Genomic DNA, 70,089 nt, shown 5'->3' with positions numbered 1-70,089 from the left:
GCAGGCGGTTTCGTATCATTGCGCAGGGTCTCTCCCAAACCTTAAATGCACCCGTGTAGCTGCTTTACAACAAAACCCGTTTCGGCACCCCGAAAATGGAAAATGGTTTGCCCGTGGGTCGGATTGGAAATCTGACCCTGGGGGCTTTCTTCCTATCCGAGGGCTCACACACGTGCCCAATATGGCCTCGTTCCGGCAAACTATGCCATGCCCGAGGCCGTTTCCTATACGCCATTTTCCCTATAAGTCATAGAACTCCGGACGTGATAGCTCTTTTCGTGAAGGGTTTCTCAAAATAACAGTCGTATCCCAAGTTCGACAACTATTCTAGATACCAGGTGACGAGGGAACACCTCGGCAATGCCTACGTATTGTAGACTAGGGTTTCGGGAGAGCGACGATGGAGATTCCGGGGACGAGATTAGGCACACGACGTACCCAGCTTCGGGTCCCCTCGGTGGGGGATCCCTACGTGCTGCTAGCAATCCAGTATATGAGCATAGATGTGTTTACAGGGTGCCGCCATAGGCGGAGCTATGTTGTCTATCTGCTATCTATCTCTTGTCCTCTCTATTTCGGGTGCCCTGGCTAGCTTTATATATGCAACCAGCCTAGGGTTTTACAAGAGTCCTAGTCGACTACTTCTTCGGGTTGCCTTGTTGGGCCTTCTCCATATTGAGTCTTCTCCATATTGGGCCGAGCCGGGTATACTAATAATGGTTACCCAAAGGGTATGCCCATGTCAGTAGCCCCCGAGTTTATAGGGAAGTCGAAGACTTGCGTAGAAACTCCAAGCATAACCATCTCCGAAGTCGAAGAACTACAAGGCGAGGTCCATGTCGTAGATCATGTGTAGCGTAGATTATGTCGACGATTCTCGAAGTTATTTTTCTATCGGGTGCGCGACAGCGCTCCCGATGGGAGTAGCCCCCGAGTCTATGGGTAAGTGCTTTCACTTAGGCATAGACTCAAGTTGTACTACTCGATGAAGAACTTAACTATATTTCTGAAGACTTGATGAAATCCATGTGCTCCCGATGGGAGTAGGCTCCACTCGAGTCGTAGAATCGAGTTGAGTCTACCAACCTTGATTGTCATAGATGCTGTCGAAGTTATTTTTCTATCGGGTGCGCGACCAGCGCTCCCGATGGGAGTAGCCCCCGAGGCTACAGCCAAGTGTTTGCACTTGGGTGTAGGCTCAACTTGCTTGTAATTGACTCCACAATTTTTCCTTTTTCTTATCGGGAGGGTGAACAATACTCTCGATAAGAGTAGCCCCCGAGGCTACAGCCAAGTGTTTGCACTTGGGTGTAGGCTCGACTTGCTTGTAATTTACTCCATGATTTTTCCTCTTCCTTATCGGGAGGGTGAACAATACTCTCGATAAGAGTAGCCCCCGAGCCTATGAGCAGGTGCTTGCACCTAGGCATAGGCTCGAGTTGTACTACTCAATAATCAACTTGGCACAGCCCCTCTTTTTTATCGACTCCAGGTCTTTGCTATTTTTATTTGACATCCATATCTATATTGTACAGGGATAATGGTAATTGGGGCTAGTTCATCTGACGGATCAGGTACTAGTTAACTGCTCTAGTGGCAATCCGCAAAAACCTACTTCAAGATCACGTCCCTGGATATGATCTCGGGATACCGGTGTAAACTTCGACAGTGCCGCTTAAGGTCTTACCATTCCGTCGAGTCCCGAGTCATATTTATCGGGTACCTAACGCGTCCGTTAGATTTTTCTTCGTATCTCGTTGATACGGATAAAAGTAGCAGAGCGCAGTCTTCGGCGATGCCACGCCCAGCAGAACGGATCTGGGGTCTTACCTTCGCAAATTTGCGGCATTCAGAAATTGATCGCAACTTTGGCGTTCTGAGAATATATTGTCGAGTGCCTTGTTCGGCTGATGCAATGACCCATTTTGCGGGTTCTTCTATTTTTCTCTCGGGCTTGATGAGACAGCCGAATATATTGGTTCTTCTATATTGTCGTCAGGCACATCACCGATGCTCTTGCTCAGAACAAATGACGAGTCAATGGACCCGAAGATTTGTCCATCCTCTTTTTTTCCCCTTTTTTTTTCTCCTTGATGATAATTTCGTCGAGTTCCTCCCTCAGGAAAATTTCTTCGGGTCCTCCTTGAGGACAATTCTTCGGGTCCTCTTTGAGGACAATTCTTCGGGTCCTTCCCGAGGATAATTCTTCGGGACCTGCTTGAGGATAATTCTTCGGGACCTCCTTGAAGATAATTCTTCGGGACCTGTTTTTTCTTCAAGACAGTTTCGTCGAGTTCTCCCTGTAGACGATTTCGTCGGGTTCTCTCTTATATACTTTGAATTTTGCTTTCTCCTGCATAAATAAACAATTTTTTCTATCTTTCCCTTACTCTCTTTTTCACATGCGGTGTCAGATGCTCAGATTCGATGATATGTAAAGTAAATATATGCCGCGCAGCCCCCAAGTATCGGGTGCGACGAAAGTAAACGATAATCAACTTTGTGCAAAATAAAAGAACACTTAACTTTTTGGACACGACGAAGTCAATGCATGATGAAGTCTTCGAGTGCAGCGAAAAAGTCGAGCCGAAGTAGAAACCATAAAATAATGAAAGTAGATGTCGCCAAATTATTGATGGAGAAATAGCCAAGCCCCTAAGCGCTACAGAGGTGATATCATGATTGTTTCTTAGATGTTGTGTCGCAGTTACGACCCGAGGCGAAGTCATGGTTGAGCCCCCGAGTGTTTAACCATGATGTCGAAAGAAGTTGACGGAGTTGCGACGTCATATAAGGTGACGCCATTTAAGATGAAGCCATGGACAATAATATATGAAGATGAATCCCAGATGAAGTATTTGAGCTGAATCCATATTGAAGATTATGCCATTAAATATAGATCATATATTGAAGATGAATCCGCCGATATCATAGAGGATGAATCCATTGACCCGAAGAATCCCGTAATAACCATAGAAGGTGAGTCCATTGATATTATAGAGGATGAATCCATTGACCCGAAGATTCCAGTAATAACCATAAAAGATGAATCCGTTGATATCATAGAGGATGAATCCATTGAGCCGGAGAAAATAGTTCCAGTAATAACCATAGAAGATGAATCCATTGACCCGAAAACGCGTCGGGTAATATTGTATAAGTGAACCAATAATAACCCAAAGAAAACCAATCCAGTAATCCAGGGAGAATAAATCCACTGTGCCGAAGAAGATAAATCCACTAAGTCGAAGAAAATAATTCCACTGGGCCGAAGAAAATAATTCCATTGAGCCGGAGAAAATAATTCCACTGAGCCGCAGAAGATATATCCAGAGCCGAAGAAAAGAAATTCACCAAGTAACCGAATATATTTGTGGTAACGAAGTAATGTCACAACCCCCAGTGTTGGGTGAATTTGCTCTAATGATGTAATGGTGCAACCTCCGAGTATTCGAGTATGGTGAAAGTAGATAAATAATTGAATCTTGGAGGAAGAAGAAAACTTAGCTTTTTATCGGGTGCGGCGAAGCCGATGTGGACGCAAGTCGTGCCTCGGACGCAATCGGTAGTCACGCGGCGCCTGGCCGGAAATATTAGATGTGGCCGACGTAATCGATGAAGAAGACGCAGTCGATGTGGCGGATCCACGACAGGCGAAACCCAAACGTGGATGGCGGATGCACATTGGTGAACGGGGTCGATAGAACAAAGTAATCGAATCTTATTTTGATCTGCAGTGCAAAAATCTGCACGCAAATAATAACAGGAGCCAAAAAAAATATTTGGTCGAAATAAGTTTTACAAATAATAATTAACTGGAAATATAGCACCTGATGTGTCGGATGGCGAGTTGGTGCAGACGGAGTCGATGCTGATGATTTGTCGACGCAGTATCTTACGGCTTGTTGTCATCGTCGGCTTTGCATGAAGCTTGTATACACCATGTATAAGACTTGGGTGCCGATTTGCTCTTCCTTCCTGAAGAATTCCGTGCGTGGACTGATTTTCAATCCTCATCCATGAAAGCTGATAGGATCAACCTAAACCTGATTGAATTTTATTTTCCATCGCAGAGACAAGGTCACGTGGCTGCTGTCTTTCTTTGGGACTTGCTTTTTCGTGGATTGGAGAGAACCAAACCATGCTACCCGTTTATAAAAACTGATCTGGAATTGTCTTAAATAGGAAAGTCAGTCTAGGCAACTCCTGTTCCTGCCGCTGTACGTTGTTCCTTGATGGAAATTTGTGGTCCAAGTCGCCGATCGCCTTGGATTGGGTTCCGCAGAACGAACGAATCGAGATTGGTCTCAGAAACTCCTTGGACAATTTGCTGGCCTGTTCCTCGGGTACGGAAGATTGTAGAGATCGGAGCGAAGGCACTCTCTTCTGATCGAGTTGGTGAAGAAGTCGTTTCCATTGTTGATGATGAATCCGTGAGGTTTGAAGTACACTGTTTGCCGACATGTGATCTGAACGTTGTTGATGAAGAATTTGACGGATCCCGCCCGGATCACAAAATCCAGTCATCGCACAATCCCACAGACGGCGCCAATTGACGAGGGAACACCTCGGCAATGCCTACGTATTGTAGACTAGGGTTTCGGGAGAGCGACGATGGAGATTCCGGGGACGAGATTAGGCACACGACGTACCCAGCTTCGGGTCCCCTCGGTGGAGGATCCCTACGTGCTGCTAGCAATCCAGTATATGATCATAGATGTGTTTACAGGGTGCCGCCATAGGCGGAGCTATGTTGTCTATCTGCTATCTATCTGTTGGCCTCCCTATTTCGGGTGCCCTGGCTAGCTTTATATATGCAACCAGCCTAGGGTTTTACAAGAGTCCTAGTCGACTACTTCTTCGGGTTGCCTTGTTGGGCCTTCTCCATATTGAGTCTTCTCCATATTGGGCCGAGCCGGGTATACTAATAATGGTTACCCAAAGGGTATGCCCATGTCACCAGGATACATAAAATGAAGCCACACGATGCCACACATTTTTCTAACTTCGTTCAGACAGTAATCTGGCCAAAACGGGCCCCCGGGACAAGCAATGTCGCCTTTACGGGAGCCCCGCAAATCTACCCCTTCGACCGACCACGAATGACAGTTGACCCATGGAATTTTATCTTCCTTTGTGTTGTGTTAGGTCATAGGAACATGTAATAACAACTATTATCTCATCTTACCTCAAGATTATATCCGCAAGACGAAACTCTAATCCGGGAGCCCCCGTAGATCTACCCCATTGACCGGCCTCCAATGGCAGCTGGCCTATGGAATTTTATCTTCCTTTATGTTGTGTTAGGTCATAGGAACATGTAATAACAACTATTATCCCATACTTACCTCAATATTCTCTCCGCAAGACAAAACCCTAATTTAGGAGCCCATGCACATCTACCCCTTTGACCAGCCTCCAATGAGAGCTGACCCATGGAATTTTCTCTTCCTTTGTGTTGTTTTAGGTCATAGGAACATGTAATAACAACTATTAGCCCATCTTACCTCAAGATTCCCTCCGCAAGACGAAACCCTAATCCGGGAGCCCCGCAAATCTACCCCATTGACCGACCTCCATTGATAGTTGACACATGGAATTTTTTCTTCCTTTGTGTTGTGTTAGGTCATAGGAACATGTAATAACAACTATTAGCCCATCTTACCTCAAGATTCCCTTGGCAAGACGAAACCCTAATCCGGGAGCCCCGCGGATCTACCCATTGACTAGCCTTCAATGATAGTTGACCCATAGACTTTTTTCTTTCTTTGTGTTGTGTTAGGTCATAGGAACAAGTAATAACAAATATTAGCCCATCTTAAATCACGCGGTTAGCCAAACACGCGAGACCAATATAAAAACACACATAATATATAAAAGGATCACAAACATATTAAATAACTGGACACACAGGAGCGGTACACGTAAGACCTAAACCCACACACGAGAACTACACATGGTTGCCACGTCTTTGGGGTGGCCTTTGCGCCACTACAGCATGAACCGCTCGTCCGCCTCGACGATGGTAATACGCCACTGCCCTTGGCGGTAGCGCCGCGCATCCCCTTTGAGCAAAGTGGTGGCTCAGGAGCGAGACTCTCGGCTTCCGTCACAGAACGATGTCCGAGAAGTTCATTTGGTGGTGTGGCCGGGCAAACCTCCACGCCTCATCATCGTATGCGCGGGCAGCCTCCTGCTTAGTGTTGAATGTGCCGAGACACACATGCACTTTAGCGGCATTGATTTTAGCCGCGAAATGGTCCCTAGTCCGCAAGCGAACGCCGATGTAGCATGTGTTGCTACGGTGACGAGAATCCATCTCAACGGCACCAGAGCTGAGAGGATTCAGTGGTGCTGTTGGAGGAGAATTGCTACTGGTGGTGTTGGAGGAACTGCTGGCGATGGTGTTGGAGAAGAACTGCCTGAGACATGGATAGATATATGTAGGGAGGTGAGAGTTGAAACAAAGGGAAAACATGACGGGAGAGAAACGATTGGAGAACATGGCAGGAGAGAATGGGCGGTAAAACATGGCGGGAGGGAATAAGCTTCAATTCAGGCTATGATGACGGTATAATTGTCGGCATAGTTTTGGTAGGAAACCCTAATTGGCGGGAAACCAAAAGTGGAAGTGGGCAGGAAAACGTCGAAGCTATGCTGGCGGGTCCACCGTGCACAAAAGAATGAATCGAGAAGGCATGGCGACAAGGCGGCACATGGGAGGACGTGGCCCATGCCCGCATAAAATAACAACACGCAACACAGGTAAGGCACATGGAATCATGGACCATTCAAATTTGTGGACTCCGAAACAAATACAATGCACCCTTTTATTTGGGCCTAGAGCTTTCTCTCGGAGCTACGACCCATCTAGTACTCTTCGTCGTGACCAAGGTAGCTGGGACGCCTGGCCGTGCCGCGCCTCGTGCTCTTAATCGTGGTCACTGAAGCCAGCAATAACTCTGCACTCAGTAAGGCATTTTGTGTTTTTCAAGTGAATTTTTTATTTTAAAATTAGCACTAAAAAATAAAAATATACTATAATTAAGATTTATGTGGGATCTCACTTGACATTCTAATAGTACACGCCCGTCATCGCAACCAAGAGGTCCCTAGTTATGATAACAGACTGCTCCCCTGTGCTACAAAAATGTATTCCTGTAAACCAGCACGTGCCAAAATTCTAGGTGAAAAGCAAAAAAAAAGGCGGGAAAATGTCCCAAAACTTATACCCTGTTTCATAATCCCATGTGAAGAGCATCGAAAGACCAAAGACCCGTCAATCACTACTATTACATCCATTTTAAAGAATAAGTTTTTTTTGAAAAGTTAAACCACGGTAATTTTGATCAATATTTTAGGAAAAAATGTTCATACGTACAATTCAAACTTAACTTAATTAGTTTGAACTTAAAAAAATATATGCCTTACTCTATGGAGACGGAGGTAGTACTAGTGATTGACGGGTCAACCCGTACCAAAACTTGCCACGTCACTGCCGCAAATCACACCAACCATCCAGTCATCAGACAGCCTTTGTTGAATGTATTTTGGCCCAAACTCGGCAAACGTTTCTTCGTGTTCCATATTGCCAATAAAATAAAGTACTTGCAGGCACGGTGACCCCACTCTTCAGAAAAAATAAGAATGATGGAGGGTAAACACACGAATGAAACACCGCACCCCACTCTTCCAAAAAAAAGTTGTTAGTATAAAATCACAACTTTTGGGACTAAATTTCAACTAAGGTACCACTTCATTTTTCCGGGAGCAAAAATCTACCATATTTATTTCAATTGTATCATGGAACACTAAATGCAAAGGAGACCAACTTGAAGCCGCTCATGCCGACGTCCACCCCACCGTGTGCCTCTCCTGTCTACTCCGCGACAGTCCTCCACAGGGGAGGTGGCTGGTGCGACCACCATGGCTAGCCGCAAGTCAAGCTGACGCCACCGGAAAATGCGATGTTTTTTTTCTTTCAAGCCGTAAGAAACGTGTCGAGAAGCCCCAGTCTGTTGTCTTCTTCCTTGTTTTCTCCGATGGCTAGCTACATTTTTTCTTTGATTCTGACCGCTGTCATCATCCGTCGGTCCGTCCGAGACTTCCATCGAGAGGATGGACAACGTCACGGGTGAAGTTGGGCCCAACACACGGGTCAAGCAGGGTGCTCTTCTCCAAGGCGGCACTAGTGGAGCCGACCATTCCTCTCGCTGGTGGCATTGGCCGGAGATGAGTCGCACTGTACAAACGATGTGATCTTTGCTGCTTCCATCTTTAAAGTATGTATCCATACATCAGGTTGCACAGAACAGTGGGATATGACAAACACCTAGGAGTACTAGTTAATTGCGGCATCCATGAATTACTCCTCCTGGTACAAACCCTCAACCGTGGTCCTCTTGAGAGGATGAGACTCCTCCAGCCGTATGTGTCGTGGGTTTGCGTGTACTGAGTACTTCCTCCGTTCTCAAATAAGTGGACATGTAGATAAAAAAATTTGTCCAAAAAAAAGAGTGTACATTTCTTTTTTAATGTATTTTTAAATGCTTCTCTCTCATCACACGGAAATCAAGACCAATAATATTAAGTATATTTACTCCTACTTTTGCATGCATGTAGCCCATTGGATGTTGTGCAATTAAGGAGGTGAAATATGGTGGTTAACCCATTTCCAATGCAATATTCTTAACACTGTGTTTGGATGTTTGTATTCGAGCCTAGTATTGGGCATTGGCATTGTGCTGGACCGAATATCTCAATTACAGGTGTTTGGTTGGCTTAAGTATTCAGGCTGTGCATTCGGGCTCAATATTGAGGTTGAGTTAATTGGCCTACGCAGCCCACTCCCGAATGAACCAGTCTCGAGCTCAACATCCTGAGGTATTCGGCCCGAAGTGTTTTCCTCTCGCCCCCGTTTTATCTCGTTCGGTATGCTCGAACCCTAGCGAATTAGCGATGCTCCTGCCGCCGCCGCCCGGCACCTCCTTCTCCGCCTCCGGCGAGGGTGGGCGCCGCCGCCTCCATACTCCTCTCTGGCCGCCGCCCCCGACCCCTCCTTCTCCGCCTCCGGCGAGGTAGGCCACCGCCACCCTCCCATGCCCCCTCTTTCCTGGCCCGCCCCGCCCCCTTATTCTCCGCCTCCGGCGAGGGTGGGCGCCGCCGCCTCCATACTCCTCTCTGGCCGTCACCGCCTTTCTACCTCCCCGCCTCCATGCTCCTCTCTGGCCACCGCCCCGCCCCCTGCTTCTCCACCTCCGGCGAGGTAGGCCACCGCCGCCCGCCCATGTCCCCACTCTCCTAGCCCGCCCCGTCCTCCCCTCTTCCCTCTCTTGCTGGTCATCGGCGACCTCACACTGATCTACTCTAGCCTCCCCTCTGCGCTCTCTTGCTTGTTCATCGTCGAACAAAAGCAAATCGGGGACAAATGAGATGCAAAAATTGTAATTTGATGTTCAGTTGTACTAGTGTGATTGGCAAGTTCAGACGGCGCCTGATCAGTAATGGTTTAAATAATGACTTGATGTTCACAGAATAGATGTTTGCTGTATGTCACAAAAATGTTTGATCATCCCAATGCAATACATCACTTTGACCATCCAAACAGGATTTAGCATTCAACTAGGATATCAATTCTAGGTATCAAATATCTAAACATCCAAACAAAAAAATTGGTATTGATCTCAGTGCAAATATCCCATGACATTGATATTACACCCAATGCAATGCCAAACCTTTCAATACAAACATCCAAACAGAGTCATACGTCTTGAAAAACTTAAACATATACTCTTTTTTGGACGGAGGGGTACGTGTTAAAAACAAACCACGTACACGTCGCGGACGCTCATTAATTACCTTCCGTCAAATCTTGGCATGGCAACTTGCCAGGCTGGCTCCAGCCAAACCCATCGAATCATGCATGCATGGCCACGTGTAGTAGCACTCCGGCCCTTAAATAAATACTCCATGCAACAACTATCCATTCTTCTTTTTCTAGGTTGGAAGCTGACGCGCGCATGCATGCATGTACTCCATGAATGGCGCTTCCACGAATTGAGAAATTGAGATAGATCTAAATTAGTGGTGTTTTGTTTTAAATGGCCAAGCGATTTAATTTGGAGCCCGGCGAATTGCGACGTACGAGTCGCAAAGTTAGGTCTATCTCAATTTCTCATACGTATACGCAAGAGAGGATTATTAGAGAGAAAAAGCGAGGAGAACTGATTCTGGCCTGGCAACACCTAGTACTACTACGTACTCCCTCCGTCCTCAAATAAGTGTACATCTAGCTCTAAACTTTGTCTATAAAAGAGTATACTCCTATCTTCCCAATGCATTTTAATTATAGGATAGGAAGGGATCCTAGTAGTACTACGTGACATGCATGTGCGTACTGCGTAGGATATGATAGATCAACACCTAGTAGTACTACTCACGTACGTATGGCATGCAACAACGAGCCCGCATTAGTTTGAGACATATAGATATACATGTCGCAGGCGCTCCATTCGCAGTCTGTGTTGCATGTATTAAGGGCATCTCCAGCGGGCCGACGCATTTCGGACGTCCGAAATGTCCGTTTGCGTCGGCCCGCGGACGCGTTGTGGCCCAGGACGACCGTTTGCGTCGGGGGTAGCTCCAGCGGTGCGGACGCATATTTTATCCGGGGACAACGTCAAGGTCGCTAATGGCGTTTTACGTCCCGTCGAGGACTGCCGCCGGCGATTAACTGTTCCCACGCGACGACGATCGTTCCCGCGCGCGCCCAATACATTGGCAAGTTTCGCCGGCGTTTAAACGCGCAGGAAACGCCCTGCGCGCCAACGCCGTTTCCCGCCCCGTTGTGGCTATATATGGTGGACATCGCCGGGTGCGACGGGCACACCTCAAGCTAACCCTACCATCTATCCATGGCGGACCACATGAGTTGGGAGCACGTTGTTCACATGTGCCGCCAGCTCCACCCGGAGGAGGAGGAGGACGAGGTAGCCGCCGCCGGCGTTGAGGCCCAGCAGCTGGACCTGGAGGTCGCGGAGGCGGAGGCAGAGGTCGCGGAGGCGGAGGCGGCAGAGCGCGCGGAAGGGCGCCTCGCGGCGACCAGGGCGGAGATCGCCAACGCCATGGCCGAGCTCGCCGACGCCAGGGCCGAGCTCGCGGAGGCGCGGGCGGCCATCGCGGCCCCTCCGGCCGACGCCGTCATCCACGACATCGCGAACGACGATCCCCCCGTGCCCAGGCGCTTCGAGTGCGCCGGTGACCAGCGGGTTCTGCTCGCGTCCTTCGAGTCCCTGGCAGGGGACGCCTAGCGCCACCAGGCTTGGGTGGCGGAGGAGGAAGCCGCCAGCTATGCGACGGCCATGGCTAGGGGGTTAATGTGCTCCAACCTGGACTCGCTCCAGCGTAGGGGCCCTTCTCCCGCGCGGGTCGAGCAGGAGAACCGGGAGCTGGAGGTCGCCATCGCCGCCAGGGACGAAGCTGTGGCGGCGGCTAGGGACAGGGCCCGCTTCGTCGCCGACGTGGCGGCGATCTAGGCGGCGGTCCAGGCGGAGGAGGACGCGGCGGCGGTTCAGGCGGCGGCGGAGGAGGAGGCCCGGGCGGCGGCGGCGGTCCAGGCGGCGGCAGAGGGGGAGGAGGCCCGGGTGACGGCGGAGGCGGCGGCTACCAAGGTGGCCATTGCGACGATGACGGCTCTATGGGACAGCTCCCTGGCGAGGCCCTCGAACGCCGCAGGCGGCAGGACGAGATGTCCGTTCGCCGGCGTGCGTGGCGCACGGAGTGCAAGAAGCGCTCCCGCTTCGACGACGGCGCCGGCCCATCCGGCGGCCAGTAGTAGGGCGCGCGACTGCGAGTAACCGAGGCCGGTGTAGGCCGCGCGACGGCGAGTAGGTACGGCCGTTGTAGTTTTAGGTTAACTCCACTAACCATCTCTGTAAAGATGGTTCTTTTGGCCAATCAATAGTAATGAAAAAATATTTTGCTTATCTACTCACTGCCGACCGGGCCCGGATGTACCCAACGTGGACATTTTCCGTGACCGCCGAGCGTCCGCGGAGACGCAAACCTGGCGCATATTTGGGCCAGGTTTGCATCTCCGCGGACGGCCCGGTCACTTTGCGTCGCCCCGCTGGAACAGGCCCCAGACGCATTTCCGGTCACGGCGGACGAAAACGGTCGCTCAGCGACCGTTTGCGTCCCGCCGCTGGAGATGCCTAACGCCCGACGAGTTAAACTACTGGGTGCCATGGGACCCACCTGCCCCCCTTTGTAATTGTTTTAATTCATGTTTAGTTCCGGCAGTCATGATCAGGCGGGAACGGGAGATCCCAAACCCATGCCGGATGGTGGAGAAGCCACTCGACCTTGGCTCCGATAAGGAGAACACGAGTGAAGCTCCCACACGGTTGAATCGGGTACTAGCTAGTGCAGCACTAATCGATGAATCGATCCTAGCTTTCCGTAGTCGTGCGTCACCTATCATTGCATGTCCACAATAATGTCAATATTGGGCCGGAGGACTTCATCGCCAACGTGGACATGGAGCGGCCGCTGCGCGTGGAGACACGCCTGGCCAAACGCTGCCGCGAGCTCGAGGACATGGACGCCCTACTCTTCCGGGACGAGGAATGTCGCGGGACAAGGAACGGAGGATAGGCGAGACAAGGAAATTCATTTCACGAAAATAAGTAGATTCAACTTTCCTGTAATATTTGCTCACTTGATATTGCTTGATCATACTGTCGCGCGGCATGGTCTATCGATCCCGCCACTTGGTTTTTTCCTTTCTTTTTTCTTGATGATCCAGTACATGCAAAGGTGACACCAGGCCCGCCAAAACCATGCACACATGAAACACTGCATATACAATCAGGTATCTAGCACACAACTCAATGGGCCTGGTTCCCTGCTACCTTCCACCGTAGCTACTTAGACTGCTCATAGTGGGAGTAACATAGCTAGTAACATCACACATCTCAAGGCATTTTGGTGACATGGCATTGCCAATAAATGAACAAAGAGAGTGAGGTGGTAACTAGCTATGTTACCATAACATCACACACCCCAAGGCAAAATGAGTCTACAACATAATAAATGACACAATGCATGACACCACATATAAATTACTACCCACTATGAAGGTAGTAACCTAGACTAGTAATATGGCATATGTTACTAGTCTAAGTTACTCCCCACTATGACCAGCCTTAGTCAGGATGATTGATTGCTTCCGAAGCTGCGGTCAATGGCCTTTGTCCCTCCTCCATGCATGGGCTGGGTTCCAAGGTAGCAGTAGAGCAAAAAAAAAATTTGTTGGACTAGAATACTAGTAGATGTCTAAATCATGTGCAGATAATTAAATAATGGATGTAGATCAGTAGTACATTGTTTTATGGGGAAGACTGCAGCTAGATAACTGCAGACTAGCCTGTGGCCCAACACCATCTCCTACATGCAGCTGGCCGGTGTCATCTCCACTTCCACGGACTGTGGCAACGAGGACGTCCTGGCGATGCTACTTGTGTGTACCCCATCGAGACGTATAGTGGTACCAAAGTTAAAATGTATCCTAAAAATGACCGTTATCACCATGTTGTCTCGTCAAACCAAGAACGCATGCATGCCTATGTAGATCAAAAGAAATCCAACACCTTTTTCTTGCAATTGGAGATGAGTCGCACTGGAATTGCCGTGAAGCCTAGCTCATGCATGATTCCAGCATTAAAGCTTTAATTCATCGAGGAAAGAAAAGTTGGTAGAGCAACCAAAGCTAGCTAGCCATGCATGTCCTGGGCAAGTAGGTGCGACATTGCCGGTGAGGAAGGAGGTGCGGCGAGAGGAAGATGGTGCGGCGAGATTGGAATGGGGAAGGAAGGAGGGGTGCTCTTTATTGTACAACGGCGACAGGCGAGGCGGCAGCGGGGCGTTGGCCGCAATAACGCCAGCGCGGATGGTCACGCGGCCATGCACGATGAGAAGCGTAACTGCGTAGCCTGGGAAAACTGTGCGCCATTAACGTCGCTTGACCAGAGGTAGGCGACGGGGTTTTAGACGTCCCCATCGCTGACACGTTGGTCCCGCCACTACTCGCCTCGCTTTTCATTGTGTCCTCGCTTTTGGCGTCTTGCAAGCAAAGTTTGCAATTTTCCGGGGTCCTGCAAGGTTTTGGGACAAGGAAACTCTTGTTGATATCATGACATGTTGTGTGATTCTTCACAACATGATCATTGAAGATGAAAGAGGTTTGAACTTGCCATGTTTCTATGACAATGTTGGCACCCGAGTGCAGCCCCAAGAGGAACCCTGATCGGATTGAATCTTTTCTTGCAGCTCATCGAGGCATTGAAAATGCCGAGACTCATCACCAGCTCACCCAAGATCTGATTGATCACCATTGGCAGTTGCATGGCCAATGAGTTATTACATTCATTTCCCATTGTTGTATGTGTGAAACATTCATTTCATATTCTTGTATGTGTGAAATATTTGTTATTTGTTTAATTCTTCCATTAGAACATTTGTTGACATTTCCGAAAAACATTATTGTAATAATTATGACGATTATTGTGTGATGTAAAACATTTATTTTATGTGAATGTTGTGTTGGTTCTAATATCCAATTTGTCAAAAACCCTGTTTTGAGGGGTTGAAAACTCGTCCGAGCTAGCAGAATTCTTTTTTACGGGGTGGAGATACGGGGTCTGCTAGCTCGGACGAGTTTTCGGCCGGCGAAAAGTGAATACAGGGCCCTCTACTCGCGTTTTAAGGGGCGAAAAAATACGGGACCTGTTAGACATGCTCTTACAACCCTACTTGGAAAGCCGGAATGGGATGAAAAAAAATACTCCAGTGTAATTTTCAGGGTTCTCTTGATTTGCTTGAATTCTCTTGTACCAAGGTACACCGCTAGCTACTGAATATCCGATCTGCGGAACTAAGTTACTCAATTCAGACCATGCATGGCTACCGTGAAATATCAGGTGTGCGTATGACGAGGCCTAGGCGATGTACATATTCTTGCATGGCCATTTAGCCCTTTGACTCCCCTTGAATTACGCTGTCATGGGGTGTCGGGAGAGTGTCTCTCTTTACGGCAACGACATCACCCCCGACGACGGCGGTGAGATCAGCGGCACCTTGAAGCCGGATCTCCATGATTACCTATGAACTCTCCATGTGTAGGTCATGTTGATACATACACAACAGAACACACTTGCAATTCTTTATTTCTTAGTTAATGAGGTTACGGACTTGCAGTTGTAATACATGCACTAAGAACTAGTACATGACATGCACTCGTAGGACATAACATGCACCAGCCGATGCTTGCATCCTCGCTGTAGGTCAGTATACTGTTTTACGGGGCAGACTGCACCTAGAGAACTACATACCGGCATGAAGACCGACGTCATTTCCTTCTCCGCGAGCTGGGTCGTCAAAGATGCCGGTGTAGGGTGGCGGCGTGCAGCCTGACAAGGACGTCGGTGTCGGGCTGCCAGCATGTAGCCCGACGACATCTCCACTTCCACAGACCGCGATGAGGACGTCGTGTCGGTGGTGTTGTCGGCGTGTATCCTATCGCCACCTCCACTCCCACGGACCATTACAAGGACACAACAACACTCGTATGGTCTACTTGTCCACCGCTTTGGACCATGCCCAAGATGATGGCGACCTTGCTGCGGGTGTGAAGCGTGCACCCAGCCATTTCCCGAGCGGCGGGAGGAGGACGAGGACATCGAGCCGCCCATCGATGTGGCGCCGGGAGTTGGCGGTATGGTCGTCGGTGCCGGTTCCGAGTTCCGATGGTGGTAGGCCCGTGCGGACGTACATTAGTACCTCCTCGAAACCCCGCCCCTCACCACCACCTCCACCGCCCGCGCCATTTCTTCTGTCCAGGATATGGGTGCTCGAAGGCGTTGACGAGGGCATGCCGCTCTGCCACGAGATCCAGCTTCTAGCCCTACCCGTTATCGGTGCCAAAGGAGGGGGTTGGCATGCTCCTCATCGGTGAGCGCGGGGATGTCCTGGGAGGTGAGCGTTCGGTGGAACGAGGAGGCTATACTCCGCAAACTCCATTGCCGGCCGCTGGTGTCGCCTGCCTCTTGGTTTCTGTCGGAGTGCCGCTGGTGCCGCCTGCCTCGTGGTTGTTCGCCATTGCCGTTGTGGGGGAAAGACGGGTGCTAGGTGGTTGCGAGAGAAGAAATGGTGGATGAGTTTGTGGGGCACATAAAGGGTGAGACCGTGGGAGAAAAACACAAGATGTCTCACGACATGAAAATATATTGGTGAACGACCTAGGTTTATTTTCAGATGGGTTGCCTCTCTAAGGATATTGATGTCGCGGATGACATCTCACGGAGACCATATGGCCAGCCAACCTGCCTTTATGAGTTTAAAAGCATGTGCGGAATCGAATGAAAGAATCATGGAGGGGGAGAGACCGAACGAGTCAACGAAGCATAGGTAGGAATTAGAGTACTCTGGAATTTTATGTGTGCATGCGTTGCCTTAGTGAGTGAAAGTGAGAGAATTAAGATGGAGAGAGAGACAATTAAGATGGAGAGAGAGAACGAGGCATGCATGTTCTCCGTGCAATAAGTGCATGCACCATGTACGATTGTATTCCATTTTTTCCGGCACATGCATGCTCAACCAGTGGATTGAATTATTATACCCACCATCTGCGTAGTTGGCCGGCCGGGTGAAGACCACAAGGGCTAAATAAGGCCCAGACAGCGGTGGCCTTTGTTCAGCCCACCAGACATTGCACAGTTGGTCAGGAAAAAGCAGCTAAGAGGAAGACTTTTAGTCCCACCTCGCCAAGGGATGAAAGTTGAGAGCAATTTATAAGGGAGACTCTTGTAGACATGTAAAATGCTACAAACACACGTAGGGCTGCAGTACACACAGCGCGTGCGCTCGCGTGAATATTCGCGACTTAAGACTTTGGACGCTTGGCGACGGCGCGGACTGCGGACTACCATATATAATCTATACTTTCGAATTTTGATGCAAAATTCGTTTTATTTTTTGAATATAGTTGTTCTATTTGTCCGTAGCGCAGCATGGTGGACATTTTTCTACAAACAAACAATCCTAAAACAACATGGCTGTGCATGATTTCTCTACTCGGAGATTCTAGATCACCAAAAATATAATCCCAGACACGAATTCGGCTGTCCTGACATGTCGTCAAGATCTTGTTCCCACTTCGTGGAGAAAAATATCCTGAATTAACAACCCGTTCATGAGCAAGGCTGGCAAGAGCGCTCTTTGCCTCAAGTTTCCTTGTATCCCAAATACGGACCTGATAATCACAAAAGCCAGTGTTTCTGCTCCGTTTTTGTGTTGTTAAAAATATCCGTTTTTGTAATGTATTCGTCCCATATCCGCTCCGTATTCTAGGGGCGGCGATGACACTGGAGCTGGTGGTTCTTCTCGCCCTTGTCTCACCACTGTCAAATTCATTTCCCTAAAAAATACATATACAATCACCGGTGAATAGGTGCTAACCAATTTTTAGTTCTTTTTCAATTTAGGCTTGACACAAAGGTAAATTCTCTAGATATGCAACTAAGTGAATTTACCTATATGACAAGATAAGCAACTAAGCAAGATATAGCTACGCAATATAAGAGATAGAATAGGATAGAGGTAACCGAGAGTGGAGCACGCGATGACACGGAGATGATTCCCGTAGTTCCCTTCCTTTGCAAGAAGGTACGTCTACGTTTGGAGGAGTGTGGTTGCTACAGCTAGTGTCGACCAGAGAGGATAGCAGGGTGCTGGGGTGGTGTATGCTCGTGGCTGCTCCATTGAATTGCCAAGGCAAGTGAGAGAATGGGAAAGAGAGAGAGAAGGAGTAGGGCCACATGTAATATTCCAAAGCATGCATGGTCGACCTCCCCTTTTGTGCTAAACAATAATGGTCCAAGGGAAATGGTTAGATGATCATGCAAGTAAGCAAGAGGCGGTGATGATAGTGGTGGAATTCCAAAAGTAAATTTTTAGAATTAAATGATAGATTTTTGAATGAGGTTGATTGTTTTGTGCCCACGCGCGCCATACCAAATCAGGGGCAAGCCAAAATTTTGGCGAACGATTTGCCCGCCCATGTTTCGCCTGCGTGTGGGCGCAGAAATTGGAGCATCTACCAAAATTTTGGCGTGGCATCGATAGTTGGGCTTCAATCCAAAGGGTAGTACATGATAGCAGTCAACGCCAATATTTTGGAAAGGCAACTACCGGCCACAATCCAAACAGCCCCTTGGTATGGCGCGCGTGGGCACAAACCAAACAGCCCCAAAATACGCCGCCTCCCATCGATGAAGTGGGAGAAGGACATATCCACCACCCTTCGGACCAACATCTTCGCTCCAGAAGAACCAATGGCGGAGGCAGGAAAGCTGAATCAGGGGGGGCAAAGTGGGAAAAACATCTATTAGGGGGGCCGAAGCGAAAAAATTTGTAGCATTTAGCTGTAGCTTGGCATAGAGAGGTAGGGATCTAGGCGTAAATACAAAATCTTAGGGGGGGCCAGGGCCCCTGCTGGTCCCCCCTGTCTCCGCCAGTGAGAAGAACCACCTCGCCTCGGCAACGAACGCTAGCGACACACCGAGAAACTAGTCTCGCCATATCTGAAGAACGGCGAGAAGACCAAGATATCGATCTGAAGGGCCGAACAACACACGTTGTCATCAACTCCGAGACGCCGCCCAGAAGGTCACCGCTGGTGTGGAAGTACAGTTGAAGCAGATTTATTAGCCCAGACGCCGCTCTCACCATCGCAACGGCGCTCCACGATAGACGAAACCGATAGACGAAACCTAACCCTAGCTACTAAGCCAAAACGGAGACACAAGGTCCCCTCTCCTTCCTACCACCACCGGAGCAGCAAGCGGAGGAAGAGGGGACCAAGGCCAATGCCCCTGGCTGGTGGAGGAGATTGGGAGGAGTTGGACGCCGCCGCCTGTGGCGAGGAGGAAGAGACAAAAACGATTGATGTTGATGGCGAAGCGTGTTTATATATGTGTGTGTGTGTGTAAAACATAATAAAAATACCAGCTATTTGGACTTTTGGAAGCACGGTTTAAGTAGAGTAAAAAAAATTAAAGGTGCCATTGGCTTAGCGGATTCCTTTTGATAATGCTTGTGTCAATCATGTCCGGACCACAAATTCAAGATGATAGGAAACCTTCCTCAAGTTCGAGTTCAAAATGTGAGTCATAAGAAGTAACTCGCTCTATTTCAAAATGTAAGTCATATTTATTTTATGATAAGTCAACCTTTCTTATGTTCGATCAAGTTATAGAAAAGCCGAACGAAATCTACGATATCAAACCCGATGCCAATAGATATGTCATGAAACATACTTTCGTATGCATTTCTTTGGCATTGTTTATATTTATATTCATTTCAATAAACTTGGTCAAACATTAAAAAAAATTACTCCTAAAAAAGTAGTACATATTTATTGTGGCAAGTTTATGTAAGTAATAAACCACGTTGTTCAGTTGAGTATCCTCCCGTCCAAATATATATAAACATTTCCTCTCTAAAAAACAAATTTTGGTGTGATCACATTACTCCCTAAAAAAGAAGATGCTAGTAGAATAGAGCAATATAGGCCTATCTGTTTGTTGAATGTTAGTTTCAAGATTTTTACCAAGGTTGGCACAAATAGAGTGACTGCTTTGGCATATAAGGTAATTAGACCAACACAATCTGCATTTATTCCAGGAAGAAATATTTTAGAGGGAGTTGTTGAGCTTCACGAAACCATCCATGAACTTCATAGGAAAAAAATGGATGGTATCATTTTTAAGATAGACTTTGAGAAGGCTTATGATAAGGTGAATTGGGCATTTTTACAGCAAGCTATGCGTATGAAAGGTTTTCCACCTATATGGTGTGATTGGGTGGCGAGGTTTGTTCAAGGGGGAAGTGTCGGTATAAGAGTGAATGATGACATAGGTCATTATTTCCAAACTCTGAAAGGTCTCCGACAGGGTGATCCCCTCTCGCCCATGCTTTTTAATATTGTTGCGGACATGTTGGCTATTCTCATCGCAAGGGCGAAAGAGAATGGACAGGTCGGGGGATTGATAGACCACCTTGTAGAAGTGGTGGGAGCGGCATCCGGGCTAATAAAAAATCTGCTTCAACTGTACTCCCACACCGGTAGCGGCATTCTAGGTGGCGTCTTGGAGTTGATGGCAACGTGTGTTGTTCGGTCCTTTAGATCGACAGATCGATAGCTTGGTCTTCTCGTTGTTCTTCAGATCTAGCGTGATCAATTTTCTCGGTTTGTCGAAGAAAATGGCTTAAAGGCATGAATGTTCATGCATGATAGGAATTTTTGTGATTTTTCCCAAACATTGTCATATTATGTTTTCTTCCACAAACTCACACACGTGCCGTAAGTCCACAAAGTATCAGGCTTGGGATGCAAAACCACTGCTGAAGAGTACTTCTGGAGTTCTGGTGCTTCCACATGAAACATTCTTGGTGAAATGCAGCTGGGGACACTATACGGCTTGAGGATATTTGTGTTGGCTATCTAATTGTGCTCTATGCAAGCATGTACAGAAGCCAGTCAAGCAACCAGTGGATACTTTAACTTGACGGTGATACTTTAACTGTCAACGAAAACTCTACCAAATGGTAGGACATAAGTACAACACATATGTTAGCTGTAATGGAATGACAGACCTGAACTTCCATTCACAAAGCTATAGGCAGTATCCAGTCAAGAATCCCTGTTATATCCATCACTTTATCTGCTCAACTTGGTACTACTTGCTCAATTGTTTGAATCTCTTACTACCTTATTATTTTCTATAAAACCTGAATGAAAGGATCTGAAAATAGGGCTGCCTATTGATTTTACTGGTAATGAGTAAGAGTATTAAAGCAACATCAACGAAGACAGATGTTTACAACTACAACTACAGCATTTACAAATTGTTGGCAACAAGTATTTGCAGAATTGGGGCATTCGCTCTATACTGAAGAAGAGTGATCTCTGCAGCGAAGCCAGCCTTCCTAGCAGAGAATCTGGGTCGAATCCCTTCAAATACAAAACCTGTTCATTTGCTTACAAATATTCCAATAAGCAGGATGACAACCTCAGATAAACATATTCTTCTTTTTTTGAACAAGAGATAAACATATTCCAGAGAAGCTCTTTTTTCTGCTTCTTTGAGAGAGTCGAAATACATACTTCAAAATACGACAAGAGCTAGAGCAACAAATGAACTCTGCTAAGCAGCAGCAGTTATTCAAATTCGGACCAGGCTCTCGGTGTAAGGTATTACATTGAAGTAAAAGATTTCCTGCCCATAACCAGCATCCTCCTCGGGCGTGTCATCGTGCTGGTACCTCAGGCGATCCAGCTCGCATATGGTGTCGATCTGATGCGTCTGCAGATCGTAGCGGCTGATGTAGTGCGACGCCCTTAGGATCATCACGCCGCCACCCGGGAGGAGAGCCACCGGGTGCGCCAGCCCGGAGATGTCGAGGGTGTAGCGGTGCTCCCATCGCGTGTCTTGTTCCACCATCGTCCAGATGTTGAGGGGCTTGCTGCTGCTGAAGGCGGTGAGGAACAGCTCGCCGTGCACCTCGTCCAGGATGAAGGAGTCGTCCAGGGCAGGGTCCAGCGAGTCGGGCAGGTGTGTGACGCTGAAGCTCTCATCGTCCAGGCTGAGGCGGAGGATGCCGCGTGGGCTCGGATCGAGACCGGGCTTGTCAATGATCCAGAACAGTGCCCCGTTGGCGAACACAGGGGTGATCCACACGGTGACAGGGTACAGTGGATTGGGCGTGATTTCCCTCCATGAAACTGAATCAACGCCAACAGTGAACACCTCCATCCCCATGTCGTGGACGCCCGTGAGAGGGTCCCTGGAGCGGTAGAAGGCCCGGACCACCTTGTGCCTGCCGGTGCGAGGGTCCCGGCCAAGCCCTACTGGGAGGCAGGCCTGGTACTGGTACATCTTGTTGCGGTTGTTGATAGGCAGCCGCATGGCGTCCCTGGTGGCAGGGTTGAAGAGGTAGACGTTGGTGTTGGTAGGGGCCACCACCAAGCCGTCGCAGTGCGCAAAGTAGCACACCGAGTTGAACTCCTCGAGGAAGTCGTCGGTGTGCATGACGAACTCTCGCCTCAGATTCCTCCTCTTCGGAGGAGGGCTGCTGCCACTGGTAGAAGCTGATATCGGTGGAGAAGGTGGAAGGCCAAGGCTCGCCCTCGATGACGTGAAACAGCGTGTGCGGAGTGACGAGCAGCGACGGGTTCTGCCTCCATCTGGAGGCAGATTGCTGGAGATGCGAGCGGATGAAGAAGGGGTCGGAGATGGTCGCGCGTCACGCCTTGCTCACAGACTTGAACCGCAGGAGGGACTTGACGGGCAGCCGGAGGAGGATCTCAGTGACAAGCTCGTCCAGCAGCTCGGCCGGAGGAGGCATCTTGGTTGTCTTTCTCCTCTTGCAAACCTTCATGTCCATGGCGTGGTACTGGTACATGCAGCAAGGGAAAGATCGTGTACACCAAGATTAGTAACTCGGCATCCATGGTTTCTACATACAGTTTATATATGTAATCACATGCACAGGAGGATACACGGTGTTTCGTTTCGCCAACTCCAACTCCAACTCGGAACTCTCCTCCAACAGCTTGAGACCCGAAGTCAGTTTATGCAAAACAACAGCAAAAACAAATAGATCTTCCAAATATTATAACAGCACAGACGAAGATTACGAAACAAAAAAAGAAACTGTTTTTTTTTCAATCTATAAACCAATGAACAACCAAACGGAAATTATCCACAATAATTTTTAGCAACTTTACTTATCAAGTTTCATACGTCAGAAATGCTTTGTATGTGTGCAAACCCATAGCTATAATTTTGAACAGCTCGGTTTCCATCGCTGGGACATACATTGAGTACGCATCGCTCTGGTGGTGATGGCCAGCGGCAGCTGCCAGCCAAACCTTGTTGAGACGAAGGGCAGAACTTCTGGTTGCTGGTACGATCCCTTTTTGACAGATAAAAAACAATAAGTTTCGCTGCTTCAGGCCGGCAGGCAGGTGACGGCAAGAACGATCCACTGAAAGCAGATCGATCGAGTTCTACATATATAGCTCACACTGTCACCCAGAGCAGATGGCAGCGTCGTCTAGCCCGATCAGATATGACAATTAGAAGAGATATGTCTTGTTCAGGGCGTATGAAGCAGTTATATCTATGATATGAGAAGGTGCTGTTTAAGTGCTCACCTTGGTAATCCCAACCAGTTGAGACATCATGCATGCGTCAAAAAATCTTGCTCGTCATAGCAGCAGCAGCTAGCAGATGGTAAGTCAGAAAATCTTGCTCTTCATAGCAGCAACAAGCAGATGGTAATTCCAGTCAGAAATCTGCAATCGTACCAAAAAGACTGTAAATACAAGTGTGGTAGTAATTCCAAGAAGGTGTGCCTCTATCAATATGCTTGCGCTCTGGTCACCTTGGTGCGAACGGAGGTACGCCGGAGGAGGACTAGTGCCTAGAGGCGGAGATCAGCAGGTCGAAGGTGGCGGCGCTGCGGGTAGTTCGTCGGCGGCGTTCCTGGTGCAGGAAATGTCGACAGCGGCGCTGCAGGGTGGCGGCGGTGCAAGAAACCCTAGGGCGTCGAGGCCGATGGCGGGCGTCGCTGGGCGGTGCTGCAGGGCGGAAGGCGGTCGGCGATGGCTGCGCAGGGCGGCGGTGGCCATGGGGACTTGGGGAGGAACAGAAGGGGAAGAGGACCGAACAAGGCCGAAAGCCTCGCTGTTTGCCTGTCTGTGGGCCAAATTTTGGATGGGCCCAATATGAAAAGACGGATGCGTGTTGTGGGCCAACCATCTCTCAACGGCCTTGGAAAGCCAGACCATTTCAGGGTTCTCTTGATTTGCTAGAATTCTGTTGTACTACTACCAAGGCACTAGTAGTACATCGTTGGTGATGCAGCATTTTTTACACTGCTGCTGAATATCCGATCTGCATTTGTGGAACTAAGTTACTCAAATCAGACCATGGCTAGCGTCAGAATATCAGGTGCGTGTATGACTAGGCCAAGGTGATGTACATAGTCTGGTGTATATCTCATCATATTTTGGTCCTTGTGCTACTAAATGGTGTCAAGTGAGTCAATTTGACTGCCGGGCTGCATGGAGCTTTCGTAAATGTTATTCTGAAGTTTCAAGAAAAATCCAAAAAAAATTTGTGTATATACTACTTAAAAATGTGATCTACCTTTCCGTAAATTTTTATTAAGAGCTAATGTACATTTCTGGGTTGTGCAAAACATACAAAATCAGGGTTCCAAAAAAAACATGACTTTGATCCCAGATTGTCATTTTTACATATGAGTATACGTATGGACAAAAACTTTGCACGCACAAACTCGACATATGTAAGTACTTGTCTGTTTTTTTTTCAGATTTTTTGAGTTCCCAAAATAAGGTTTTCGAATTTTTTCAAACACAGAGCTCCATGGAGGTCGGGAGCTAAAGGGATTTTTCGACCAGTGGTTGTTATTCTTCTGCTTATTTTACGTGCCTGCAAACGGGAGCTGAGTGCCGCTGGTTATGATGGTGAGATTTTTTAAAGCTGAACTATACCACAGCAATTTCATTAATGCAACATATACAAAGAAAAATGTTCAGAATTATGTACAACTACAACTACATCATTTACAGAAGGTTGTCAATCCATATGTTTGCAGTGAAGCCAGCAGCCTTCCAAGCAGAGAATCTGAGTGGAATCCCTTCAAATATAAAACCTGTTCATTTGCTTCCAAATGTTCCAACAAGAAAGAATGTCAATCTCAGTGAAACATGCTCCAGAAAAGATCATTTTTTCATATATCTTCTTTGAGAGAGCCAAAACACATACTTCAACACCACAACAAGAGCCAGAGCAACGAATGAATAGAATAGCGCAAGTAGGGAGGGTTTTATCAGCGGCCTCAACTCTGCTAAGCAGCAGCAGTAATTCAAATTCGGACCAGGCTCTGAGTGTAAGGTATTACATTAAAGTAATAGGTTTTCTGCCTAGCAGCCTGCAAGGTGCCCGTGCTCTCGTATCTCAGGCGATCCAGCTCGCACACGGTGTCCAGCTCATGCGTCCGCAGATCGTAGCAGCAGATGTACTGCGACCGCTGTACAATCATCACGCCGCGGCCCGGGAGAAGAGCCACCGGGTGCACCAGCCCCGAAATGGTGAGGGAGTAGCGGTGCTCCCATCGCCCGTCGTCTTCTTCCACCAGCGTCCAGATCTTGAGGGGCTGCTGCTCGGCCGGCTTGCTGCTGCTGAAGGCGGTCAGGCATAGCTCGCCGTGCATCTCGTCCAGCATGAAGGAGTAGGACTCGACAAGCGCAGGGTCCAGCGAGTCAGGCAGGCGCGTGACGCTGAATGTCTCGTCGTCCAGGCTGAAGCGGAGGAGGCTGTGCGGGTTCGGATCAAGACCACGCTTCTCAATGACCCAGAATAGGGCCCCGTTGACGAACACAGCGGTGATCCAATCAGCGACAGGGTACGGCAGATCAGCCGTGGTTTCCCTCCAGGAAGCCGGAGCATCACCGACGGTGAACACCTCCATCCCCATGGCGTAGATACCAGTCCGCGGATTCCTGGAGCGGTAGAAGGCCCGAACCACCTTGTGCCTGCCGGTGCAAGGGTCCAAGCCGAACCCTACAGGAAGGCAGACCGCGTACCGGTGCATCTTGTTGCGGTCGCTGTACGGCAGTGTCATGGCGTCCCTGGTCGCCGGGTTGAAGAGATAGACTTTGGTATTGGTGGGGGCGACCATCAGGCCGTCGCAGTGCGCGAAGCGGCACACAGAGTTGAAATCGCCGAGGAAGTCGCCACCATGCATGACGAGCTTCAACTCTTCAGGCTCCTCCTCAGGCTCCTCCTCGGAGGAGGGCTGTTGCCACTGGTAGAAGCGGATCTTGTTGGAGAAGGTGGTCGGCCAAGCTTCGTCCTCGATGACGTAGTTCAAAGCGTGAGGGGTGACAAGCAGTGAAGGGTCCTGCCTCCATCTGGAGGCAGATTGCTGGAGGTGCGCGCGGATGAAGAAGGGGTCGGAGATGATTGCATGCCACACCTTGCTCACAGACTTGAACCGCAGGACGGACTTGACGGGCAGCCGGAGGAGGATCTCGAAAACAAGCTCGTCGAGCAGCTCAGCCGCATGAGGTGCCTTTGTTGTCTTCCTCATCTTGCAAACCTTCCAAGTCCATGGCAAAAGACAGATTATACACAAAGATTAGTAACTGGACATGGCAAAAGACAGATTATACACAAAGATTAGTAGCTGGACATGGTTCCTACCAGTATATATAGTAGCAAACATGCCACGACAGTATAGATTAAAGGTAATAAGAAAATATGTAAATGTTGTGCGTCTGGTGTGTGAATTCAGCCTACTTTTATCCTCTCGAAAGACTACCTTGTTCACTATGAATCTGCTTCTCAATCCCAACCCACAAGAAGACAACACTCTTATCTTCCTCCTATCTCATCCCCCACCCCCCCGGATTTGTTATCGAGGTCTCACTATGCACAACAGTTGACCAGCTCCACTTAACGTAGTTTCACATCTTCTCCAACACTGCTAATCTTGTGTTTGTCTCACCTATCGTAAATAATGAGGTGGCAATGCCGCAATGACACCATCTTCCCTCTACCCGACAGAACCCAAAACCTAGTTTCACCTTCAGTTCTGTGAGGAGTTCAAACTCTGATAGGCATCAACTACTCACAATGCGACATTAGTGCAATGGACATTTTTCTACAACAAACAATCCTAAAACAACTAATTTTGCCATTAGAGTTGATTATAATCCATACATCAAGTTTCATTTGCATGCAGCGTGCAAGATATCATAATTTGACATCATGATTGTTATATAGATGATCCAGTTTCCTCAAGCTCTATTTCTGAAGAAAAAGAAGATCAAAGAAAGGTGGTGATCATGGTGCAGATTATAGTAAAACAACCACGCATACCATTAAACAAAAAATAGTGTCAGTAATAGAAAGTAGTTGGTTAGGTCATATGGGGAAAAGATAAATAGTTGAAGTGACCGTTTTCCTATCAGATAATATACACAAACTATAAGCTAACACCATCAAGTTTTTTCTATCTGGAGACGATGTTGCACCTCGTGAACTGAAAGGTAGTGTAAGTAACACTCTGTTTCTGCCAAGATCATAAAGTTGTTGTGCCCATTTCTAGATTAATGATGGATTCAACATAAATGGACATGAAATTTTCTGCAAGGTGGAACTAAGCAAAGATATGTAGTGAAGTCCTAGCATGCATTTTTTATATGCAGCATCAAATATGAATGCAGGTTACTAAACAAATTGTGAAAGAATATGACTTTGGGGAATGATAAGTTCATCAAATCACCATGTAAATGAAGTGTTCGAAAACCGAAAGAAACTGTAGCACAAAGCAACCAGATACTAACTATCAAGCAGGTCCAAGTTAAATGTATTTCTTTGGGGAGAAGTTTTACAAACACATTGTAGTTGCAGAAAATGAATGATCCAAATCACACTCATGCTCATATTTTAAAGCCAACAAAGGAAGAGAACACCTCCTGTACTGAAGATGAGCACTACTGAAGATTTCGCTGATAAATGATCACGAATTTGGTCGGGGTGGATTCGCGGTTCGTTTACAAGGTGAACATAAGTGGACGGGGAAAGGAAAGGGGGGGGGGGGGGGGGGGGGGGCGGGGATTGAGCGGGATTCACCTGCGCGCGGGGTGATCTCTTTGGGGTTGGAGCGGGCCGTCGAGCGGTGGCGGCGTGGTTCAGTGCGCGGCGGGGCGGTGGTCTTGGAGCAGGTGGAATCCTGGCGCGCCTCGGCGGATGGGGGCCCTGGAGGAAGTCGGCGGGGAGGACTTGGCGCGGCGGAGGGTGGCCTGGAGAAGTAGGCGGAGAGGACCTTGGCGCACGTCGCGGGAGAGGGCTTCTGGCGCGCGTGAGTCGGCGGAGAGGCGGAGTTCACGGCGCGCGGTGGAGCGGAGCGGAGCGGGGCGGGGCGCGACGTCGGCGGGGCTGGGTCCGCGGCGGCGTGGCGCGGCGGGGCTTGGTCGGCGACGGCGTAGGAATGCTCGTCGGAGCAGGATGCGAGGGTTTGGGCTCGGCGACCGGTGCCGGTTTGGTTGCGGTTGCGCGAGTCCGGTGGCACGCCGGTCGATCCGTCGGTGTAAAACCGGGCCCGGGCGCATTCACCGGTCTCCAAACGAGCGATTTAGGAGTTTTACTACTAAGTAAAATATTCTTACATTTACAGAAGTCTCCCTTTTTTTATAGCAACCACATATTTTATTAATCGAAAATCAAGTTACACGAAACTAAAAGATGAGCCGGGATAAAATGATCATCCTCAATCTGCAAACAAAATCATAAAAGATCGAGAAAGTACAAAACGCCCAACTCCAGCGTCGCCGAGACGGACACAAGAACATACGCCGAGCCACTACCATCGCAAGATCCAAAAAAGCACCGTTGCCAACGAGGCTTTACGAGCCGATGAATCTAGAAATGTACCAACATACGCCGCCTCCCATCGATGAAGTGGGAGAAGAAGGACATATCCACCACCCTCCGGACCAACATCTTCGCTCCAGGAGAACCACCTCGCCTTAGCCGCTAGTGACACACCGAGAAACTAGTCTCGACATATCTGAAGAATGGCGAGAAGACCAAGCTGTCGATCTAAATGATCGAACAACACACGTTGCCTTCAACTCCGAGACGCCAGCCAGAAGGTCGGCGCCGGTGTGGGAGTAGAGTTCAAGCAGATTTGTTAGCCCGGACGTCGCTCTCACCACCCCAACGGCGCGCCACGGCAGACGAAACCTAGCCCTAACTACTAGGCCAGAACCGAGACACAAGGTCCCCTCTCCTTCGTACCGCCACCGGAGCGGCAAGCGGAGGAAGTGGGGACCAAGGCCAACGCCCCTGGCCGGTGGAGGAGATTGGGAGGAGTTGGAGTTGCTGCCGCCTATGGCGAGGAGGAAGAGGCAAAAACCATTGTTGTTGACGGCCAATCGCGTTTGTGTGTGTGTGTGTGTGTGTGTGTGTAAAACATAATAAAAAAAATAATGAGATATTTGAATTATTGGAAGCACGGTTTTAGCAGAGTAAAAAAAAAATTAAAAGTGCCATTGGATTAACGGATTTCTTTTGATAATGCTTCTGTCAATCATGTCCAGACCTTGTGGTCTGGACTGGCTTCAAGGTGATACAAAACCTTTCTCAAGTTCGAGTTCAAAATGTGAGTCATAAGAAGTAACTCGCTCTATTTCAAAATGTAAGTCATATTTATTTTATCACAAGTCAACCTTTCTTATGTTCGATCAAGTTATAGAAAAACCGACCGAAATCTATGATATCAAACCGATGCCAATAGATAACATATATACTTTTGTATGCATTCTTTGTTATTGCTTATATGTATATTCATTTCAATAAACTTGGTCAAACTTTAAAAGAATTTACTCCTAAAAAAGTAGTATATTTTTATCGTGGCAAGTTTATGTAAGTAATAAACCACGCTGTTCAGTTGAGTATCCTCCCGCTCAAATATGTATATAAACATTTCCTCTATTTAGATACATGTATTTTTTAGGATGAACATGGGGTTTTTTATTGATAGAAATATGATACTCCAGTGCGTGTGCTGTGCTGCGAGATGTAGTAAAAACTAGTGGACTGCAAGCTGTGCTGCCTATCCTTCCAGTTGCACCCACCGGTCAGCTCAGTCCACAGCACCGGAGCCGGAGCATGCTCTCCGTCGGCGGCCGCCTCCACGGCGGAGCTCCCCCATGGCGAAGGCCCCGCCACCGCTCCTGCCTCGCGTCTCCGCCGGCCTGCAGCAACAGCAGCGGCGGCGACCCCGAGTTCGTGCCCAGAGATTCCGCTGCTCCATTTCTCCAATTCCTGCCGCCCGCGGCTTCCTCCTTTCTTTGAACAGACTGTGTTTGGTTTCGCAGGAAGGCGAGACCCGTGCTCTCGGAGAGGTACCGGGACGGCGCCGCCAAGAGGTTCCTTCGCTTCTTATCTGACTGAATTTGCAAAGAACGGCCAAGTCTGCATTTGGCAAGCTAAGGATTGATGTGAGCATGGTGTGACGAACAGGTATCTGTTGGACGGCGACTCGAAGCTGCAAGTCCACTGGGAGAAGCATGACTCGTCGATGAACACTGCTGAGGACGAAAATGTGAAGTCTTCGATTCCCCAGGCCATCAGGGATTTTGTGCTTCCAGCAGGGTTTCCAGGTGAATGCTGGTATAGGATTCAGCTTTACAAGCTAGGAGATGCAGTGAATTGAGGTGTTTGCTGATCACAATGCAGAAAACAAATGATTTTGCTTCAAAGTTCTGTATCTTAATTTTGTTGGTCTTACAATTCCTATCAGTTACTGTCACATATAGAGCTTGTCTTTAAATAGGTAGCTTCCTCCCTTTCTCTTGTCATCCTACAGCACTCAAACTATACCCCACTTCTCAAACCTCTTAACTCTCTCTTGCCCGGTGTTTATGTATTTCAGAGTCTGTTTCGGACGACTACCTGCAGTACATGCTACTGCAGTTCCCAACAAACGTGACAGGGTGGATCTGTTACACACTGGTTACATCAAGTCTTTTGAAGGTATCCCATAATTTATCATCACAATCATGTTTGCAGAAGTAAACAATTAAATATAATTTACTGTAGCATCTTATGTGATCTGATATATGATCCTATGGATGACATTATTGGGTCGCTCTGAAATAAATTTTGATATTTTGCCGCGTGATCCCGAACAATATCAGTCGGACGATTTTCAGGTCATACACTTAAACTATTATTTCAAAATTGATGATTAGCTGATCATAGACTGGCACAGGCTGTAGGTGTTGGGTCCTTTACTGGAACTTCAGCAGCTGCCTCTGCCGCTGCTATCAGGTCATTACCATCTTTGCTTCATTGTATGGACTACTAGAAACTCGGAACTATCCTCTTATGTTCTTTGGAAGAAAAGTAATCTTGATACTTGCTTTAGCTTAATTATGTTCCATCCTAATTTGGTCACTTTTACTTGTATACACAACTTGAAAGAGTTAGGTGTTCTCATGGACCCTGGAAAATATGAATAAGTATTTTTTTTTCTTTCTCAAGAACCATGAGGCTTTACCAAATACTGTGTGAATATACCTGAAGGCAGATACCAACATTCGAACAACCAAACATGAAACATGGATGCGAGTGGATCAGCTAATTTTATGCTCATGGTCAAATCACCTATTTTGTTTGTGCTGATGTAATCTTCTGTAGATGGGTATCAAAAGATGGCATAGGAGCTTTTGGGCGTATTCTCATTGGTACGATTATGCCTGACTGCTTTTTTAGAATATTTTATCCTGGAAGATTTATGAAGGACTTGATTTAGGTGGACGTTTCGGAACGCTTTTTGATGACGACCCAAAGAAATGGCGGATGTATGCAGACTTCATTGGGAGTGCTGGAAGGTTCATGCACTAACTCTTTTGAATAATAACAGAAAATAAGTAAAATCAAGTGTAGAAGCAAAATCGTCTTATAATATTGTCTATTTATGTGTGCAATATGGCAGCATCTTTGATCTCACCACTCCCCTATATCCTGGTTACTTCCTCCCACTTGCATCATTGGGGAATCTTGCAAAGGTACATTGGAAACAACACATTAATTCCACACATTTAGTTTTACATTCTAACTTGACCTTTGTAGAGAGCTCCGTGTATAGACAATCTTTGACTCCAGACTTCTTGAGCAGGCTGTAGGAAGAGGATTTAGAGATCCTTCTAACCGTGTTATCCAAAATCACTTCTCGAAGTCTGGAAATCTAGGGGAGATCGCTGCAAAGGTACATAGTTTCTTCCAGTAATCTTTCTAACAGTCAGTTCGATATCACTATCGAATCATTCAATCATTTTGTTAATCCGTAGAACAATAGTACTTTTTGTGTATGGAAAACAGCATCGTATCATGATCATCCAAAATTTCCTTTGGGGATTATGCACTATTTCGCTTTTTTTTGGCTCAATATAAGAAAATCTCTATGAATAATTTTGCAAAATGTTTACCAACCAACTCTGATGTATTTTTCAGGAGGAAGTATGGGAAGTAGGTGCTCAGTTGTTAGGCCTTTCTATCGGTGTACTTATTCTGGTAATACTATTCATTAAGTACATGGAACCTCCTTTTGGCATGCCAACCTTACTTCATCATTGTTTGATATATCATTCCTAGTTGGTATTTCGTTCCAGGACACACCAGGCATACAGTCGTCATACTCAACTCTTACTTTGACATGGCTGGGCGTCCGCCTTCTACATCTTTGGTTTCGCTATCAGTCCCTAATAGTTCTCAAGTTCCGCACAGTAAGGTGCTTGACTTGAATTATGTTGGTTCAATTTAATAAAGTTCAATGTGTGCATGTTAGGTCATGTTTCTCAATCATATAATAAATGGATGGCATAAATTATTGGAGTTACTAGTCTTCTATTCATCACCTGTGTTCCGCTTCATGTCTATTGGTAGGTAAACCTAAAACGTGCTCGGATTCTTGTGAGATCACATGTTGCGCATCATACAGTTCCTGGTGACATCTTCTTTACTTCTTTATTTTGTCTTTTCCTTGGTTGCTTTATGAAAATTTGTTAGTAATGCTTACTGCTGTCCTTCTGTTCTAGGCTATGTTGCTTGCAACGAGGGAGAGAATATTTTAACATGGGAGAGATTCTTGCGTCCCCAAATATCTTTTGGTGTGCCCATGGAGAGGATGCTTGGTGGAGAGGATTCCACTAACATGGTATGAGTCTTTAGCGTATTGCCAAATGCAAACCTGAGAAACTGATTCCTTTCGTCTTGGTAGTTAACTTTTTGGTTATTATGACTTTATCATTCTAATATTTGTTGTTGGGGTTCCTTTGAAGTTAGAATTGAGGGATAAGGAAATTTCTTTGGTTAGCATCTGTATAGTGATATACATAGTCATAACAACTGTTTTAGGACTCTACCCATACCAAATTTTCCTGCAAGACATTCGTATCAAATTGCTGCCAGTTCTCAACTTAAAGATGTAACCTAAGTGGAACCAGCCCACACCAAACCTTTTCCTCATTCCTTAGGTCATTTCAGAATAGTGTGGAAGTACAATATTTTCCATGAAAGACATTGTAAAAGCAATTGTTGTCAGGTTAGTCTGGCAGGTTAGTCCTTGACTGCTGGTTGCCAACCATTTCCTAGTAAGATCATAACCTATCAATGACCTTTGGTACCACTTGATCATCTATGTTCCTAACTCTCAAAACAGGTAAATAGGCTAGTGAAGCTGTACAAGAATGAGAAGTACATCCTCTATGTTGAGCAGCTTGGATCAAATGAGCCAGCATTTCTGGTCACATTCAAGGTGATCTACTGCTAAATAGTAAACATAGCATCAACAAATGCATAAGATTGTCTGTTTGCTTGTTTTCAGGAGGCAGCAGCGAGCATGTCGGTCCTAAGAAGCCTATGGCAGGCACACTGGCTTCACGAACATCAGCTAAAGCCAAACCACGATGTTTTCGATTGGCTAGAAGAGAGCCTCACTGCATTGGGGGATGAATTTGATGACTTCATCGACCAAATGGAGGGAGCTGGCTGGGATCAAAGCCAGATCTTTCTGAAGGTGCCAAAAGAACCTGTCCTTGTGCTGGAGCATCTTGACCAAGAGGCATAAGAAACAAATTTTGGGGTTTGATTGATGCTAACCTAATACATTCAAACAGAACAACAAACTGAAAGTCCAAATCCTTCGATGACAGAGATGTTTAGCGAGATAACAATCGTATAGTGCGAGTTTTTTTTTTGTTGACATGTGGCCTAATGTTGTAAAAGAATCAGAAATTCACTGCTAGTGCATTAGTTGGTTTTGCTATAAGATATCCAACTCATGTTCTGTCCCAGTGACATAATCTCATGCATTCACAATATTCACATGATGGTACATTGCTGTTCATGGTGTTGCTGTAGCAGAAACCACAAATGGATCCTGAGCTACATGGTGGCCGTATGTTTTGAAAACATAAAAAATGGCATTTGTAAGTTTCAAAAAATAGAAAGCAAATTCTAGGTGCATACAGTGTTGAACTCTACCACTGTGGTGTTAAAAAAAAGAACTCTGCCACTGAAAAATCTCGATAAAAAATTCGTTGTATTCTAGATTACACAAAAATAACAAATTTTCAACTTCTCGAAATGTGCACTGTTCATCACACCAGATCCATGCATTTGTCATTTTTGCTGAGAACAAAATACAATGAATTAGGGACTGATTTTTTGCACACTAGTAGAGTCTACTATCTACATCAGGAATTTTGTTCCCGATTTTTTTAAAACTTTCAATGCTGTTTTCGAATTTCTCCAAAACAAGCTACATGTAGTTCACGAGCCATTTGGCCACTCTCGTTGCTATAGTTGTTATCTACTTAGAGATTCCATTTCTGCATATTATAGTTTCTTCACATCATGGGCAAAAGGCAGATAGCAGAAACATACAGCAGATGATCAGCAAACTCGCATACAAAACAGCATTCAAGCTACTGAGTAGGAGGGGATATAGAGAAACGATCGTATATATACACAGATTTAACGCCTAAAGCACATCATGACTCAAACTAATTCTAAAAGTTCGTTACCTAAGATGTGATGTTATAATACCACATGCCTTCAGCATGTTACCTAGGACTAAGAAGCGAGATGGTACCCAAAAGGAGCTGCATTAGCAGCTGCCAACACGTTCGTTCCTTCTGCCAAAATTGCCGCTGCACTAACTACATTCATCATCAAGCTTTGGATTTGCCCTTTCCCTTCGCGGTATGGGTGAATCGAGTCTTCTTTGCTTTCTTGTTCTTTCCATCAGAACCGCCATCCGAGTCGTCATCGCTGCTATCGCCGCGCTTGCCATTTGCTTTCTTCTGCGAACCTGAGCTGTACACATATTCCTTGACCTTTTGGCTGGTCCTTTCTTCTGTAGGATCATCAGAATCGTTCTTAGGTTTCCAGATGAAGATGGACCTGCATGCACAGACAGACATTGTTAGTAAAGAGCGGGAACTGCTTCGAGATATTTGTGTAAATACTGATTGATTGGTCTATACCTTGAACTTCCTGTGGCCAGGATATCGTCTTGGGGGTGTAGCTTGTTCACTGGGCTGATAGTCGTTATGTCGGGATCCATCACCTCAGCCAGAAGCTTCCCAGTGCTGGTGTCTATGAAATCAATGGGATGCAGAGCAACCCCGTTGTGGTTTTCACTTATGTAACGACCGATAACTGCAACAGTTTCTGAATAATCCTGCATAGCATTAAAACATTCAATATCAAAATTGGGCATGGTAATGAAGAGTCAGGATAAAAGAAGCAATTGCAGCTACAACTCTGAACCTTTGGATCCCACTCGGCTTTGAAGGGAGTCAAGTGACGGTTGAAATCATGGCTGTGCACGATTTCTCTACTCGGGGATTCTAGATCGCCAAAAATATAATCCCAGACACGAATTCGGTTGTCCTGGCATGTCGTCAAGATCTTGCTCCCACTTCGCGGAGAAAAATATCCTGAATTGACAACCCGTCCATGAGCAAGGCTGGCAAGAGCAGACTTTGGCTCAAGTTTCCTTGTATCCCAAATACGGGCCTAATAATCACAGAAGTGATGGGAAATATTAGATACCAGATAAACAAAGGGATGTCTAGGTAAGCAGAGCAGTGTAAACTCACAAAGTGATCATTTCCGCTGCTTAGAAGAACTTCAGGTTGAGCAGGGTTGCAATGGAGGCCAGTTACCTTGCTACCCTTTTTATGTATAAGAATTGGTTGCCCAATTCTTTCCTTTGACCGTCTATCCAGTCTGTAAGAATTAAGGTGTAAGACACAGATATATAACTCACAAAAGGAAGCCAAATACTCTAATGTAGGGAAGGAATAAAATTGAGTATGTCAAATACGACAATATAGAACAATCTCTGAATCAAATATGAGACATAGAACTTGACCCATACACATTCCTTGACCTTCTATAAAATACTAAAATGCATGGGATGTCAACAGTTCAAAGGAAGCTGCATATACTCGACCTGAGATATTAATCTCAAATAAGGGATCAAACAGCTTAATTATAGGGATACTCATACTCACAAATAAAGAAACCCAAAACTATCTGCCACCAAAAGAAGGCCTTTCTCGGCGTTTAAGTCCATTCCATATATCATGCGCCAAGTGCTTGGACCCTGTTAAGATCAACACATGGTTGATTAAATCAAAGCCCAGAGTGGATGAAAATTTGTTCAGAACAGTGCAAGCAAATGATTGTCTAGCTACACAGTGCATAGAAAATATATTGTGTATAGAAAACTTTTTAAGAAAAATAATCTATATAAGCTTGACGGGAAGGGAAAAAGTGGGGAAAACTTACATTCCAACCATCTGGGTTAAGATTTAACAATGGAGAGCCCATTCCCGTGTCTAAGTCTGTGCTACGGATAGTCCCATCAGAGGAGGCTGTGTATAGCACTGCATCATTGGCGGTGTCCAACCTGAATAAGATCACATCAAGTTGCCATATTTCATCTTGCACAATTAGAACTGATACCATGAAGGAAAAGCTCTTACTTCATAGTGTTCAGAATACAGGAATGCACGGAATCATAGGTGATCTTCTCATGCAACTTAACATAATCCCAAATGCCTAGTAGCCCTTTCTGTGTGGAAATGAAAAACAAAGGGATGATCAGTAGTCGCCTATATGTACCTGCAATGCGACCATATGAATTAAGTTGACAACAAAGCCCAGTGGTAAGACTCCAGAAATACCTTGTCTCCTGATAAAAGCACATTGTTCTTGGTTGGATGAAACTCCAAGCAGGTCACGCGTCTCTGGTGGAATTTTATGTTACCGCACTCCAATTGATTGGGTACCAGAAACCGTGGCTTGACCTAGTATCAGACAGAGGAACTTAGTTTTGGCATAAATGGTACTATCAAAAAAATAGTGGTGCACAGTATTGGAACTGACAGCGATATGGGAAAAGGTAGAGGAGTCATCAGTTCACGCACCATGGAAATTTTGCCTTTCACTTGGCTCTGGAAGACATAGTCCAGTGAAGTGTTTGTGTTCCTCCTAGGAGCTGGGATGACACCATGTTCCATTGCTACCCTGTGTGGGCAGGTCAAGGTCGTATGCCCTGCAAAGCGCATGCGACGAAAACATCGTGGGATAAGTCACCCGGGAAGTCTCCGTTCATGTCAAGCTTTCAAGTAGTACATGGCAACACATAATTATAAACATTCAAAGGAAAGAACTGTTTGAGATTCTTGTGTGCAGATACATGAGAAAAAACAGGTGGGGGTTTATTAACACCGAACTAGTTTCATCACACTGATCTGAACAGAAGTGCAAGTTTCTTTCAGAGACTATCTGGAGCAAGCAGTTGGTCTAAACTCCTGTGAGTGAGCAAGTAGTCACTAATTCAAAAACCTGATTGAGTTTACGAACTACCCCATTTTGGATACACTAGCGGTTCCTAGCTCCCAGTTCCAAATCAATCCCAAATGCACAAACAAACAAACATAGAAGCATAATGTACAGATATTAGGACCTGGCATCTTGGAAATTAAGGAAGCAAGACTCTTTCACTTGACAATCCAAGATGCAGAAACAAACTATGACACGAACAAGAATAGTCGTGAAAATACGAGGACCTGGCATCTTGCAGAGGAAGCAGGGCTTCATGGGGCAGTCGATGTACACGGCGCCCTTGAACCCCGCCTCGTGCCCCGTCTTCTTGCACACCTGCAGCCAGACGAAACAGAGCACGCATCAATCATAACTGCAGTTAAAAGGAGCACTCAGTGCAGATGTTCAGACACCACCAACACCTCCCCAACAATGGAACTCAAATTCACGCTGAAGTGGATAGTGAAGAAGGAGCATCAGTCCAAGCAGATGCGAAATGGAGCGGCCATTTTCATTGCGAACGCAAAGGGCGAGCAGTAGGGCCAGGGGGAATCAGCCGGTCCTGCTCTAATTGGGGCGCGTTACTAGGGAAGCCGAAAATCTCGGAAATGAGCGTTCTTTGCGGATGCAATCGGCAGCGGATAGCGAAAGGCTCAAAGGGGAAAAAATAGGTGAAGCCCCCGGCGGCGGCGGCGGCGGCGAAGGTGGGTACTGGGTAGTACTACCTTGCACACTTTCTTGAGGCTGATGGTAATCGGGCCCTTCCTCCCGCCCCTCCCCGCAGCCGCAGCCGCCGCCGGGGGTTTCCTGGCCGCTGGCTCTTCGGCGACCTCCTCCTCAGCAACCCCCTCCTCATCGGAAGCCTCGGCCTCCTCCTCCTCTTCTTCCTCTTGGTCGTCCTCAGAGGAAGATGATGAGATCTCCTGCTGCTGCTCGTCCTCGTCCTCGTCGTCCGCACGGCGGCGCGTGTAGACGAAGCGGGCGCGGGTCGCCATTGTGGGGGGCATGTGTCGGCGAGGGCGGCTGTGGCCTCGGGAGGCGGGAAGGTGTGGTGTGGGGAGAGACGCGACGGCGGCGCGCGGGGAGACCAAAAAGCAGCCGCCGCTTTGGGTTCGTGTTCGTGTGGAGTCGAGTCGGTTCAGTTCGGTCCCCGCCGCTTTGGGTTTTCTTTCTTTTTTCTTGACTAGTAAATACGCCTGCAGTGCAGATCTGTGAGAGAAGAAAATCGTCTCACTGGAGCGCTCCAAACTACTTGGCGCAATACATATTTTATAACTTGGATATCTTCAACTTTTTCAATGCTTGCATTTTTAAGCATTTTTTCTCTCAATTTTTCAACTGATCAGACTTTTCCATTTAACCATTTAATTTCCTTCACAGATAGAATTCAAATGCTTTAACATCATACGTCCTTGACTTTTTATTTGACTTCACTATATTTGCATGCGTTGCATCAAATGCTAAATAAGTTTTGAACTAATTAAAATATTAAAAAACATATGATTTGTGCTAGGAAACAAAAATTCTTTTTAAAATCCAGTTTGTATTCATGCTGCCTAGGCACCGACAATGTGGATGCCAAGTGAAGAACATCTGAAATAACCACACAAGTAAATGCCCATTAAATATTTGCATCTACACATAGTGCAATTTCTGAGAAAGAAGATAAAGTCCTCAACATGGCCCTGTGTTTGAAAACCATATCAACAGATACATGAGTGTAACCGGAGGCTACATAGTACATACTATGCAATATGCTTAGTTTTATTTAGTCATATATTGTTACACCACAAGAGCATTGATTTATGGAAGAGGCCGTCAAACAGGTATCAGGGGAATGATAACGATGCACAAAATTTCATGGATCTAGTAGTAGATTATCCAGCTATAGTGATTGAGGAGCATACTGCTGTCTCACGTTGATGCAATACACAAATAATGGATAGAACATGGACTACTTACAGATTCAAGCATCTTAACTTCTTCTAGGTGCAATGCTTGCACTACTTCCAATCAGACATGTACTCGGTAAAATTTATTTCCGTATATGAAGCGGCGTGTATGGTTGCCTTGCAGAATTGCATACAAAGACCCGAGGCACCTCGAGCCGGCATGTGCTAGAGTCGCAAGCTCCCTCTTGGCCACACGGCCAGCACCGAGACCGGCAAAGCGGCAACAACTCTGCTCCTCTTCTCTATCCCCAACCATTCGCCGGCGTCGGCGGCTTCACTTTGATTCAGATGCTCTTTCTTTTGTTTATCTTCTTCATTTCTGTTGCAGCAAAGCAACCGAATATTAAATAAATCCACTTTCGGATAATATAATACAAGAGCTTCATTTCAAAGATATAAAAAAGATAGAAAACCACATATATGCATATTTGAACAAAAGAAATCATATGCATGTATATCTCACATGGCACACTACTTTATATTTTCTAACACAAGGAAAGAAGCTTTTCAATGATAAATCAGTTGAAGTAGTTAGCATGTTTTACAAATTAGCACTCAAGGCTCTCAAGACAACAAATATCTTGAATTTGGTTTTGTGGCCATTTGTAAGGAATCAATTCGAGCTCGTATATCCTACTTTGTACTCAGCTCTATATATACTTTGTGCATATCAAATCTTGTTGGGAGACAAACTTGAAGTCAAGTGTTGAAGACTTCGCTGCGATATATTCTATCAGAGTAGAGCATGGTACAACTCAGTATGTTTGTGCAAAATAATCCGTCTACGTTATATTTCATGTGTCTCTCATAGGGCAATGATGTAATATGCCCGTGCGTTGCCACGGGACAACGATGCATATAAGCAAACCAAAATATTATTAAAATATAAACACATCATTTGGTAAAATATTTTTAAATTATTATTAAAATATAAGCAACCGCTAAGTGTTTCATTATGACTCGGTCCAATAAACACATCATTTGGTAAAAAAAATCGTGATAACTTATATTTGCGCCACTCGAATTCCACATATCAAACTAATCAAATTTGTTAACTATTTAGCAACTGTACTCCAACAGTCCAACAAGGTAAAAAAAGATCATAAAAATGTTAGAAGAGAACCAAAAATAAAATCAAGACTCGCTGAGAGCTCTTTTGGCTTGCGTCTCCAAATTCTCTACCATCTCTCCTAGTATCGCTGCCCGGTTCTCTGATGGACTTAGTTTGAGTTCGAGCTGCTTGTAGTCACTGAGCAGACATTTCTGCTGCTCATAGAGAGCTCTTCGGTCCCCGGCCAAGGGTGCCCAGGGTTGAGAAGCTCTCGTCAGGATGACGCACTGAATCTTGGCTTCCATCTTCTCCTGGAGAAGTTGATCAAGATCAGGTTGTTGATACTTTGTATTGCACATCTCCACACCCTTGTCCTGCCGAGGGCTTCCAGTTCAAGTATTCTTGAATCTTTCTCGTTGATCGGTGTTGATGCCTGTTCCAGCTTTTGACTCGAGATCATTTCCCTTTCCCTCCTCCACAGGTTCCTCAAGGTGGAGAAACTCGCTCCATCCATCATCATGTGCATCAAAATCATCGGCTGATTCCTTCCCGACCACCACAGAGTTTTGAATCTCTGCAATACACAACGGAGCAATGATTAGCATAGGAGCCCTTCTGCAGAGGTAAAAAAAAATTTGAACAGGGGAGGTCCCAAAGGGACCTAGAAGCTTTCATTCATAGCGGTGGTGCAACAAATACAAGATGGACCACTAAAAGTCGAAATTACAAATAGGTCCAGACAATATACGCGGAGGACCCTAGATCTAGATCTGGAAACGCCATCAGGTCCAGCTCCTTCACCACCACGTCGGAGCACCACGGCACAGCCAAATGCACCTCCAACCACTTGGGGCGAAGCATCGGGAGCTAACTGTACCGGAGCAGAGGGGCCTCCATCTTGGCATGGCAGCCTGGAGGTTGTTCTTCACATTCAATCGTCGGCCGGAGAGAACCATGGCCGATGAAGAGGGTGGGAGTGGCCGCCCTTCGACCATCTTGGATGGCAGCCGAACAAAAACTGCCATGGATGCACTCCCGGGAGCAGCTTCAGAGCTCCCTTGCTGCAGAATCGACGAACAACAACAAGACCCTTTCCCGGGTTGCTTTATCAAATCAACCAGATTTATGAACAAACAGATCATATTAGACATAGAATTTTTTAAGTAATACAAATTCCCTACCAAAGCATCATTTCTAACGTCAATTATTGATGGTTCATATAACAGATTTAGGTTTTTCCGTAAAACGAAATAAAAAACATCGAATAATCGAAGCATGACTTGTATTTCTCAAGCATCAAGAATAAATATCAGTTTGATCTTACACTTCTTACAAACGCAGGAAGATGAACTGCACCCAATTTTTTTTTGGTTCATATAGACAGTTGGCATGCCACATTTGTCTGAATGAACAAACTATTCAGGAATTGGTTAATGAATGAAGATAAACCGGGTGAGAATTCAGACATACCATTGTCAAGAGATTCCTGCGCTCTCTGAAGTAGTAAAATAGATTCGGCATATGTATCACCACCTGAATTCATCCTCAATCCGTTCTCACTCTTCCCAACAGTCCCCTCATCCAATATGTCCTTGACATCAGCATCATTGGAATCACTACTTCCCCGAACTAATCTGCCCGCCATCAAGTATACATTGAGGAAGGATTAGAGTAAATTTGGACCACCTCTATGCACCATTGCCGAATCTAAAAAATATAGCAAAGCTGATTATTATTGTTTCTCTTCAGATTATACAACACTAATGACCAAGAAATTAGCACCTAATATTAGGAAATCCACATACCAGCAAGAACAAATTTATATATATGGTCCAAGAAACATAACAAGTCAACATTGGATATGACGCTTCCATCTGTATGCACTCACCCTCTTCTGAAGTTTTACACTTCTACAGGCTTAACAAACATGAGTACTTACAGTCTGCAAACCAATAATGTATTGGAAGTACCTGATCTAGGCATCAGCACAAACACAATAGTCTTCTGTAATACCTCTTGTGAACTAACGAATACAACCCATAGCCTGGTAAGAATAGGTTTGAAATCAGAGCTAGTTGAAGATTATGAAATCAGAGCTAGTTCAAGACTGAGAATTAGAACCAAAAGATGTACATGTAACCAAGAATGAGAAACAAAACCGAGACAAAAGCTAATGGTAACGCATTTTGACAATCAATTGAATTTGGGCCTACCTGTTTGCACACCTTGAACAAGCACAAAGAAAATGATAGATGGCCAAACCTGCAACACATGATAGAGATTACTTCAGTTTTTATAGCCAACAGTTCTGAAAGAGGTTCCACGAGCAAGATCCTTTCAGCCTGCAGATACCAAAACCCACCACCTCGCCATGGACCTCTTGGTGTGGCAGAGCTTGGTGATAACGATCTTAATGCAGACCTCGCTGGCCTGCTAAGGTGCCACCTACATGTCGTCGATCACCATCGGCTTGTTCGCGTTGTAGTCCAGCGCCGCTGCACCCACCCAACCGATCAAACCACGCAATTCCAAGAATAATCACAACATTAAACACTACTTTGGGCGATCCATCGGGGGGTTCGACGGAGGAGGTCAAACCTGGAATGATGCGGCAGCAGCCAGCCGGCCACAACCCCAACGCTAGAATAGTCTGAGTTAAGCCTGTTTCTGGCTTTGCAAAGAAAATAGTATTAAAAATAATTGAAGGCAGTGTCAAGCCAAAACATTTATAACACAAATCAGGCGCATTAATATGGAGAAGGGAAACTCTATTAAAAGTCTAGCAACAATGATTCCTGGACGTGTAATTTTGTCGAACATTGCTGCTTGTTTATGTATGATTCCTATACGGTTAAGACTGCTCAATCACGTTAATGAAAACTTCACTTGGACGCAAGTCTTGAAAAATTGAAAACATGTCTTTCGATGGCTTATACCTGAATTCAGTATCCTGTGTTGACTGAGTTGATCGCCGGTATAATGTTCTATGCTTCTACCTTGACGTCTTCCCTAGAGGCCTAGATCAAGTACGTGCAGTAATTGAAGCGTGACATCCACAATAGCAATTAAACCGTCTTGACTCCACACTTCAGCAATTGAGGTCGTAATGGTTCAAGGTCTTGATCTCGACTTGGTTCTCCTCTATCTGTAGGCGCCCGGAGCTCGACCTTGCGGTGGAGACCTGGATCTCGTGAGGCAGCAGCACAGGGGCCCAGATCGGCAGCGGATCTCGCTGGTAGGGGCCGAGGCGTAGCTAGCTCGTTGGGTTGATAGCTCGTGGGAGGGCGTGCATCGTGGTGGTGGCGACGAACCCGAGGTTCAGCGGCGGCGCGGCGGCCGGGACCATGGGGAATCGGGGATGGTGTACTCGACGCCCATGAAGAGCAGCAGCCCGCACGCGAACAGCGTGGGCAGCGGGTGCCGCCGCAGGATGCCGGCCACCCCCTGCACGGCTGCACGAGAGGCCACAATGGTTGGACCGAGGCGGCGGAACAACGGCTTGGGACCGGAGGGAGGCGGCGCGCCATGGCAGGAGGGAGCGGCGGCGGGGTCGCTCGGAACGAAGTGGAGAACGAATATGGGCCAGGCCCAAGGGGCGAAGATGAAGCTCGACCAGGCCCAAGAGGGCGACGACGACGAAATTGGTGGCAGAAAACGGAGGAACTTCGTTCTTTTTAAGTAGTGTAGATTTTCTTCGTGCTGCTATAATGGATTTGGGATTTTCTTTTCGTGTTAGAATAGTTATTTTATATTGATTTTAATATGTGTTTATGTTACTCAAGTAGTCTAGTACTTTTTACTGACCATGTTTTTCTATGGTAAGAAAATAACCTGGAAATATTTTGAGTCAGAGTTTCGAATTAAAATAGATGGAAGCTTCCATTTTGAGTGGCATAATATTCTTTTATGCGAAAAAGAACCTTGACATTAAGAGAAACATCGAACGATACAAAGCATCAAATAAAAAGTGAAATTACAACCAAATCCTTGGGATGTCCTTCGTCTTCAACCTCAAGGACGTACGTGTCGATGGCGCATCGCCGCTGTCGCTCCTCCCTGAATCAGCCTGACGTTGTTAGATGCGGACAGGAAGTCACCGAATTGGTTAAGAAGATCACATCTGCCCCATAGATAAGGAAGAAAGAATAACCATCGATGAAGCTCCATGAAGATCCTCCCAGCCAAAAAAAGGTCCTCAAGAACCACACAACTCCCACAAGCTTCTCGACATCGCTGACGAGATGGGGGTGAAGCCGAGGAGACTTTATTGGAGAAGACGTCGCCGCCACCACCTAAGCGCCGCCCCACCAAACCTTCAACCTAAAACCAGAAAATGGAGCCCTCCCGTCGACGAAAACCATATCCACCCCTCCTCCGTGGCCCGAAGTCCACAGACTTGGGGCAAATCGATGGGAGGCGGCTAGGAACTGCCGCGGTCGCCTCCTGATCGCTCTTTCCGAGACGGTTGACGAAACGTTAAATCCGTCAGTCTATGTTGTTCCTAAATCGGCATAATCAGGAGCAAAGTGTTTTGGTGTGCTAATAAATGGTGGCTGAAAATGGTTATTTTCTTTCTCGGTGTCCAAGAATTATTGTGTTTTTTTGGTGGGTGAAGGATCATGAACAGAACAGCTAGGTTTGTACTAGGGTTGAAAATGAAAGGGAAACTTTCCTTCTGTTTTCGAAGAAAAAAAATGAAAGGCTAAATACGGAAAAGGAAGCAGTATTTGGAGGAAAAGAAACGGAAACGGACAAACCATAAATGGAAACAGAAAAGAAAACGAGGGATCCCTTTCCGTCGGGAAACGGCGGAGGAAATTCTGAAAAATAAATATGGAAAGTTTGCGGAAATATAACCTAGAGTGGCCTGTGCATTTAGTAGGCCTATATTTACACATGAAACTAGGCTTGACCATGTATCAAGTTCACTAATTACTCTAACCATAATCACTTTGTATAATTGCATACGGCCGTTAAACTATGTGTGTTACTTTATGTTGAATTGGCTCTTGTAGAAGTTAAATTATATATCTTGTCTTATTATTATTTTTATTTATGTGTGTCTTTCAGTCTACAAATCAAGGTATTATGCCGCATTGTGTTGTGGCAAATATCTGTTTTCGTAACATATCCGCTACGTATCCGTTCTGTATTCATATCCGATAATTTTCGTTTTCATATTCCTTTTCGGGGTTTCCGATTCCATTTTCGATTCCGACAAGATAGAGGGAAACAAAAATGATAAAGCATGTTTCCGTCCGTTTCCGTTTCATTTTCAACCCTAGTTTGTACTGAACTTGACTAATGGTTGCTTTTTTCCCGAGGGATAACTTTTTTTTTAACATCGAGGGACAACTAATCGTTGCTGTGTTGATATGCAGTGGGCGTGGGCCGGGTGTGAGTGTTAGCTGCCGCTTGCTGCCCAACACGTGAGTGAACGACAGAGATTAAACCCCAACTGCCTACTGTAAATGCATCCTGTAAAATAGAAACTGGAACTCTCCTGTCTCATCTTCCTTCTCTGCTCCTCCTCATCCCGCTGCTTTTCTCATCTCAATTCCATTGAAATTGCATTTCCTGTTCGTACGATTAGATCGCCTCTAGATCTAGTCGTCACAATTTGGTACCAGAGCTCTAGAATTTCCCTGCCACTCGCTCAAATTGCCAGCTGCGGATCCTATTTGTTTTGTATCAGTTAGATGAGACATGTGAGTCAACAAATGCTCCAGTAATTAAAAATATTTTTTTAGAAACTAAATTGAGGAGGTGATACGTCATACGTGACATCTGAGTCAACAAAGGGTCCATTATATTGTTCATACGTGACGACGACGTCGCTCCATCGTCACGCTAGTACTCATCGAAACATGGCGATGAGGTTTGAGCGTATCTTGTGATTTATGTATATTAATTAATTATTTAGAAAACGTAATAGAAGGCATGCTAGTATTCGATGGGAATAAGTACTTGTTGTGAAGATTTTTAGGCTTTGAGCAGCCTAATCCTAGCCATTGAAGAATCTTTAAGACGGTCTAAATGGATATGGAGCTACATATTGGACTCACAACCCAACAAATATATGTTTGCATCACATTTCTATACGGCATAGCTTCAACAACAATTTTTTTGTATACCCCATATCATTTTATCTGCTTACGTGGATTACAGATCCTACATTTCTATCTTTTGTTGACATGGACATGACTCATCCACTTTACTCTCTATGATATATAGATAGACACAAGTCATAGGAATTTACCCTCGTGGCCACATGCATCCAATTACATGTTGTTGTGCATGGACCAGATTTTTTGTTCACATAGACATGGCTAATCAACTTTACTCCCGATGATATATGGATAGACACAAGTCATGAAAATTTTGCCACATGACCGAATGCATCCATATACATGTTTTGTGTGCATATACCAAAACGCAAACAAACCACAAAAGGAGTCATAAGTGGCCAAAATATAGTTGTAGAAAGTACAAGTAATATTATATGTTGATTAGTCCTCACATAATGTCAAAGAATTGTTTCTATCTAGAAGGTGGTGCTGTCCTAAGTTAGAATTAGTTGTAGGTGAAAAGCAACACATAACTTTTTAGGCAAAGTTATATCTACTCACAATTTAAGCCATGTGAGTCATCATGTATATCTTCTTCTCTATGTCATGATCATCTTAAGCTACTTTTTCTGGCTATAAAAACTAGCTCACATTCACCAAACTAGCATCAACCAACCTTCTCCAATCTCTTCAAGCAGTCATGGCAACTACCAGTTTTCCATCTGTTTTGTTTTACTTTTGCATGTTCCTCTTGTGCCATGGATCTATGGCTCAGCTATTCGGACAGAGCTTTACTTTGTGGCAAAGCTCTAGACAAGGAGGTTCGAGAGGGTGCAAATTTGATAAGCTGCAAGCATTTGAACCACTACAGAAAGTGCGGTCGGAAGCTAGTGTCACCGAGTATTTTGATGAGCATAATGAACAGTTTCGTTGTACTGGTGTATCCGTCATCCGTCGTGTTATTGAGCCTCGAGGCCTCTTGCTGCCTCAATACCACAATGCTCATGCCTTGGTGTACATCCTTCAAGGTTGGTGTCTGAATTGAATATGACAATTGCATTATTATACTACACTAGGAGTTATGATGTGCCCAATTTACATCAGCATCAATCTTTTTAAAATATTAATCCAAACAAGTTTTATTTTAGGTAAGGGCGTTATAGGGTTGAATTTCCCTGGATGCCCAGCGACCTTCCAACAAGAGTTTCAACCGTTTGGTCAAGGGCAGTTTTCCCAGGATCAAACTCGAAGCCAGAAGTTTACGGATGAGCACCAGAGAGTTCATAGCTTCAAACAAGGAGATGTTGTTGCTCTGCCCGCTGGTATTGTACATTGGAGCTACAATGATGGTGATGCACCTATTGTAGCTGTTTATGTCTTTGACGTAAACAACAATGCTAATCAACTTGAACCTATACAAAAGGTAACTATAGATCTGTTCTAAATATTATTTAAAAATATATATTAGTGGAATATTATTGAACTTTTTTTTACTTCATCAATATAAAATTTCAGGAATTCTTGTTGGCTGGGAACAATAATAGAGGGCAACAGTCCGAACAAAACATATTCAATGGATTCAGCATTCAAATTCTTAGTGAAGCCCTCGGTATCAGTCAACAAGCAGCACAAAGGATTCAGAATCAAAATGATCAAAGAGGTGAGATAATTCGTGTGCGTCAAGGCCTTCAATTCTTGAAGCCCATTGTGTCCCAACAAGGACAAGGAGAGCAGCAAGTATACCAACCAATTCAACATCGGGAAGGACAAACAACCCAATACCCGGAAGGGCAATCAGCTCAATATCCAGGACAATCAACTCAATACCCTGAAGGGCAATCAGCTCAATATCCACAAGGGCAATCAACTCAATACCCCGAAGGGCAATCAACTCAATATCCACAAGGACAATCAACCCAATACCCGCAAGGACAATCAACTCAATACCCTGAAGGGCAATCAACCCAATACCCTCAAGGACAATCAACTCAATATCCAGGACAATCAACTCAATACCCCAAAGTGCAATCAACTCAATATCCACAAGGGCAATCAACTCAATATCCACAAGGGCAATCAACCCAATACCCCGAAGGGCAATCAACCCAATACCCGCAAGGACAATCAACTCAATATCCAGGACAATCAACTCAATACCCCGAAGGGCAATCAACCCAATACCCACAAGGACAATCAACTCAATATCCACAAGGGCAATCAACCCAATACCCGCAAGGACAATCAACTCAATATCCAGGACAATCAACTCAATACCCCGAAGGGCAATCAACTCAGTATCCACAGGGGCAATCAACCCAATACCCACAAGGACAATCAACTCAATATCCACAAGGGCAATCAACTCAATACCCCGAAGGGCAATCAACTCAATATCCACAAGGGCAATCAACCCAATACCCCGGAGGACAATCAACCCAATACCCGCAAGGACAATCAACTCAATATCCAGGACAATCAACTCAATACCCCGAAGTGCAATCAACTCAATATCCGGGCCAATCAACTCAATGCCCTGTAGGACACTCAACGGTCAAAAGTTTCAATGGTCTTGAGGAGAATGTTTGCTCATTAAAGGCAACGCTAAACGTCGAAAGCCCCCAAAGTGCCGACACGTATAACCCACGTGCTGGCAGGATAACACGTGTCAACGGCAATAATTTCCCCATCCTTAACATTGTGCAAATGAGTGCTACAAGAGTAAATCTATATCAGGTACGTATGATGCTGCATTTCGATGCACTATCCCATTCTTTGATATTTTAAGCTTCATAATCCATGGTTAATGATATAGTATACAAATATATTTTATCGCAGAATGCTATTCTTTCACCATTCTGGAACATTAATGCACACAGCGTCGTGTACATGATCCAAGGACATGCTCGGGTTCAGGTCGTCAATAACCATGGTCAGACTGTATTCAATGACCGCCTTCGCCAAGGGCAGCTGCTAATCATACCACAACACTTTGTTGTCCTCAAAAAGGCAGAGCGTGAAGGATGCCAATATATATCATTCAACACCAACGCGAACTCGATGGTTAGTCACGTCGCGGGAAAGAACTCCATCTTGAGCGCCTTGCCTGTTGATGTGCTTGCGAATGCATACCGTATTTCCAGGCAGGATGCCCGAAACCTCAAAAACAATAGGGGAGAAGAGTTGGGTGCATTCACTCCTAAAGGGGCCAGCTCCCAGGCTTCCGGAGAGGAGGATGAGGTGTCGGGTCGTCGTCTCGTCGATAAGTAAGGCAGAAGAGTGAATTAAGGAGTATGATGATAGCTAGTATATTGAAATAATGGTGTTACCGGTGTGTAACTTGGTGTCCCGTAGATGTTTATCTAAATAAAATGTTTGTCTTGATATATTATTTGTTTGTGTCTTGTATTTCTATATTTTCTAACAAAATCGTAAAAGCATGCATGGAGTACTGGAGAGCTAAATGGACTTTTCGGAAAACCAAGGTCCCTCCAATTAAAGGTGCCTGTTTTGGTTGGAGGTAGTGTTGCCGATGCGGAATACGCAAGATCCCGCATATCTTACTCTAGAGCAAGAAGCCTAGAACCCTCCTCCTGCTGTGGCGTCCCTGGCACAAACGATCGTGCCTTCCAACAGAAAGGAGATGCCTCAATTGCCTACTCTGTATCTTTCCTTCAGACTTACCAGCAAGACAGCATGTCAGTTAGCTCCCTCTGATGGCGATCGATCACAAAGGCAAAGGACTTCCTTCCCCTACCTGCAAGCACTTCTGCTCCGGTGTTTCTCTTTTGGAAAAATTCTGGGAGCGTCAAATACAAGGTGGTGGAGATCTTCTCATAATTCTTCATAAACGGGGGCACGATCGTAATGTCACTAAATCTGACATATACGTGACATGTACAGTCTCGTATGACCCGCGTTATCTTGTACGAGTCAATCGTGTATGTATGGCGTACTTGTAATGGCATGTGCGTGCGTGATGCAATATGAACCGTAAAAGCACCACATATAAAATGGTATACAGACGAGTATACATGGACTGCTAATGTAGGGAAAAAAAACAGAATATGACCCCTCAATTTCGGTTAGGGGAGCACTGAAGCAGGGCTCACCTGCAAGTTACCCTGCGAGCAGCCTCTGTCTCACGACTGGTCCGCTCCGGCCAAGGACTGGATCAAGCTCAACGTCGACGGGACGGCTCCTTCTTTGACAGTGACAAGCCTGGCAGTGCTGGCATTTCTTTTTTCGACAAATGGTTGCCAAGGACGGTGACGGCGCTGTACTGCTGGCTGCTGCTTGCAGCATGCTTCCACGATGTGAAGATGCGGAAGAAACTGAAGCATGGGCGGTGCATCACGGCATCAAGCTCGTCCTCTATAACTTGCCTACTCAGAGCATCTCCAGTCGCGTCCCCAAAACCGTCCCCCAAAGGGATTTGGGGCGCGCCGGACAAAAAAAAAGCGTTTCAGCCGCGTCCCCCAAAGCCCTTTTTTGTCCGGCGCGCCCCCATTCGGTGTCCGGCGCCCCGAGCCCGTCCCCGTCCCACAGGGGACGCACCGGGGACGCCGGACACGCGAAAGCGAGGCGGGGAGTGGCGGGGCCGACCCGTCGGCGGCACAATTAATTTAAACCTAACCGTCGCCTACCTCGCGACGGAAGTTATTGGCGCGCAGCGACGGTGAAGTTCCCGCAGAGGGCGCGGCGACGCGTCCCGTCGCGCCTAGCTCTGCGTGCCGGCGTTAATGAGCGCCACCGCTCCTCCGCCTCCCTCCGGCCTATAAAAAGGGGCGCCTCTCATCGTCCCTCTCACACACAAACCCTAGCGCCTCTCTCCCAAACCCTAGCCGCCACCATCTCTCAACAAGACTCGACGCTATGTCTGGTAGAGGCGGACCTCGCGGCCGCGGCCGTGGTCGTGGTCGTGGCCGCGGCATAGCTGAACGCTCGCCGTCGCCTTCCACGCCGCCGCCTTCATCATCGTCGGAGATGGACGTGGAGCCGGACGTCCTGTTCGAGTTCGTCCACGTCCTCAAGGGCGACCCGCGCGGCATCCGAGGCTGCCGGACTCCTTCGCCGAGTACGTCGGCGGCGTACGCCCGCGCACGATGCATCTGCGGGAGCATTCGTGCGGCTATCGCCGGTGGATCGTCAAGGCGATCTACGACGCGCGCGCAAGATGTACTTCAACATCGGGCTGGGAGAAGTTCGCGCGCCACCACGGCCTCCAAGCCGGCTTCATCCTCGTGTTCTCCTACTTCGGCAACGGGGACATGAGCGTCAAGGTCTTCGACGAGAGGCGCCGCCTCCGGGACTACCACGTCGACAGGGACGACGACGAGCACCGACGAGGAGGACGACCGAATGAGTGTTGTTTCTTCGCAGCGAATACGTGCACGGAGGTTTCTGCTCGTTCGCCTCATCGGTAGAACCAACAAGGGCACCATCCTCCCGCTGGATTTTCCGAGTTTAGGTGATCGGGTGTGCCCTCGAGTGTTCTTTCTTAGCGGCGAACACACGAAACCTTCGATGCACGGCCTAGTTAGGTTTAGTTTATTTGCAATATTTTATATTTGTGTCCACCATGGTTCAAACTATGTATTAGTTTGTGGAAAACCATGTTCCAAACTGTGTTTTCGTGTAAACCACGTTCCAAATTATGTATTAGTTTGTGGAAATTGAAATAAAAATGCCGGAAAAATTATTTTAAATGTTTGGGGGCGGCGTTTGGGGGACGCGGCTGGGGAGCGACGTCCCCCAAACGCGGCACGAACGAAACACGTCCCCCAAACGCTCGATCCGGCGCGGTTTGGGGGACGGTTTGGGAGACGCGACTGGAGATGCTCTCAGGTGATAGTGGAATCGGACTGCTCGGCCGTGGTCAATGCGCTCAATGCAAAGGACCAAGACAGATCCACAATAGGGTTGCTGATGCCGCAAAGTTAGCCAGATCAGCTATATTTAGGAATGATCTCGATAGTTCAATTGGAGAGCTTGCTGCTTCCCTATGCGGATTGTAATCATCGTGAATCAATATGATCTATAAAGCTCTCTTTCAAAAAAAAGTCAAAAATGCAAAGGTCAAGGTTCAGCGTCCCCGTAAAAAAAGGTTCATCGCCGACCACAATTAATCGATCCTGGTCTGCATCCCCACATATTCGAATTTTGGGGTGGGGAGAAAATGGATTGGACATGCCTCCAAATAAGCATGTGCAAACACCGTTTGGTTGGTTTGGCCGGCTTGGGTCAGTTCAAAATTTTGTACTAGCTCCAAAGTTGAGATTGAATATGCGAAAGAAAATAAACTAGGTACTAGCTGAACGGTTTCAGATTTGCACAAGCATACCTCCAAGAGACCGGGCTTGGATGCCGATGCGGTGGCCCCGGATAGAGAGGATCCAAGTTGGCTCTTTGATGGACAATGTTGCAGCGGTGGCGGCACCTCCTTTTGGTTGTATGACCAACGAGCGAAGGGACGTCGGATGTTCCTGGTGTTGTCGTCTACGTGGTGGTGACTCCTAGATATAGATCCGAAGACCTTGAGCTAGTGGCTATGGTCCACCCGTTGGGTTGTTTGGACAACCATTGGGTGGCATGGGTGAGGTTCTGAGCGAAAGCTTTGCGCAACGGCGGTGGCATCGATGCCTTTGGGTGCCGCGTCCCTGTTGGGGGGTGCTGCTATGGGTCCCTCTCCGTTCGAGAGTTTTGGGTGAAAACCCTAGTCCGATTCTATGGACTCGGCTGCGGCATGATCCTTTTTTTTCTTCTTCTTTTGCTTGCTTTGTAAAAAGGTTTCCTCATTACCTTATATCAAATTGACCAGTTGTTGCCTTACAATAAAACGGGGCGGGGTCAAATCCTGTTTCATCACTAATCCAGAGACCGTCTTAGTTTCCAAGAAATCTATACTCATCACTAATCCACGGAGACCGTCTTAGTTTTCAAGAATATAGTTTGATTCAAACCTGCTTGGGGACAAATGGGTTCGAGATGCCTTCACTTCACTGTCGCTGCACAGTGTGCACATAGCATCCCCACAGACCAGATTAAACACAGCAGCAGTCCAGGTCCACTCGCTTCACTCCTCCCCACGGCTATTTCAAAAACACAATGGATTTCAAACGCTAATTACTTTATCAATTAATCAGCCCCCCTCAAAAAATATTTAATCAGTCGACATCCTCTCAGTAATTAATCTCCACCCAATTCAAACTCGCAGACAGCTCCATCCACACCAGGTAGCTCAAAGCAGAGCCCTTTCTTGCTCCTCGCCCACTCACTGCCGTTGCTTCACTCTCACTGCTGCTCCTCAGCTCGCTCGCTCACGGGCCACAATCCCCGCTGCTGCAGGAGCCGCCACGGCGCGCTAGATCTCGGCGGGAAGAGGAGCCCCTGCCCAGCCCCAAAAGCAATGGCGGCGGCGGAGTGACGCGCACGCGCGCGCGGATCGAAGCGATGCAGCGGGTGGCCATGGCGGAGGGCGGCGCGGGGGCGGGGAGGACGCTGGGCGCGGTCATCCGGGAGAAGGACGAGGAGCTGGCGCTCTTCCTCCAGATGCGCCGCCGCCGCGGCCAGGAGGCCGACCTGCTCCTCGACGGGGACGCCGCCGGGGACGACGACGGGCTGCTGCTGCTCGACCCTCCCCCGCCGCCGCCCCCGCACACCGGTAAGAAGAGAAAGCTCCGAGATTTCCCACTCAACCCGTGCCCGTTTCCTCTGCTCCTGCTGTGCTGTTCTGTTCTTATGTGGGGGCGAAAACCCTAGCTTACACGGTCTGGGTTTATGGCGCAGAGCCCCGGGCGCCGGCGCCGGCGCCGGCGGGGTACAGGATGGGCGGCGGGTTCCGGAGGGCGCCCGGCGGGGCCGACGACTTCCTCCACTCCGACGCCGGCGACAAGAACGACTACGACTGGTAGGTGCTGCCTTTCACTGACGCAATCTGATGATTCCGTGCTGTTCTGATTGCCCGGTGACGAGGTATCAACTTGTCAATGCCTACGGCAGACAAGGCTGGAGCTAATTTGAACTCCTCCCATTGTGAACTGAATTCAACTTTCGTTTTTGTTCTTGGGCTGTTCGTTGCTTGGTGCTGGCACTCTGAAGTTTGAACTGTCTATAAATGCAGTGTTTGCTTTGGTCTGATGCATGTATGTCTCCGCACGAGTGGGAGAAACTCCTGACATGCAGTGACCTTATTCAGGAGCTATGTTCAAGATAGTCTTAGCTGAGGCCCCCATACTTCAATTGGCAGCTAATTTAATGTGCTACCACTGTGTATTTCGAGTTAATGTGTAGAGATCTTATAAGATTTTGGGGTTGCAGTAATATGTGCTTTCAGCTTCTGTTGCCGCCTCCACCCTGCAGAGTTTTAATGCCAAGCCATAAAGCTTTGTCTTTTGCCCCAATTCAGTGTTGTTGGTTACAGTTTACCTGTTGTTGTTAGAAAGGTGGTTGTGGGAGGTAGCAGTTGGCTCCCTTGTTGACCCTAGCCACTACTTCTTTCGTCGATAATGTGTGGTAATTAAGCTGTCTTTTTTTTATTTTACTCATTGCGCAGTAGGGCGTGCTATCTGGATGGAGATGCGATTGCAAGATCTTCCAGAGCTCTGTTTGTGGAGTTGTCAATTTGCCCCAGTTTTTTCTCTTTGCTTTTTTGGTCGGTTAATGGTTAACTAGTTAGGGCGACCATGATGCGGTGAGCTTTCTGTGATTTTGCTGCTTTTTTGTACGATGATTTTTTTTTTCTGAATAGGGGAGTGTAGCCCCAGCCTCTGCATCACACGGCTTTCTTTGTTGCAAAGTAATAGTAAGTATATTACAACTCATGGGTCGCATAAAGTTGCAACGTGGATTAGCCAACGAAATAGAGAAAAAGAACGGTGTCTAATCATCTTGGATTCTAAGCGATTGGCAAGATAGATATTTTCAGGTTTTTCTAACTTGGCACCTACAAGCTACTTATCTTAGCCCTAGTAGATTTGATTGGTGTGGCTTGACTTGTTTGCTATGTTTTTGTCCTTAATGCCTGTTCAATCATTAGCGTGTTAGTAGTTGTGTGAGCGTTAGGTCTCTAGGAAGCCATGTTATCATTTAAAACATATTCTTTTTGTTAAGAGGACTATTGGATTGCTTGGTTGGTAGGTGGCAGGTGGACTATGGAACAAGTTCACATGATATCTGTCTTGGTTTGCTATGTGAATTTGATTGATGGAACTATATACTGATTAGTAACAGGGAGTCATGAAATGGATTCAAGCGACATTTTATAAACCCGCTATTTAGTGTCCATCTCTTTCATCCTATGCATGATATAAATAGTTCTGTTGCTACATGAATGCCACCACAGAACATTTTACTCGTCAGTGAATATGGTCTTAACACTTTATTTTGATATTTATTTTTATGCTAAGTTAATCAAGCACCATATGATGGCTTCTGAAGTCTTCACAGATCCAACTAGAATGTTACAGATTTTGATATGCTTGTTGCCTACCTTTTCAAGTTCATTCTGCCACACCGTACATTTTAGTTAGAGACCAGTGTTGGGCTGCAGTTTCAGAGTACTTATCTGGCTTTCCTGACAATGAATCTGTTCACTTTCAGGCTTCTCACTCCACCAGGAACTCCACTATTCCCGTCTCATGAAGCTGCACCGAAAAGGTCTCCAGTGAGCCAAACTGGATCACCAAAGACTCGCCAAGCTGCCTTAAAATCTAGGGTGAGCAAATGGAACCTGAGTATTACTTGGTTTCTACATGATTACCTACTGTGGTGAATATTTTTCAGCTATTCACATAATTCAACAAACTTCTTCTCATGGCCGATACAAACTGATATGATGTAACTGAATCTGTGCACCATGTTAGAGTATACGAGAGTATATGAGTATATACTACTTCAGTTTATGTTTTGAATTATTTCGATTTTCATGCAGATAAGCTATCCATAGATTTATCTCAAAGATAGTACTTTGTTGTCTCATAACTTTATAATGTATTTGTATGCAGATTTTGACATGTATATATCTGTACAGTTGGTAATTAGTTGTTACTGTTGTTAACAAGACCTTTAGAATCTGGTTTTGGGGTAGCTGCTTTCTATACGCATGATGTTTACTTATAACCATTTTGATGTTCTATCTTCAATAATTTCCTTTTTATCTGCTTTTGCATGGTACTATAGCTGGCCAATCATGCAGATCCTCCACCAAGAGCCACACTTCCATTGAGAACAGCATCGTCGAACAGCTTGAACTCAGCTGCAACAATTCGTCGGCCATCGTCATCTGGGGGGCTTACATCTAATTCTTCGAGGCCTTCAACACCAACTGGACGTGCTGCACTGACCGCTACGTCCAAAGGTTCAAGACCGTCAACACCTAATTCTCGGGCTACTCTGCCTGGCAAGACTGGACCTACTGCGCCAAGATCATCAACACCCACTTCCAGGTCAACACTTCCTGCAGCAAGGTCAACACAGCCCCCAGCAAGGTCAGCACAGCTTCCAGCAAGGTCAACGCAGCCTCCCGCAAGGTCAACACAGCCTCCCGCAAGGTCAACAACTCCATCAAGGACATCTGGCTCTGCTTGTGCCACCAGGACATCAGTTCCTGCAGGCAGAGCATCAGCACCTGCTAGCAGATCATCAACACCTACTTCAAGATCATCAATGCCTGCTACTAGATCAACTACACCTTTGTCCAGGCCCTCCTTACCAGCCCAAAGCAAGCCTGCATCCAGATCATCAACCCCAACAAGGCGTTCTTCTGCCCCTGCCCCTGCCACCCAGCACAGTAACTTGCCCAGTCCAGTGCGCTCTTCCTCGATCTCCAGACCAGGACCTACAATGCCCAAAACTTCTGCATCAGCAGCGACAACAACAGCGCCACCACCTTCAAGGGGAAGCTCACCTACTGTCAGATCAAGACCATGGAAACCATCTGAAATGCCTGGCTTCTCGCTTGATGCACCTCCAAATCTGAGGACTTCACTACCAGAAAGACCAACCTCTGTCACTCGGGGTAGACCTGGAGCACCTAGTTCCAGATCTTCCTCTGTGGAGCCTGGGCCAGCTGGTAGACCAAAACGCCAGTCTTGCTCTCCTTCAAGAGGGAGGACTTCAAATGGCAGTGTGCCTTCAGGGAGTTCCATGCCGGCAGTGAGAAGATCACATCTTAACGGAGGTGACAGTGTGAACCCAGTTCAGATGGGCAATAAGATGGTTGAGAGGGTAGTGAACATGAGAAGACTAGTTCCTCCGAAACATGATGATCAAAGATCCAGCCTCAATAGTCTGTCTGGGAAATCTTTAAATTCTCCAGACAGCTCTGGCTTCGGCAGGTCATTGTCAAAAAAGTCGCTGGACATGGCACTTCGGCACATGGTAATTTCACCCCTTTCATCTGTTTAGCCAACACCTAAAATTACTCCATTAGTTAAATTGAAACTGAGATGTAATTTTGCACAGGACATTCGGCGCAGCATTCCAAACAATTTACGGCCTCTTATGACGAGCATTCCAGCATCATCTGTGCATAGCGCCCGGTCGGGATCCACGAGGGGCAGACCACTAAGTGTATCGGACTCCCCTCTCGCAACAAGCAGCAACGCCAGCTCTGAGCCAAGCGTCAACAACAACCTGATGTGCTTTGACAGTATTGACATCGACGATGAGCTGTGCAGCAGCGATAGAGCAGGACATTATGCACGATGAGGTGCATCTATGCTAGTCCTATTATAAAGTTCTGACTGATGAATTCTTACGACCTCCAAATGTTCAGAGCGGCAGTGTAGAAGATCATCTCCAAGATGATCTGATGAGCTGCTCTATGTAATGTGGTAGCTGCTCTATGTAGGTTCATATATTTAGGTTCATATATTTATCCATTCATGTAATGTGGTAGCTGCTCTATGTTCGACTATCATCTGGACCTTTGTATTGTTATTGATATGGAAGATTCTGTCTTTAATCTGTTCCTTCTTCAACCAGTTTGCTATGCTGGTACCAAAACGTGTCCCTCTGTCTGAACTGTATCGGCAATGTGAACTCGTTAGCCGTTTCTTTGAAGCATATGATATTGGAGTCACCTGTTATAGTAGCCTACCTTACTGAATGTAGAATCCCACATTGTTAGGGCTGCTAGGTTAATGTTATTGACAGCAAATACTGTTCTGAAATTAGCACAATAGTTATCAACTTACAGAAAGGTCGAGATAATCTGTCATGAACTGAACATCAGAATTTGAACAGATAACAGGTACAGCCGGAACAATGTAATACTGGACTATGTTGCTCTACTCTGGTACAAGGTGAACACTAGCTACCACAAGAAAAACTCCTGCGTTTTATTTTTGCTACTGCAAGGAGCTATTATGATCAAGGAATTATCATGAAGATGACATAACCATCTCACAGATACTGTTGGAAGAGAAGCTATGAGAGTTCCAAAACTGTTTCTTCAGAAGTCAAAATCAGTAACTTGCGATGGATCGAAGAGGAACGGATAGGGCAGGCAGACCAGGAGCCCCAGGAACAGAACGGCGACGCCAAGGCCGATGTAGGTATTATCAGGCTCTGTTATTTCCTCAGAGAGAGGAGCGATTGGACCCCGCTGCAGGAAGAAGATGAGCACCACAAAGTAGAAGGCGACGTCGCTGAAGAGCGACGAGAGCCCAAGCAATCCGATGGTGACACTGCTGAGCCGAGACGATACCTGTCACAGAGACAAGTTTGGGTTCATCAGAGGGTGCATCACAAGCCGAGGCTGAGCAAGCACATAAGTTCTTCAGGTAGCCTTTAATCTCGCTTTATTGTTTAAGCAGCACCCTCTTTACCTTTCTTCCCCACATGGCGAATGCTATGCGACCGCCGTCGAGCTCTCCTGCAGGGATGCTATTGATGGCATTGATTAGGAGACCAGCCCAAGCCCATAAAACCAGTGGGTTGATGGATAGCTGTGTCCCTTCTTTTAGAACATCTCCGAGAATAAGCTTTGCTGTACCAAGGAAAGATGGCTCAAACTAAGAACAATTTGCATAATTCAAAAGCATGACGTGTTTACATAGTTCAAACACTTACCAAGACCACCGAGAAGAAATGATTGATGAAATACGGCTGGATCTACGATGATGCCGATGCCATCACTAGGAGGTAAGGTGAAGCCGAGTAGCAGAAGAGCAAATCCAAGGGTGTACCCCGCAATCGGTCCAGCGCCTGCTACCTTCAGTAGGTCCCCGCGGTTGCGGACAATGTTGACTATTCTGGTGATGGTACCAAAAGATCCTATCTACAGCAAATGGAGAAAATGAGACACTCGTATATTATGGTGCACTAGATAAGTTGGAAATGCTGGTGTCAAAGCTACAGTCTATCTCCCAATATTCCCATGTTTGTTACAGAAGGCCTGCAGTGATAGTGCCTTGTTACAGAAGACCAAACTGCTTTCGAATTACAAATAGTCAAATACGCAACAGAAACAGAATGAAGTTTAACATGCTCTTCCAACTTTATCTCATAATCTGGGGTAACTAAGGAAATCATGGAAGATTTTTTCCTTTTCTAGAAAAAATGACAACTTTCCTTAGTTGAAGTTAGACCTGCAACTTACCTGCCAGCTAGGAACAAAATATGGCACTGAAAGCTTGACCCCAGCATCCTTAGCAGCAAGGATGTGTCCAATTTCATGAACCCCTACTATGAGTCCAGTTACCAGGGCACCAGACAGTCCTTCTTTCAATAGCTCAGGGTTATCAAATGTTGATCTGGAGAAGAAAAATCTTGTGAAAAATAGTACCTGACTAGTGTTCGACACAAATTATCAAATATATACAGGTTTTCTTTCAAGTTAGAGGAATTCAACAGAAATTGTTCGCATTAACCAGAATGTAAAACAATTTAATTGGAAATAGAAATTTCACATGTATTAAGAAGGCTTTGTCACGACAGGAAGATAGAAGTTTAGCATCATATTGCTAATCTCATATCTAGTGTCTAAAGTATAACATCAATTGACCACCTTGTAACTTCAAAATTGTTTTAACACAAAGGTCACATGTTGCAATTCTAAACTGATATCAAACTACAGAAAATGGAAATCAATACCTCAACTCTCATAGTATAAAGAAATGAACAATTTGGTTCAACACAGGATAAAGAAAAATGGTGAATAAATGAAAGAGAAACCTCATACAGCAAGTTGTCCTGGAGGACAGGTACATTTCGAAGCAACAAGGTGAGGACGGTAACTAATCCGAATGCGCCAGCAGCAGCCCACTCTGGGACGGCTGAAAATTCAATTTTACCAAGAACCGAATCAGCAAGCTCAACAACATACTAATGCAAATATTTAGGCAGCTGACACTTAGGAAAAATATTAGACCACTCTGACCAACGAGCACCGACGAAAAAGGTATTACCTCCAGTAACAGGCTCCACTGTCTGCCTAGGTACAACTACCACAACTGGCTGCTCATCCTCTGGATTGATGAGAAGAAAAACCCTAAATTCATCACCAAATTTGTTCTGTTGATAACCAGGAACGGTACACAGATCAGAACATTCACATGTGTACAAGATAAGATTTTCAGAAGGACCGGCTTTTCAAGTATCATGTTACCTCTAGTCTAGTAGTGATCTTCTCAAAACTTATGGCTGGCACACCGCGCAAGTTCCCCTTGAATAGTATTCCTCCCTTATGTACACAAGTGAAGGTAGTAAATAGCAATTAGTTACTCAGAGAAATTATATATCTATTTACGTGAGGACATCCCAGATCAGAGTTTAAGTCATATACGTAATCATTTAACAGGTAGGTCATATTTCCTAAGAGAATTTGATATATTTGAACTTTATGCCTTGTCACGTAGCCAGGTATCAGTATGGGTACATCTTCATAAAGACATTTAGTGACAAAATAATTTGCAAATGATATTTGAGTGGAAATTAGTAACACAAATCCAACGTATGCACATGAAGGTAAACGGTAAACCATGAGATGTCAGATATTCACCTCATACGGCTCATGGCTGGTCACGAAGAACGTGTCAAAACCGAAAACTTGATCCTTTAGAATGTCTACTGTTTCCTTGGGGATAGTAACAGCTTCCTCAAGCTGTTGCTGCAGATCATTGAGATTTAAAATGTAAACGAGAATTCTATGTTTAATATCCACTCTGCCATAGAGATTATGAGGAACAAGTAGTACATATCTCTGATTTTTAATGTCCCAATGAACTTATAAACATACTAGATACTGAGGAAACCAATACGGAAACATTTACCTTCATTCCAGGCAAAGGCGAGCCGCTAGCAACATCGACAGGCTCCACCTGTGCCTGTTATTTTATCGGACATGCCATGGTTGCATTATCAATGTGTATGAGGTGAAATTTGTCGTGATGTCAACTTCATTACTGCGAACATACCTGTGCAGCGCTGTCAGTGCCTGCAGTAGCATCTTTGTCGATGTTTTGAACATCGGCAACCTCCACCTGCTCCTGTTTTCAACAGAATTTTGTCAGGCATGCCATGGTTGAGTTCTCAGTGCCATGCCATGATTACTACCGCGAGCTTACCTTCGCATCAGTGGCTGCAGTACCAGTCAATCTGCTGATGTTCCGAAGCGTGTTGCTGATGCTCAGCGGCTCTGCATTCGGGGATTCATCTTTCGTCTGGTGAGGACATGTGAAAGCTAGACAATTATAGTTCAGTCACAATCTCATTGTTCATCTAGCTAGGATCCTAGGCCCGACAGACATGAGAAAACCACACACTGCAGATGCTCTGATAAGTAAGGCAGGTGACAACTTTGGCATAATGCATTTCAGACTCAATTTTTAAAAACTGTAAAAAATAAGGATGGTACAGGTACGTTATCTGCACTGGAGCCTGTCTCTGCAGTTGCATTTGGTTCTGCAACAACACTGTCAACTGAAGGCGATGAAGCATCTTCTGCAACCTCTCTTTTCTCCTGGAAGATAGAAAAATAATGTAAGCTGAATACTTTCTGTACCTTTACAAAAAAAATGTTCCAGAATTTTACGACAGCTTGATAACGTCCCTAACGCAACAGAATACCTCGTCGCCATTGCTCACAGGCTCAGGCTCAGTCTCATCCGCTGCTCTGCATGCGACTCTTCGGCTCCTTGGCGTGCTGTGAGGGCCGGCGGGAAGTAAGAGGGAGGACCGGAGAGCGACAGTGAGGCGAGCGCCTCTGCTCCTCGTCGCCGGCAGGGAGGTGGACGCGAGGAGGAGGCGGTGGCAGCAGCATCCGTGCGACGACGACGACGCACCCCGCGACGGCGGCAGGCAAGAAGAAGAAGAACTCATGGCTGGCGGGAGGACGGTCGCGGTGGAGTCGAGAGGGAGGACGAGCGCGCGCCTTATCTCTTTCTGTCAAACGGTGGAAAATATAATTAGAGATATTTTCTGTGGGCACGATCTTTGCGCCAGCACGAATCTCAAAACTGGACTTCCACTTTTATTCATGACGAATGGTGGTGATTTCAATTTTTTTAAGAGCAACATACTACACTCACTCCTATGAACATGTACATATACCCTACTTCTATGAAAGCCAATCGATATTGAAATTGATGAAGTCAACCATAGGCACCGAGGACGATGGGCTCTCTCGCCTTCAGTGTTGCAGACCGAAGTCAAGGATAACGGATCGTTACCAATGCTACCAGCAAAGGGTAGAGATGCCACCAATGACCTTCGCCGATGCTAACATGGGAGTGGGAGGTCGAAGAGACGAAGATGCAGCAAGTGTTGTTCAGTTTTTCTAGCAACGATGGCCGGGGCTTCCACAAACGGCGCTCAGCGTTGGGTCATGGTTGAGGATTTACTACAGCTAGTAGTGGATTTTGGTACAACATCATATTTGTTTTGCTTGATCGCTGTTTTTGCAATGCTATGATACTTTTTTTACGTTTGTAACCACCGCATGAAAAATGCTGCATCGATGTTTCAATAGCATAATTTCTTTTCCACGAGGTCTTCGACAAGGTCTCCCAATTTTTTTTTGTCCAAACAGGTCTTTTTCGTTTGTTTTGATCGAATCTTTTTTACTACAATAAAGCAGATGCGGGAAGACTTTTTCTTCAATAACGCATTTGCTGGATTGAAGGCTAAAATAGACATATGCTGCTCAGAGGGAGGCATGCATCCATGGCAGATATGCCCGGGTCGCCCAACACTCCTCTTTCATTTATGTAGTTTCGAGTGAGACATGAGCAGAGCGGACTGAGATCCAGTGCCTCGCTTGATGCAAGGCACACAACGGCTTGAGGCATAACATTCGTCATCCATCTTCATCCAACGGACAACAACACTTCATATCCATCCAACGTCACACAGTTGTGAGAAATGAGTCAACCCCAAATAACTTAGCCATGTCGTCGGTCCTCACGCGTGCAAAGCAAACCATCGAAGCGGAGTGTTACATGCTCAGAATAGATTGTACAAACAAATTGGCCTAACTTTTTACTTGAAGGATTATGTAAGAACCGATTGTTGTTGCGGAATTCAATGCCAAGTGCTTCTAAATTTCAATTGTTCATCTTTTGCTTGCATAATTTGTCCTTCTTTCTAGATAACCCATTCCGGCACTGGCTCAAGTGCCGAAATCAAGATTTATTTGTGTATGAAGGCTCAGTATTTTTTAGCCATAGATCTATCGATTTTGTTTTGCTTATGTATGAAAATATGACCTGTTTTGTAATAGGATGATGTTTGTTTAGTTCCGGAAGTTCAATAGGCCAGTCACGTTCCCCCATTTTGGAAACAGAGCAAAGTCTGTTGATAGCTATAAAAATATTTAAAATGTTTATGCATTTAATTATACACCGTTGCAAGAAGCAACAACTTTGCGAACGGTGAAAACAAGAAGAAAAGATTCCCTGCATGGGCAAGTGAGCCCAACCGTTGAAAATATCTAATGATACCAACCCCTAAATGATACCATGATACCATTTGTCAAAAATTTAAATTTCAAGTTTCTAAAAAAGTTGAAAAAATATGTGAGTGTTCACAATACACGTTTTTATAATCCCTATAATTTTCAGAACCAAAATCAAAGAACACATTGAGAAACAAAAAAGACAAATTGACAGGGAAATAAATCACAACATCTGGACGCCCCGGAATGACGGGGCAGCAAAGTGTCCGATTCTTTCTACTGTATGCTAACTAGCTAGGTATCTGCGAATGGATAAATAATCATCGTAGTTAGCTTGTAGCTCTGAAAAATTGTTCTTGCTCTAATTTGTGTTCAGTCACTTTGCCTACTATGAGATTTTCTTTCAAGATCCAAGCAGATAAACTGAAGAAAGGCTGATTGAGAACAGGATGGCTTCCTCAGTTGGCATATTTGCATGTTCACAATTTCACAAATTAGGACATTGAAGTGGATGAAGTGAAGTATGTGTTTGTTCTTCATGGCATGTCATTGGTGAATGATTATGTCAGCGACCCTGCACCTGACGAGGAGGACGCACCGGAGGCAAGGCCCAGGAGGCGGACACGCCAACCCGAATGGATCAAGGACTACCAGTTGGGCCGCAAGAAGCCCATGTAATAGGCTAGCCCGGCTTGTCCGATATATGCCCTGTGTGTATCGTGTTTGAACCTCGGCGAGGATTTGGATGGAACGGCAGTGCCATGGTGTAATGAACTAGCTCGGGGGAGGTTGGGAGGAGAGCTATGAACCCTAATTCCTGTTCTCCACCTGGGATCTGCTCCAAATCCGCTAGAATTCCGTAGGGATCTCACATCTGGTATCAGAGCCCACAGATCCACCACCCTGGAAATCCCCACCCACCACCACCACACCAGATTCGCTGGCAGGCGCCGAGCGGAAGTGATACGTCTCAAACGTATCTATAATTTCTTATGTTCCATGCTACTTTTATGATGATACTCACATGTTTTATACACATTATATGTCATTATTATGCATTTTTCCGGCACTAACCTATTGACGAGATGCCGAAGAGCCAGTTGCTGTTTTCGGCTGTTTTTGGTTTCAGAAATCCTACAAAGGAAATATTCTCGGAATTGGACGAAATCAACGCTCAGGGTCTTATTTTTCCACGAAGCTTCCAGAAGACCGAAAGGATCACGAAGTGGGGCGACGAGGCGCCGCCACACTAGGGCCGCGCGGCCTAAGGGGGGCCCGCGTCGCCCTAGCGTGTGGGCCCCTGTCAGCCCTCCGACTCCGCCCTTCCGCCTACTTAAAGCCTTCGTCGTGAAACCCTCTGTACCGAGAGCCACGATACGGAAAACCTTCCAGAGACGCCGCCGCCGCCAATCCCATCTCGGGGGATTCAGGAGATCGCCTCCGGCACCCCGCCGGAGAGGGGAATCATCTCCCGGAGGGCTCTTCATCGCCATGATCGCCTCCGGATCGATGTGTGAGTAGTTCACCCCTGGACTATGGGTCCATAGCAGTAGCTAGATGGTTGTCTTCTCTTCATTGTGCTATCATGTTAGATCTTGTGAGCTGCCTATCATGATCAAGATCATCTATTTGTAATCCTACATGTTGTGTTTGTTGGGATCCGATGAATATTGAATACTATGTCAAGTTGATTATCAATCTATCATATATGTTGTTTATGTTCTTGCATGCTCTCCGTTGCTAGTAGAGGCTCGGCCAAGTTGATACTTGTAACTCCAAGAGGGAGTATTTATGCTCGATAGTGGGTTCATGCCTCCATTGAATGCGGGACGAGTGATGGAAAGTTCTAAGGTTGTGGATGTCTTGTTGCCACTAGGGATAAAACATCAATGCTTTGTCTAAGGATATTTGTGTTGATTACATTACGCATTATACTTAATGCAATTGTCCGTTGTTTGCAACTTAATACTGGAAGGGGTTCGGATGATAACCTCGAAGGTGGACTTTTTAGGCATAGATGCATGTTGGATAGCGGTCTATGTACTTTGTCGTAATGCCTCGATTAAATCTCATAGTACTCATCATGATATATGTATGTGCATTGTTATGCCTTCTTTATTTGTCAATTGCCCAACTGTAATTCGTTAACCCAACATGCTATTTATCTTATGGGAGAGACACCACTAGTGAACTATGGACCCCGGTCCATTCTTTATATCTGAAATACAATCTACTGCAATACTTGTTCTTTACTGTTCTTCGCAAACAAACACCATCTTCCACACTATACATCTAATCCTTTGTTTACAGCAAGCCGCTGAGATTGACAACCTCACTGTTACGTTGGGGCAAAGTACTTTGATTGTGTTGTGCAGGTTCCACGTTGGCGCCGGAATCCCTGGTGTTGCGCCGCACTACACTCCTGTTATCACCAGAATTTGACCGGATCAGAGGTGGGCCGCGATTGAAGATGGGCTTGAAGAATATACATAGAAGGAATACATGAATCGGCCTTCCATACCAAGTTTGGGCTAGTTTGCCCGTGTATCTGTAACATAGTAGGATACGTGTCGTTTAGAAGTTAGAGTTTAACCCGTGCACGGTTAGGTGCACGCTTGAATTAGAAAGTCCCCCGGACTATAAATATGTATCTAGGGTTTATGAAATAAACAACAATCACGTTCACCACAAACCAATCTAGGCGCATCGCCAACTCCCCGTCTCGAGGGTTTCTTCCGGGTAAGCACCATGCTGCCTAGATCGCATCTTGCGATCTAGGCAGCACACGTTTATTCGTCGTTCATGCGTTGCTCGTACTGAAGCCTTTTTAATGGCGAGCAACGTAGTTATCATAGATGTTTTAGGGTTAGCATTGTTCATCATATCATATGCTATCGTCGTGCAACCCTTAGGTATCTAGCCGCCCTTACGCCTATCTTGGGTGTAAGGGCGGCACCCCGCTTGATCATTGTTTAGTAGATCCGATCCGTTATGATTGCTCCTTGTTCTTCAAGGATTAGTTTAATATCTGCATCGTTAGGACTTACAAACGGGTCGAAGGATCCAGTGGCGCGTAGGGTGTAGTTTGCTAGCCCTAGATAGGATGTTCCGAGGATCAACTCCGTGTTGGTTTTTAGGCCTTGTCTAGGGTCGGTTTACGATCACCGTGCGTGGCCGCCAGGCTCGATCACGAGTAGGATGTTCCGATTATGCGGTGAAAACCCCAAATCGTAGTAGGTCGCTTTAGCTTTATCTTGATCAAGCAGGACCACCATCTGATCGTACACCTCGTACGTATCATGGGTGGATCGGCTCTTTGAGCCGATTCACGAGACAACCCGAGAGCCGATCGAGGCTCGTATTTAACGTTTACGTGTATGCCATGCAGGAAACTAAGCGAGGCATCATCCAACACCTTCCCCGACCAGGTATAGGTCAGGTGGCACGCCCTTGCATCAGCATCGGACGTGCGTGCCGAAGGCTTTGCGGGCCGTCGCTCGGAGGGACCAGGGCCAGCCGCAGTCCCGGGAGATTCCCGGCTCTACGGTGTTGCCCGTCGCTGCCCGCCGGTGGGTTTCCGACCGCAACACATTTCGGCACGCCCGGTGGGACGATCTTCGACATCAACCGCATCGCCATCTACATCCGAGATGGCGGAAGGCACTCCGGTCAAGTACGAGGATCCGACCGAAGAGCTCAAGAAGAAGCATGACGAGATCAAAGCAGTCCTCGAAGCCGACCTCATCGGCTCTTTTCACGAACCCGCTCACATGGCATCGGGTGGAAAGGGTTCTCACCTGAAGGCGCGCTCGATGGAGTGGACCTGTCCACCCCGTCGAAGAACGCACCGGGTCGCCGCGTCAGGAGATCAACTTCATGGTGGCTCATTCGCTGCACCGCCATTCCGAGAGCCTCGGTGAACACTTTGGAGCGTGTCGCTCGCGCGTGATCCAGGAAATCATGAGCCATCGGTATTCTCCGTCGGGACCAGCTCCGGGGACTTACCAAGGAGAGATGCCACTCCGAGTCCCGTCCACCGCCGCCGTTCGCGTTGGCAGCACCAGAGGTGCCGAGTTCATCGGCATACGTCGTCTACAAGATTGGTGGTGACCCTAGTGACTACCAATTCTTACATGAGGCGCCCAAGGAGATCCCCCACGGATACACGTGCGCATACGTGCCAGACTGCGATGAATCGGGCACTCTCGAACCAGGCTGCAACAGCAGGGACTTCTGGAACAGCAGGAGGAGCTTCGGGAACAGATCTTGAGAAGCAGACGTGGCTAGCTAAGTACGCCACTCCGACAAACCTCCAGAGCTCAGCTCCTGCAGTTGGCTCGGAGCTGGAAAAGCGAGGCATGGCTGGCTAAGTATGCCACCCCGGCGAATCTTCAGAGTTCGACGCCTGCAGCCATCCCCGCGGATCAGATTTGTACAATTCGAAAGACCAGTTCGGCATGATGCCGAAAAGGAGGACAATCGGCTATTCCAAGCCGTACCCCAATGAGTACGAGTTGATCCCGCTACCACCCAAATATCGGCTCCCTGATTTCACCAAGTTTAATGGATCAGATGGTTCCAGCTCCATCGAGCATGTGAGCTGATATTTGGCACAGCTAGGCACGATCTCAGCATCAGACGAGCTGCGTGTGAGGTTCTTCGCACAGTCCCTCACAGAATCGGCTTTCGGGTGGTACACATCGTTGCCACCAAACTCAATCCGGACTTGGAAGCAGTTGGAAGAACAGCTCCACGTGCGGTATCACTCGAAGGCTTCCGAGGCTGGCATTGCCGATCTAGCACAAGTACGACAGAAGCGCGGGGAAACAGTGGCAGAATACGTCCAGCGCTTCGGGACCGTTAGGAACCGATGCTATTCGGTTCATGTAAGTGAAAAAGAAGCAGTCGAATTGGCGGTGGTGGGCCTCTCATCATCGATCAAGGACGTGGCCTCCCAAGCAGATTACCCTTCACCGGCGCACATGGTGCAGAGCCGTCGGCATATGAACAGCGCCACCCGGATATTTACCGGGATAAATTCAAGCGTGCGGTGGTCCCGGTTGAGGCGGATGAAGATGAAGGTGCTGCGGGAGATCAAGAGGTAGCAGTGGCTGAATGGACTCGGGGGCAAGCCCCGTGTCCCGTAAATGGGTTAAGCCACAAGGTCCTCCAAAAGGGTTCGACTTCGACGTGACCAAAGCCGAGCAGATTTTCGACCTCTTACTCAAGGAGAAGCGACTAAAGTTACCCGAAGGCCACAAGATCCCCACGGTGCAAGAGCTGAACGGAAAGCCATACCGCAAATGGCATAACACGTTCACCCACGCCACCAACGACCGCAGGGTGTGGCGTCAACGGGTCCAAATGGCGATAGAACAAGGGCGGCTAATTTTCAGCCGGCACGCCATGAAGGTCGACACACACCCCTTCCCCGCCGTTAACATGGTGGAGTATACTTACCATGGAGGGTGCCAGCCAGATTTCTTGTGCAATATCAACATGGTAGGACCCGGACACCACTGCGTAAGGACGGAGATGAGGGCAGCTGCTCTCATAGCAA

General features: G+C 46.5%; 6 protein-coding genes and 1 pseudogene across 7 annotated transcripts; 3 read left to right on the top strand and 4 right to left on the bottom strand.

The window, feature by feature from the left end:
* Positions 1-25,014: 25,014 nt before the first annotated feature.
* Positions 25,015-27,831, bottom strand: LOC124664354 (putative F-box protein At1g50870). Its single transcript, XM_047201894.1, has 2 exons — positions 27,789-27,831; positions 25,015-26,250 (listed from the first exon to the last, which is right to left on the bottom strand). Exon 2 carries the CDS (start codon positions 26,239-26,241, stop codon positions 25,015-25,017), a length of 1,227 nt encoding a protein of 408 aa, XP_047057850.1. The 5' UTR covers positions 26,242-26,250; positions 27,789-27,831.
* A 1,970-nt stretch (positions 27,832-29,801) lies between these two features.
* Positions 29,802-34,033, top strand: LOC124660205 (protein root UVB sensitive 5-like). Of its 2 annotated transcripts, XM_047198001.1 has the most exons (15): positions 29,802-29,944; positions 30,038-30,088; positions 30,183-30,322; positions 30,595-30,695; positions 30,934-30,992; positions 31,362-31,408; positions 31,477-31,555; positions 31,660-31,732; positions 31,843-31,932; positions 32,178-32,237; positions 32,336-32,449; positions 32,610-32,670; positions 32,762-32,880; positions 33,385-33,480; positions 33,550-34,033. In XM_047198001.1, the coding sequence occupies exons 1-15, from the start codon at positions 29,829-29,831 to the stop codon at positions 33,790-33,792; spliced, it is 1,449 nt and encodes a 482-aa protein (XP_047053957.1). In that variant the 5' UTR covers positions 29,802-29,828; the 3' UTR covers positions 33,793-34,033. The 2 variants fall into 2 exon arrangements, with proteins under 2 accessions (XP_047053957.1, XP_047053958.1); XM_047198002.1 differs by lacking the exon at positions 33,385-33,480.
* A 600-nt stretch (positions 34,034-34,633) lies between these two features.
* On the bottom strand, positions 34,634-38,572 carry LOC124660982 (DNA damage-binding protein 2-like). The gene is made up of 11 exons (XM_047198838.1): positions 38,291-38,572; positions 37,811-37,901; positions 37,166-37,293; positions 36,923-37,045; positions 36,722-36,810; positions 36,525-36,645; positions 36,248-36,339; positions 35,831-35,960; positions 35,499-35,747; positions 35,213-35,409; positions 34,634-35,129 (listed from the first exon to the last, which is right to left on the bottom strand). The coding sequence occupies exons 1-11, from the start codon at positions 38,570-38,572 to the stop codon at positions 34,898-34,900; spliced, it is 1,734 nt and encodes a 577-aa protein (XP_047054794.1). The 3' UTR covers positions 34,634-34,897.
* Positions 38,573-40,651: 2,079 nt separating this feature from the next.
* LOC124664353 lies at positions 40,652-42,175 on the bottom strand (annotated as a pseudogene).
* Positions 42,176-47,336: 5,161 nt separating this feature from the next.
* On the top strand, positions 47,337-49,903 carry LOC124664352 (12S seed storage globulin 1-like). Its single transcript, XM_047201893.1, has 5 exons — positions 47,337-47,664; positions 47,785-48,059; positions 48,152-48,357; positions 49,189-49,369; positions 49,472-49,903. Exons 1-5 carry the CDS (start codon positions 47,337-47,339, stop codon positions 49,901-49,903), a joined length of 1,422 nt encoding a protein of 473 aa, XP_047057849.1.
* Positions 49,904-54,085: 4,182 nt separating this feature from the next.
* LOC124664351 (mucin-5AC-like) lies at positions 54,086-58,600 on the top strand. The gene is made up of 5 exons (XM_047201891.1): positions 54,086-54,296; positions 54,422-54,542; positions 56,234-56,348; positions 56,813-58,012; positions 58,097-58,600. Exons 1-5 carry the CDS (start codon positions 54,086-54,088, stop codon positions 58,340-58,342), a joined length of 1,893 nt encoding a protein of 630 aa, XP_047057847.1. The 3' UTR covers positions 58,343-58,600.
* Positions 58,601-58,782: 182 nt separating this feature from the next.
* LOC124664350 (probable zinc metalloprotease EGY2, chloroplastic) lies at positions 58,783-62,956 on the bottom strand. Its single transcript, XM_047201890.1, has 13 exons — positions 62,705-62,956; positions 62,499-62,597; positions 62,203-62,298; positions 62,053-62,124; positions 61,909-61,962; positions 61,638-61,745; positions 61,245-61,319; positions 61,045-61,150; positions 60,819-60,912; positions 60,237-60,390; positions 59,708-59,915; positions 59,464-59,624; positions 58,783-59,342 (listed from the first exon to the last, which is right to left on the bottom strand). The coding sequence occupies exons 1-13, from the start codon at positions 62,954-62,956 to the stop codon at positions 59,088-59,090; spliced, it is 1,734 nt and encodes a 577-aa protein (XP_047057846.1). The 3' UTR covers positions 58,783-59,087.
* Between the last annotated feature and the right edge of the window lie 7,133 nt (positions 62,957-70,089).

This window comes from Lolium rigidum, chromosome 6, assembly GCF_022539505.1.
Source record: "Lolium rigidum isolate FL_2022 chromosome 6, APGP_CSIRO_Lrig_0.1, whole genome shotgun sequence".
Taxonomy (NCBI): domain Eukaryota; kingdom Viridiplantae; phylum Streptophyta; class Magnoliopsida; order Poales; family Poaceae; genus Lolium; species Lolium rigidum.
Note: the sequence above shows the minus strand (reverse complement) of the source record. Positions and strands in the feature narration are given on the sequence as shown.

Coding starts and splice junctions, on each gene's coding strand:
- LOC124664354 (XM_047201894.1), bottom strand. CDS start 26,241: ATGAGGAAGACAACAAAGGCACCTCATGCGGCTGAGCTGCTCGACGAG.
- LOC124660982 (XM_047198838.1), bottom strand. CDS start 38,572: ATGCCCCCCACAATGGCGACCCGCGCCCGCTTCGTCTACACGCGCCGC. Junction 37,294..37,810: donor CTTCCTCTGCAAGATGCCAG/GTCCTCGTATTT, acceptor TGCGCTTTGCAG/GGCATACGACCTTGACCTGC. Junction 36,811..36,922: donor TGCTTTTATCAGGAGACAAG/GTATTTCTGGAG, acceptor ATTTCCACACAG/AAAGGGCTACTAGGCATTTG.
- LOC124664351 (XM_047201891.1), top strand. CDS start 54,086: ATGCAGCGGGTGGCCATGGCGGAGGGCGGCGCGGGGGCGGGGAGGACG. Junction 54,297..54,421: donor GCCGCCGCCCCCGCACACCG/GTAAGAAGAGAA, acceptor TTTATGGCGCAG/AGCCCCGGGCGCCGGCGCCG. Junction 56,349..56,812: donor AAGCTGCCTTAAAATCTAGG/GTGAGCAAATGG, acceptor ATGGTACTATAG/CTGGCCAATCATGCAGATCC.
- LOC124664352 (XM_047201893.1), top strand. CDS start 47,337: ATGGCAACTACCAGTTTTCCATCTGTTTTGTTTTACTTTTGCATGTTC. Junction 48,358..49,188: donor CCCATTGTGTCCCAACAAGG/ACAAGGAGAGCA, acceptor ACACTCAACGGT/CAAAAGTTTCAATGGTCTTG. Junction 49,370..49,471: donor CAAGAGTAAATCTATATCAG/GTACGTATGATG, acceptor ATTTTATCGCAG/AATGCTATTCTTTCACCATT.
- LOC124660205 (XM_047198001.1), top strand. CDS start 29,829: ATGCTCTCCGTCGGCGGCCGCCTCCACGGCGGAGCTCCCCCATGGCGA. Junction 31,409..31,476: donor TTTTGGGCGTATTCTCATTG/GTACGATTATGC, acceptor GACTTGATTTAG/GTGGACGTTTCGGAACGCTT. Junction 33,481..33,549: donor CATTTCTGGTCACATTCAAG/GTGATCTACTGC, acceptor GCTTGTTTTCAG/GAGGCAGCAGCGAGCATGTC.
- LOC124664350 (XM_047201890.1), bottom strand. CDS start 62,956: ATGAGTTCTTCTTCTTCTTGCCTGCCGCCGTCGCGGGGTGCGTCGTCG. Junction 59,916..60,236: donor ATTTTGTTCCTAGCTGGCAG/GTAAGTTGCAGG, acceptor CATTTGCTGTAG/ATAGGATCTTTTGGTACCAT. Junction 59,625..59,707: donor ATTTCTTCTCGGTGGTCTTG/GTAAGTGTTTGA, acceptor TCCTTGGTACAG/CAAAGCTTATTCTCGGAGAT.